Source organism: Hyperolius riggenbachi, chromosome 1 (genome assembly GCF_040937935.1).
Source record: "Hyperolius riggenbachi isolate aHypRig1 chromosome 1, aHypRig1.pri, whole genome shotgun sequence".
NCBI lineage: Eukaryota > Metazoa > Chordata > Amphibia > Anura > Hyperoliidae > Hyperolius > Hyperolius riggenbachi.
In genome coordinates, this window is record NC_090646.1 from 454,044,435 (window position 1) to 454,116,523 (window position 72,089).

Sequence of the window (72,089 nt, forward strand, 5' to 3'; positions counted from 1 at the left end):
CACTGTCCATACTGAAGGTAGCGGAGATCAGCCCACATTTCAAAGAGTTTATTATCAGTATAGGCACAGATAATAAGCTTTAGCAGGGGCTATTTCACTACTTTTCATGTGGTAAATCAGGTTCAGAAAGGTAAATACTTACCCGCCTTGATTACCTTAATTAATCAGCTATTCTAGTGGCAGGCTGGTAGTGGTCGGACGATGCTAGTGGCAGGCTGGTAGTGATCGGACAATGCTATTGGCAGGCTGGTAGTGATCGGTCGATGCTATTGGCAGGCTGGTAGTGATCGGTCGATGCTATTGGCAGGCTGATAGTGATCGGCTGATGCTGGTGGCAGGCTGATCGTGATCAGTAGATTCTAGTAGAAGGTAAATAGTGATTAATAGATTTTAGTGGTAATCAGATAGTGATAGGCAGGCAGTAGGAAACAAATGACAGTAGTAAGTAAATGCTGACAAGTAGTGGGTGACAGACATGCAGTAGGTGCTAGGAGTTAGGGAGCAGTGGAAGCAAAGTAACATAGGGTGCCAAGTTCCAGTGAGGGGGGGGGGGGGGGGGCAGGCTAGGACTTAGGGTACACTATAGCACAGATTAGATTGTGATCTCCTCTGAGGACAGAGAGTGACCTGACTATGTTGTTTTAAAGTGCTGCAGCAGATCTCCGTGCTATATAAATACATAATAATAATAATATGGTAGGACATTAGATTAGACTGACTATGGTAGGATTAGATTGTGAGCTCCTCTGAGGACAGTCACTGACATGACTATGTACTCTGTAAAGTGCTGCAGGAGATGTCAGTGCTATATAAATACATAATAATAATATGGTAGGACATTAGGTTATGACTATGGTAGGGATTAGAGTGTGAGCTCCTCTGAGGACAGTCAGTGACATGACTATGTACTCTGTAAAGTGCTGCAGGAGATGTCAGTGCTATATAAATACATAATAATAATATGGTAGGACATTAGACTATGACTATGGCAGGATTAGAGTGTGAGCTCCTCTGAGGAGAGTCAGTGACGTGACTATGTACTCTGTAATGTGCTGCAGGAGACGTCAGTGCTATATAAATATATAAATACATAATAATAATATGGTAGGACATTAGACTATGACTATGGTAGGGATTATATTGTGAGCTCCTCTGAGGACAGTCAGAAACATGACTATGTACTCTATGAAGCGCTGCAGAAGATGTCTGTGCTATATAAATACATTTAAAAACACACGATTGGTTCGCACGATGGCCAGGGGCCCCGGACCTCTCTCACTGGCCGGGGCCCCAAGGCCAATGCGCGATACCTGGAGGGGAGTGCAGGTGGGCCTGGACCTCTCACACCCAGGCTCTGGACCTCTCACATCCAGAAAACCCACCAACACTGCCTCCATACTGAATGCTAAATTCGACACACACAAGCAATAGAACACAGCAATACATGCATGCAGCTACATTTAAGTCGTCAGCAGGTGCTCGTCAGCCAATCAGGATGCACTGTCATACACCCTTTACCTGCCATACCACATCTAGCAGCCATTAGCATTCAGGTGGGAGGCTTCAGTTGGACGCAAATCGCAAGATTGCGTCGCTAGCAGGACCGCCCCGTGCAGGCATTCCTCCCACAGGGGTCCCTCCCTAACCGCTCACCTGTCTGCCATGTCCTAGAGCTGAAAAAAAAACGTTTAAAAACACACGATTGGTTCGCACGATGGCCAGGGGCCCCGGACCTCTCTCACTGGCCGGGGCCCCAAGGCCAATGCGCGATACCTGGAGGGGAGTGCAGGTGGGCCTGGACCTCTCACACCCAGGCTCTGGACCTCTCACATCCAGAAAACCCACCAACACTGCCTCCATACTGAATGCTAAATTCGACACACACAAGCAATAGAACACAGCAATACATGCATGCAGCTACATTTAAGTCGTCAGCAGGTGCTCGTCAGCCAATCAGGATGCACTGTCATACACCCTTTACCTGCCATACCACATCTAGCAGCCATTAGCATTCAGGTGGGAGGCTTCAGTTGGACGCAAATCGCAAGATTGCGTCGCTAGCAGGACTGCCCCGTGCAGGCATTCCTCCCACAGGGGTCCCTCCCTAACCGCTCACCTGTCTGCCATGTCCTAGAGCTGAAAAAAAAACGTTTAAAAACACACGATTGGTTCGCACGATGGCCAGGGGCCCCGGACCTCTCTCACTGGCCGGGGCCCCAAGGCCAATGCGCGATACCTGGAGGGGAGTGCAGGTGGGCCTGGACCTCTCACACCCAGGCTCTGGACCTCTCACATCCAGAAAACCCACCAACACTGCCTCCATACTGAATGCTAAATTCGACACACACAAGCAATAGAACACAGCAATACATGCATGCAGCTACATTTAAGTCGTCAGCAGGTGCTCGTCAGCCAATCAGGATGCACTGTCATACACCCTTTACCTGCCATACCACATCTAGCAGCCATTAGCATTCAGGTGGGAGGCTTCAGTTGGACGCAAATCGCAAGATTGCGTCGCTAGCAGGACCGCCCCGTGCAGGCATTCCTCCCACAGGGGTCCCTCCCTAACCGCTCACCTGTCTGCCATGTCCTAGAGCTGGAAAAAAAAACGTTTAAAAACACACGATTGGTTCGCACGATGTCCAGGGGCCCCGGACCTCTCTCACTGGCCGGGGCCCCAAGGCCAATGCGCGATACCTGGAGGGGAGTGCAGGTGGGCCTGGACCTCTCACACCCAGGCTCTGGACCTCTCACATCCAGAAAACCCACCAACACTGCCTCCATACTGAATGCTAAATTCGACACACACAAGCAATAGAACACAGCAATACATGCATGCAGCTACATTTAAGTCGTCAGCAGGTGCTCGTCAGCCAATCAGGATGCACTGTCATACACCCTTTCCCTGCCATACCACATCTAGCAGCCATTAGCATTCAGGTGGGAGGCTTCAGTTGGACGCAAATCGCAAGATTGCGTCGCTAGCAGGACCGCCCCGTGCAGGCATTCCTCCCACAGGGGTCCCTCCCTAACCGCTCACCTGTCTGCCATGTCCTAGAGCTGAAAAAAAAACGTTTAAAAACACACGATTGGTTCGCACGATGGCCAGGGGCCCCGGGCCATCGTGCGAACCAATCGTGTGTTTTTAAACTTTTTTTTTTCAGCTCTAGGACATGGCAGACAGGTGAGCGGTTAGGGAGGGACCCCTGTGGGAGGAATGCCTGCACGGGGCGGTCCTGCTAGCGACGAAATCTTGCGATTTGCGTCCAACTGAAGCCTCCCACCTGAATGCTAATGGCTGCTAGATGTGGTATGGCAGGTAAAGGGTGTATGACAGTGCATCCTGATTGGCTGACGAGCACCTGCTGACGACTTAAATGTAGCTGCATGCATGTATTGCTGTGTTCTATTGCTTGTGTGTGTCGAATTTAGCATTCAGTATGGAGGCAGTGTTGGTGGGTTTTCTGGATGTGAGAGGTCCAGAGCCTGGGTGTGAGAGGTCCAGGCCCACCTGCACTCCCCTCCAGGTATCGCGCATTGGCCTTGGGGCCCCGGCCAGTGAGAGAGGTCCGGGGCCCCTGGCCATCGTGCGAACCAATCATGTGTTTTGAAACGTTTTTTTTTTCAGCTCTAGGACATGGCAGACAGGTGAGCGGTTAGGGAGGGACCCCTGTGGGAGGAATGCCTGCACGGGGCGGTCCTGCTAGCGACTCAATCTTGCGATTTGCGTCCAACTGAAGCCTCCCACCTGAATGCTAATGGCTGCTAGATGTGGTATGGCAGGTAAAGGGTGTATGACAGTGCATCCTGATTGGCTGACGAGCACCTGCTGACGACTTAAATGTAGCTGCATGCATGTATTGCTGTGTTCTATTGCTTGTGTGTGTCGAATTTAGCATTCAGTATGGAGGCAGTGTTGGTGGGTTTTCTGGATGTGAGAGGTCCAGAGCCTGGGTGTGAGAGGTCCAGGCCCACCTGCACTCCCCTCCAGGTATCGCGCATTGGCCTTGGGGCCCCGGCCAGTGAGAGAGGTCCGGGGCCCCTGGCCATCGTGCGAACCAATCGTGTGTTTTTAAACGTTTTTTTTTCAGCTCTAGGACATGGCAGACAGGTGAGCGGTTAGGGAGGGACCCCTGTGGGAGGAATGCCTGCACGGGGCGGTCCTGCTAGCGACGCAATCTTGCGATTTGCGTCCAACTGAAGCCTCCCACCTGAATGCTAATGGCTGCTAGATGTGGTATGGCAGGTAAAGGGTGTATGACAGTGCATCCTGATTGGCTGACGAGCACCTGCTGACGACTTAAATGTAGCTGCATGCATGTATTGCTGTGTTCTATTGCTTGTGTGTGTCGAATTTAGCATTCAGTATGGAGGCAGTGTTGGTGGGTTTTCTGGATGTGAGAGGTCCAGAGCCTGGGTGTGAGAGGTCCAGGCCCACCTGCACTCCCCTCCAGGTATCGCGCATTGGCCTTGGGGCCCCGGCCAGTGAGAGAGGTCCGGGGCCCCTGGCCATCGTGCGAACCAATCGTGTGTTTTTAAACGTTTTTTTTTCAGCTCTAGGACATGGCAGACAGGTGAGCGGTTAGGGAGGGACCCCTGTGGGAGGAATGCCTGCATGGGGCAGTCCTGCTAGCGACGCAATCTTGCGATTTGCGTCCAACTGAAGCCTCCCACCTGAATGCTAATGGCTGCTAGATGTGGTATGGCAGGTACAGGGTGTATGACAGTGCATCCTGATTGGCTGACGAGCACCTGCTGACGACTTAAATGTAGCTGCATGCATGTATTGCTGTGTTCTATTGCTTGTGTGTGTCGAATTTAGCATTCAGTATGGAGGCAGTGTTGGTGGGTTTTCTGGATGTGAGAGGTCCAGAGCCTGGGTGTGAGAGGTCCAGGCCCACCTGCACTCCCCTCCAGGTATCGCGCATTGGCCTTGGGGCCCCGGCCAGTGAGAGAGGTCCGGGGCCCCTGGCCATCGTGCGAACCAATCGTGTGTTTTTAAACGTTTTTTTTTTCAGCTCTAGGACATGGCAGACAGGTGAGCGGTTAGGGAGGGACCCCTGTGGGAGGAATGCCTGCACGGGGCGGTCCTGCTAGCGACGCAATCTTGCGATTTGCGTCTAACTGAAGCCTCCCACCTGAATGCTAATGGCTGCTAGATGTGGTATGGCAGGTAAAGGGTGTATGACAGTGCATCCTGATTGGCTGACGAGCACCTGCTGACGAATTAAATGTAGCTGCATGCATGTATTGCTGTGTTCTATTGCTTGTGTGTGCCTATATAAATACATAACAATAATACTATGGTAGTAGATTAGAGTATGACTATGGCAGGATTAGATTGGGAGCTCCTCTTACAGCCAGTGACATGACTATGTGCTATGTACAGTGCTATATAAATACATAATAATATGGAAGGACATTAGACTATGGCTATGGTAGGGATAATATATTGGGGCTCCTCTGAGGACATTGAGCGGCATGACTATGTACTCTATTAAGTGCTTCAGGACATGTCAGTGCAGAGGACAGGGCACATAGACAGACACACACACACACACACACACACACACACACACCACACACGCAGGAGAGGGGCACAAGCAGAAAGACACACACAGGACAGAGCACAGCCCCAGAGAGAGACAAACACACACAGAAAGGAGCATACAACCATGGGGACAGATGGAGGCACACAGCACACATTCAAAGTTAACTTTCCATACTACACACACACTCTCTCTCTCTCAGCACAACATACACAAGAAAAGGGAGGGGGAGGGCAGAGGGGAGAGAGACACTAGAAAGAAAACAAGCCAGCCAGAGTACATTACCTCCTCCCCCTGATTAGCTTGCTGCATGCTCCGTGTGGCTGGCTCTGGCTGTGAGTCTGTTCTCCGATTTCCTCCCCCTCGTCAGTCTTCAGCTTGCTCCAGGATCTTCCAGAGTCTTCAGTGTGTGCTGAGAAGTGCAGGTGTCCCGCCCACCGATTCAGCTCTCATCGGGAAACAACACTGCTGCTTCTCCCCATCAAGCCCACGAAGACCGCGCTCAGTTCAAAACAGCAGGGAGGCGGAGCTTCAGTGGCCAATGTTGGAGGTGACAGGGAGAAGAGGTGGAGCAGCTGGGTTGGCGCTGGCCAATGCTGTAAGGGGAGAAGAGAGCGGCAGAGAGCGTCTTAGCAACAGACGCTGCTGCTTCCTTTCGGGGGATTGAAGTGCCCTGCGTCACATGGCAGAGGTTCGTGGCACAGTGGGCGGAGATCCGTGGCACGTGCTTTGGACCTTTAGCCCTAGCGACACCTCTGCTCAACTGTAAACTAACAAAACAAGAAAAAGTGCCCATAACAGTGCCATTCTAATATGAAAATACTCAATTAATCTTAGATTAATTTTAATCTTTAACCTTTTCGGGACCGGCCGCCTTACCCCCTTTAAAGACCAGGCATTTTGCGGTGGGGCTGTTCACGTTTCGGGGGGTCAGGCGGCCGGATCCCCTCTGTGGCTGGCTGTGCAATGCCCCCCCCCTCATGGTGGCAGGTGTCCCCCCTTTTGCCAGCGACCATCACTCACCTTCCAGGCTCCAGCGATGAGCCGCAGTAGCCCCCTCTTCTCCGGTCGGCATCTCCGCTCCTAATGCCGCTCAGTTCCGAGTCGCGACTTGATGACGTCATCAAGCCAGGACCCGGCGCTGACGTCAGACGGAGCAGAGTTGCCAGCCAGAGCGGAGGGGGGCGCCGGTCGTTGCTGGAACAGCAGGGAGGTGAGTGGATCCCCTTCTTTTCCTCCCTGCCGCCGCCGCTGTCAAAGTGATCACTACGATCCAACGGCGCAATGGCTGCTGATCACTCAGGGGAGATGTCAGCTGTCATATGACAACTTAATCTCCCCCTCCGGGTGCTCACGATCGCGTCGGGGGCGAAAACGGCGGGCCGGCGTAGATCCTACGCCGCATCAGGCTAGAACAGCCACGAGTGCGGCGTAGGATCTAATGCACGTGGTCCTGAAAAGGTTAAAGAATGTACACACATATAAAAACAATTAAAATCACCATTAGATGATAGGGGTCAGTGACAGCCATAGAAGATTATGTTAATCAATATTGGATAATGTCAAAATCAACTCCCCAACAGCATGTCTGTACAATGTGACCAAAAATGAATAACCACTATAAAAATATATGAATCTGCATAAAAAACAAATAAATAAACTAATCATCACTAAAGTGCAAATAGCCTGTAGTAAACCAACAGGAAGAATTCTGTCCTGCAGAAAAGCATAAGACTAGAGCTCCGATCTGAAAATAAGTAGGAGCTGAATAACCCAAGTGAAGGAGTAATCAGTGAAGAAAAGTGCTTATGTGAAGGAAAAGGAGACCGTAGGAGAGGAAACAGCCATCACCGTACCCAGAGCCTTGATGCACATTTCAGGTGAATCCCCGCTTCTTGGAGTGTTAGACACTCCATTGCAAATGCATGGTCCCTTCCACATGCACCCCGACAATGGGCCAGGAGTGTTCTGTGCATGTGCAGTTTGCTAAGACTGTAACTGCGCAGGTGCAGAATGCTACCGGCCACAGGAAAGTGACCGCACATGTGTGCGACCAAGGCCTTGCATGCACAATAGTCAGCAACAATAGTCAGCAGCTACAAGATCTGACTGCGGGGCAATGGAGTGGCCTGGGAGGATGGTGAGGAAGGCCCAGGTAAGTATAAATGCTTGTTTTTCTTTTATTTCAGGTTTCCTTTAATTGAAAATGTAATTTAAGGCTGTATAGCTTTAACTAATTAGGAGCTTTATTGGCTATATAAACATTCCCACACTAAAATGCAAAGTGAAGACTATGTTGTGCTGGCCATTAGCAATGCACACCTTACTTGATGAAATGTTGATCATTTAGCTATACTGTTTTCCATGTCGTTCACCTGGAACAAGCATGCATAACAGGTATTCTTCCTCCTCCCAAGGAAGATGCAAGATGCATTACTGTCTAATAAATAGCATATTTACGAAATGGTCTGCGGAGGCCACCAAGTTTCTTTCACAACAAAGATATTATAATAATTAAGATTTATGTGATGTCTATTCAGAATTCAGAGTTATTTTGTCATAACCAAAGAATGTGAGTAAATGGCCTAATGAAAGTTATTGGCATCCTTAATGCAGTCTCATAGTCTTGTAAGCTTTTGCCCTATATATTTTCATCCCAAGGCAAACATTGCTGAACTGTAAAGGAAATGCACCAATAGAGTTTGTTAAATTGGATTTTCCTGTATATGTATATTATGTCCTTGTGTTGTGGCTGCTGGTTATTGACTGTTCTCTGCCTTAAACCATAAATAAGCTCTACGGATTTCACAGATGCATTGGTCTGTTTGAGGAAGGAAATTGAGCAGCATATGTCTGAATGGTTAATTGACTTAATTGCTGTTAGTAAGGCTATTAGCACACTTGATCCACCCCAATGACCACAATACTTTATTAATGGTGTTCATTTTATTAGGATGCCAAGCTCCAGTTACCATTACAGGGACATTTCCAATTGCTGATTAACTCATAAATATATAATGATAGTTATGGGCTAAATAAAGCCAAGAAGCATTAATAATGAACTCCATTCCTCTAACTACTTTTTAAGAGAAGATGGAAAGTTTCTTTAAAAGGAGTCTGCTATTCTTGAAATGCAAATCATCTTTCACTCGTTTATTTTTAATGATGGCTCATACAGTTTCTTTTTTCCAACACAGAGTTAAAAAGCAATCTTCTGTGCAATACTCTCAAGAGCTATCTTGGCTTGGATGTCACGGTGGTTTCTTATGCATTTTGTTCCTTTAAATTCTTGTGTGTTCTTCTTCTAGTGGCTCTAAATCAATGCTTTCCCCATAATAGACTGGTTGATTCAAATGCCAGTTGATGCACAACATCTCATTTCTGAAAGCTGATGGTATAGATTTACTAACAGGGTGTACATCAGCATGCAAAACACACTGTAAGTTGCTCACAGATAAATCTTTCCTTAAAGAAAATGAGAGAGTTTTGCATTAAAAAAAAAAAGCAGGACACCTCTTGCAGTCTCACAAAAACTTACTCACACTTTGGATGGTTCTGAAAATTTTTGATAACAGTTTTATGAATTGCATTAATTAACCACTTAAGTCTATCTGGACGAATATATTCGTCCAGATAGACTGTGCTGCTGCAGCAGCGCCTGGGACATAGATCAATGAATAGTTCCCATTCATTGATGATTCAGGAGTAGCAATGAGTAGCAATGAGGATGATTCAGGAGTAGCAATGCTGCAGCAGGATGTGCTCCTTAGCAACCAAGGGGCAGACTGCTGTAACGAGAAAGGGAATAGGAGTGCAGGCGGCTAAGGCTAGACAGGTACTGGTGGTAGGGGATTCAATTATTAGGCGCACAGATAGGGTAATCTGTCGAAGAAGCCGTGAATGCCGTACCGTCTGTTGCCTCCCGGGTGCTCGGGTTCGGCATGTAGCGGAAAGAATTGACAGATTATTGGGTGGGGCTGGGGAAGACCCAGCTGTCATGGTACACATTGGCACCAATGACAAAGTTAGTGGGAGATGGAAGGTCCTCAAAAATGATTTTCAGGTACTTGGAGATAAACTTAAAGCAAGGACCTCCAAGGTGGTGTTCTCTGAAATACTGCCAGTGCCACGCGCTACATCTGAGAGACAGAGGGAGCTTAGGGAGTTAAATAAGTGGCTGAGAAATTGGTGTAGGAAGGAAGGGTTTGGGTTCCTGGAGAACTGGGCAGACTTTGCAGTCGGCTACAAGTTCTACAGCAGGGATGGGCTGCACCTTAATGGGGAGGGTGCAGCTGCATTGGGGGAGAAGATGGCTAAACGGTTGGAGGAGATTTTAAACTAGGATCTGGGGGGAGGCGGGAGGATAAAGTCTCAATATGTAGACAAGATAAGGTAAAAAGACAGTGGGAGCCTAACATTATGGGGGGTGGAGAGGGGGGTGGGGACAGTGTAAAGATTAAGGAGGTTGATAAAACTTCAAGTAGCCCATTTCATGTAAATAAAATTGGTAAATGTGTTGGTAATAAATATAAAGCTAATTTAAAAGGATACAATGTGTTTAGGAGGGATAGATCAGGGAAAAAAGGTGGAGGGGTTTGTCTCTTTGTTAAGAATTCTTTTACAGCTGTCCTCAACGATGAGATGGAGGAAGATTGCGAAGATGTGGAGTCCGTTTGGGTAAATATTCATGGTGGAAATAAAAGTTGCCAATTGCTTATTGGGGTATGCTACAGACCACCTCTTATTAATGAAGCTCCAGAACTGCGATTACTACAGCAGATTGAAAAAGCTGCAAGTAAAAATGAGGTCATAATTATGGGCGACTTCAACTTTCCAGACATTGACTGGAGTATTGAGGCTACCCATTCTGGTAAAAGCAGCAGATTTCTGGCAGCACTACAGGACAATTACTTGACTCAAATGGTAACGGAACCAACTAGGGGGAATGCGTTACTGGATCTGATCATTTCTAATAGACCAGATAATGTATCAAATGTGCAGGTTCAAGAACATTTGGGAAATAGTGATCACAACATGATAACGTTTGATCTGGTGACTGATAGGCCACGGGGCAGCGGGACCACTAAAACTATGAATTTTAGAGAAGCAAAGTTCAATCAAATTAGGCAGGCACTAAGTTTGGTGAACTGGGATAATGTACTACAAGGGAAGGACACTGAAGGGAAATGGCAAGCTTTTAAACGTATTCTCAATCAATATTGTAGTATGTATATCCCATATGGAAACAAAATGTCTAGGAATAAAAAAAGGCCTCTATGGATGAATAGAAAGGTTAGGGATAAAATGAAGAGGAAAAAGAATGCCTATAAGGTCCTAAAACAGGGGGGGACTGAGGCTGCACTAAGCAATTATAAGGAGTGCAATAAAAATTGTAAAAAAGAAATTAGGCTGGCAAAGATCGAAGCTGAAAATCAAATCGCTAGGGATATCAAATCTAACCCAAAAAAGTTTTACAAGTACATCAACTGTTAAAAAAGAAAGGTTGACTGTATAGGAATCCTAAGGGATGAGGGTGGGAACTCAATGGTGGATGACCAAGGTAAGGCAGAGTTATTAAATGCTTTCTTTTCTTCTGTCCTCACAAAGGAAACAGCACTGTTGCAAATTACAGAGGCAGAAGAGTCTCAATCTTCTAACTGTAATATTAAATACTTAACGCAGGAAAAAGTAAAGGCAAGACTAAATAAATTAAAAATAGACAAGGCACCTGGCCCGGATGGCATGCATCCTCGGGTCCTAAGAGAATTAAGTTCAGTTATAGCTAAGCCCCTTTATCTTATCTTTTGTGACTCTCTTGCAACTAGCAGAGTCCCAGTGGATTGGCGTACAGCCCACGTTTTCCCATTATTTAAGAAGGGCAAAAAATCTGATCCAGGAAATTATAGACCTGTAAGCTTAACATCAGTTGTATGCAAACTATTTGAGGGGTTACTAAGAGATACTATACATGAATTCATAGTAGAAAATAATCGTATTTCTCAGCATCAACATGGGTTTACTAAAGACAGGTCCTGTTTGACTAACATGCTCAGCTTTTATGAGGTAGTGAATGCTAATATGGATATTGGGAATGCTGTAGATGTGATATACTTGGACTTTGCAAAGGCCTTCGACACTGTTCCCCACAGAAGTCTGGTGCAAAAGTTGAGGATGCAAGGACTGGGGAAGAGTCTGTGTTCATGGATAGGGAACTGGCTAATGGACAGAAAACAAAGAGTTGTGGTCAATGGATCGTACTCAAAATGGGAGACTGTTAGCAGTGGGGTCCCACAGGGGTCTGTACTGGGTCCAGTGCTCTTCATTTTATTTATTAATGACCTAGTAGATGCAGTAGTGAGCAATGTTGCTATTTTTGCAGATGATACAAAATTGTGCAGAATCATCAACTCTCAGGAAGATAGTGTCATATTGCAACAGTATATGGATAGGATGGCTATATGGGCACATACATGGCAGATGAAATTCAATGTTGACAAATGTAAAGTCATGCATTTTGGTCGTACCAATGGTCTAGCACCATACAAAATAAATGGGATACAGTTGGGAACATCAAACTTGGAGAAGGACTTAGGAGTACTCATCGACAACAAGTTAAATAATCGTACTCAATGCCAAGCCGCTGCAGCTAAAGCGAACAAAATTTTGGGATGCATTAAAAGGGAAATAAAAACTCGAGATGCTAGCATAATATTGCCCCTGTTTAACTCTCTAGTAAGGCCACATCTGGAATATGGAATTCAGTTCTGGGCACCACATTACAAAAAAGATATTGCAGTTTTAGAGCAGGTGCAGAGACGAGCTTCAAAATTGATACGTGGGATGGAAGGTCTCGCTTACCAAGAAAGGTTAGATAAACTGGGTTTATTTAGTCTAGAGAAAAGACGCCTTAGAGGAGATCTAATTAACATGTATAAATACATCAGAGGGCAATATAATAGCTTGGCGGATGAGCTTTTTGTCCCTAGGCCTTCTCGAAGGACTAGAGGACATGAGCTGCGCATGGAGGAAAAACGTTTTAGCCATTTATTTAGGAAAGGGTTCTTTACAGTAAGAGTGATTAAGATGTGGAATGCATTGCCACAGGAAGTCGTTATGGCAAACTCTATACCTGCATTTAAAGGTGGCTTAGATGCTTTCCTTGCGTTGAAAGACATCCATGGCTACAATTACTAGGTTATGCCTAATGATGTTGATCCAGGGATTTTATCTGATTGCCATCTGGAGTCAGGAAGGAATTTTTCCCTTTTGGGGCTAATTGGACCATGCCTTGTGGGGGTTTTTTCGCCTTTCTCTGGATCAACAGGGGTATGTGGGGGACGGGCTGGAGTTGTACTTTGTACTGGTTGAACTCGATGGACGTATGTCTTTTTTCAACTAAAATAACTATGTAACTATGTAACTATGTAACTATGATCTATGTCCCCGGCAGGAAAACCGATGGTCTCTTATCAGAGGCTGCGATCTTTCAGCAGAAAAAAAAGTTTTACGTCCTCCTAATGCTTCCTGGAAGTCAGGTCGTTCACTACCAGGACTTTTTGACTGTGGCCATCTTGTGGCCAAATAGTAAAATTACACCCACATACATTTTTATTAAATAAATACATTGTATTACATTTAAAATTAACTGTTTACCTCCCACACCAAAAATTACTAAAATAAAAAATGTTATTAATATATATATATATATATATATATATATATATATATATATATATATATATATATATATATATATATAATAAAAAAAAACAACAACAAAAATAGTTACCTAAGGATCTGAACTTTTTGAATATGCATGTCAAGAGAGTATACTACTACAATTTTTTTTTAATTATAAGCTTGTAAATAGTGATGGACGCAAATTAAAAAGATGCACCTTTATTTCCAAATGAAATATCGGCGGCAAACAGGCAGACAGCTGTTTGACCATTCTTTAGGTCTGAATGCTGCAGGTCTCTGGAAAAGAGACCTGTCTTAACTTTGCAAGTTTCAGAGTTGCTCTGCTGGTGAGGAATTTGCATACACTTGTCATGCAAATTGCTTAGCTGCTTCCTTTGATGGCTTGCAGTATAAATGCCTTTTGCTCCCAGAATTCCTGGCTGGTCATGATGGTTTGTTCCTGCTAACTCACCTGGAGTATCAGCCTTTTGCTATTGTTTGCTAAGATTATCTTAGAGTAATTCCTTGGGACTGCACTAGGCATCCCTTCTAGCGTAGTCAGGTTGTATTATCTGTTTTGCCTTATAACTGTCTGTCTGTTGCGATTGTCTTGTCGCCAGCGGCGGTCGACAGGAAATCGTTCTGTCTGTACGGGTGCAAGCCAGAGCAGCGGTTGCTTCTGGTTGCTCCATCTGTTTGATTGTCTGGATCGCATTTGCCCTAGCGGTAGTGGCGGTGGTTCCTTCTGTACTCCGTCTTAGGGGTGCAAGCCAGAGCAGCGGTTGCTACTGGTTGCTTCATCTGTTTGTCTGTCTGGATCGCATCGGCTCTAGCGGTAGTGGCGGTGGTTCCTTCTGTGCTCTGTCTGGGAGTGTAGGCCAGAGCTGCTTTTGCTGCTGGCTACTCCTTCTCTCTGTCTTGTCTAGTACGAACGCTTGCTGTAGGCTCGGTGAGGTAACCGTTTAGCAAGCGTTCGCGCTCTCTATTTCGTGTTTGTGTTACATTGGTTAGTTAGGGTGGCACGCTTATCACTGGGCGCCTAACGCGCGGTGATTGTGTCTTCAACGCATTCGCTGTTGCGAATGAGTGCGGTGTTCGCGTTTAGCTAGCGTTTGTTATTTTCCTTGACATTCTGATCATTGTTATTTGCTATGTCTTTCTTGCTACACTCGTGCTCTGTCTAACTCGGTCTTGTGTCACTATTGGCAATCTCCACTCTTGTGATTGCGTTCCCACTTCGTTTCCGCTGTTGTGTGTTCACCGTCGCTGGGTGGCGACTAGATTGTTGGCCACACATACATTTCTGTCTCTGTGCTCACTTTCTCTCTACAGGTGCATTGCACCAAAGCTGGATTCTTTTGTTTTATACGCTTGTGGAGAACTTCCGCAGTGTCAGCGCACATCTTGTGCGCTGACCACAGAGATCGTTCCACAATCGTTACAGTAGCATGTATTAATTTCAAACTATAATGGCCAAAAAAATGAAATAATGATTGTTTCCATTTCTTTCATAATCTTACTGTTAAAATGGATTCAGGATAAAATAATTCTTAGCAAAATGTACCACCCAAAGAAAGCCTAAATTGTGGCAGAAAAAAAAGATATAGATCATTTCAGTGTTATAACTGATAAGTAGTGATAAAGGTATTGGCGAATGAATGGGAGGTTAAAGTTGCTCAGATGCATAAGGTGAGCAACACCGTAGGCTGATGTGGTTAAAGTGTATGGCATTGACAATAGAGTTAATAGTATGCCCGCATATGTGTTATAATAACCAAATTTGCTATTTATGTTAGGGAGTATAGTGGTAATAAGTAAAAATTCAAAAAGTCCTTGCTGTTTTTGAGAAAAACTGATTTCAAGTTATGATAGGAAAACAGTTTTTTTTTAATGCATTGAAATGACAGGTAATGCATCGAATAATTCAAGTATTTGCATTGGGCTTTTTTTCCTGTCAGCCTCAAAGCACTTGCGAGGAAGCCACTAAAGCACCCTTAGTAGGCAGTAGCAGTGTTAGGTAGTCTAGCCCAAGAACTTTTTACTGAATAGGTGCTGGCTTATTGAAATAGGAAGAGCTGGGATTTGAACCCAGCTTGCCTATGTTAGAGGCAGAGTCCCTAACCATTACAATATCCAGCCATTATCTACCCATCAGTATTGCAGCTTTCCATATATCCCCAGCAAAATCAGTGGATATTCTGCAAATGTTTCCTCATGGTCGGTACCCTGAAAGTGTTGTTACCAAAAGGAAACCACAGTGCAAATTGCAATGCTTTTTCCAGGGAACACTGTATAGCCATAGGATTAGTGTTGGTCAAACAGCTCTCTGTTTAATTCATTGTCCATTTGATTGAATAAGTCCAAATTTCTGGGTTGGCAAATTTGAATGCAAATATTTTTCTGAATTGCATTGAAGTCAATGGTGCTGACTTTAGCATCTAAAAATCACCAAATTTGCTAAGTATGTCAAGGAGCACAGCAGTTTCTAGGCTAAATTGCTCCCATGGTGAAGATGCAAAAATTGTGCTTCCTCTGTGGGCTTGAATGTTAATTGTGATGCAGTATAGCCCCCAGTGTAGCCCCCTAGTATAGCTAACCAGGTGCCCCCTTAGTTTAAGCCAGGTAAGGAACCCCCAGCATAGCTATCCAGGTATACAGGGCTTGGACAAAATAATGGAAACACCTTGAAAATCAACAAAATATATTTTAATATGGTGTAGGTCCACCTTTTGCAGCAATTAAAGCCTCAATTCTCCAAGGTATTGAGTCATACAAATAGGAATTGTTTTCAAAGGAATTTTAGCACATTCTTCAGTTAAAACACCCTCCAGTTCTTTTAGAGACGATGGCAGCGAAAATCGACTTCTTACTTAAATCTCTAAAAACAACCATAAATGCTCAATAATGTTGAGGTCTGGGGATTGTGGTGGCCAGATGAGATTTTCAACTTCATTAGAATGTTCTTTGTGCCATTCTTTAACAATTCTAGCTGTATGAATTGGGGCATTATCACCTTGAAAGATGGCATTCCCCCCCGGAAACAGTTCTTGAACCATAGGATGAACTTGGTCGCTCAAAATTCCTAAATAGTCTCGGCTGTTAATTTTTCCATGAAGGGAAATCATTGGCCCGGCGGATTTCCAAGAAATAGCACCCCAGATCATCACAGAACCCCCATCATGTTTTACGGTTGGGAGAAGGCAGTCTGGATGAAATGCTTCTTTCGGGCTGTCTCCAAACGTACACTCAGCCGGAGGTCGGAAATAAGGTAAACGATGATTCGTCAGAGAAAATCACATTTTTCCAGGGACCAATTCTGGTGGTTTCTACACCACTCTAAATGCTTTGAAACATTTGTCTTTGAGAGCAGAGGTTTTCTAATTGCAGCTCTTCCGTGGAATCCAGATTTATGCAGCTCCCGACAAACAGTTTTTGTGGAAACTGTGTTCTGTAGGTGTTCATTCAGCTCTGCAGTGATTTTAGGAGCCGTGGTCTTGCAAACTTTTCTAACAAATCGATTTAGAGTCCGACGGTCTCTCTCAGACAACTTTGACTTTTGGCCACAACTGTGCTTTGCTGAGGACATTTTTCCTTCTCTTTCAAAGGCAGTCATTACTTTTGAGACCGTACCTCTTGAAATGCCAAGCATTCAGGCAGTTTCTGTTACAGTAGTGCCTGCCATATGGGCACCAACAATTTGGCCTCTTTGAAAGTCTGAGAGATCTGCCATTTTTATGAATTATAACCAACTTTTGTTTAAATATCTGTAAAAAATAATTATTTTAATCAAACATATCAAATAACAAAAATAATATACAAAAACATGTAACATATGTCAAGTTTTGATTGCTTAAAACATGTTCACAGATTATGAGGCCAAAATGTTAGGTGTTTCCATTATTTTGTCCAAACCCTGTAGGTGCCCCAGTATAGGTATCCAGGTATAGGTGCTCCAGTATAGGTGACCAGGTATAGGTGTCACCAGTATAGGTCACCAGGTATAGCTGTCCCCAGTATAAGTAGCCAGATATAGGTGCCCAGGTATAGTTAGCCAGGTATAGGTGCACCAAGTATAGGTAACCAAGCATAGGTGCCCCTTTCCCCATCCCTGAAGAGATTTTGCAGGTTAGGGGATTGCAGTGAAGGAGGGGGGGAGCAGTGGGCAAACTGGGATACAGTAATGGGGAGGGGCCTGACTCCTCCCTCCCTATCCTTGAAACCCCCCCCCCTCAATGCTCCCCTCTCAATTGCGAAGATTTAATGCAGCAGAAGTGGTCATAGTGACAACTTTAAAGAGAACCTGAACTGAAAATAAAAAGTCAAATAACCATACCCAGGTAATACTTACCTCCTGTGTAGTCTACTCCTCAATCTCTTTCTCCTCTCCTGTGTCCAATTTGTCCACTGTGATCAATGGATTTCTCCGTCCTCCATTTTGAAAATAGTCATTACCCCATAACAGCTTCCTGGTCAGCATACTGTTAAACTGTAATATCACCCACTTGAGCCATAGGGAAACATGGACATTACCTTGCACATTCAGTTGTAACTGACAGCTGCTGATATATAACTGACAGCAACTGGTATATTTCAGTTCTGACAAAATATTGTCAGAACTGGAATGGATCACTGTAAGAAGAAAATGGTGAGCTTCTGAGAGGAACTGATGGCGAGGTAAGTATGTAATATTTATTTGCAGCTACGTCAAGTGTTTATTTTAAATAATTTTCCTCGCTTCAGGTTCCCTTTAAGGCTCCATGAGAGGTTCACCTGCCACTGGGCTGCCTGCCTCCAGTGCTTTTTATTACTTCCTGATTAGCAGAAGCAGTGAATAGCCCCTAGAAATGGGACTGTTAAGAAGAACAGTGGGAACAAGGGGAAAAGCATTTTCAAAAAGACCTTGTAGTTTTTGAGAAAATCAATTTTAAAGATACTATAGGATTTTTTTTCATGCAACTAGATGGGAGAAGGTTATTAACCACTTGAGGACCCACCCTTTACCCCCCCTTAAGGACCAGCGCTGGTTTGATTGATCTGTGCTGGGTGGGCTCTGCAGCCCCCAGCACAGATCAGGGTGCAGGCAGGGAGATCAGATTGCCCCCCTTTTTTCCCCCCTATGGGGATGATGTGCTGGGGGGGTCTGATCTCTCCTGCCTGCTGTGGGTGGCGGGGGGGGCACCTCAAAGCCCCCCTCCGCGGCGAAATTCCCCCCTCCCTCTCCTACCTGCTGCCTCCCCCGGTGATCGGGGCTGCACAGGACGGCTATCCGTCCTGTGCAGCCAGTGACAGGACGTCCCCTGTCACATGGCGGCGATCCCCGGCCGCTGATTGGCCGGGGATCGCCGATCTGCCTTACGGCGCTGCTGCGCAGCAGCGCCGTACAAATGTAAACAAAGCGGATTATTTCCGCTTGTGTTTACATCTAGCCTGCGAGCCGCCATCGGCGGCCCGCAGGCTATTCACGGAGCCCCCCGCCGTGATTTGACAGGAAGCAGCCGCTCGTACGAGCGGCTGGTTCCTGATTAATTAGGCTGCAGCTGGCGACGCAGTACTGCGTCGCTGGTCCTGCAGCTGCCACTTTGCCGACGCACGTTATGAGTGTGCGGTCGGCAAGTGGTTAAAGGATCTCTGACAAATTCAGGTATTATTAACATTAAAAAAAAAATAATCTAGAAATAAAAATGTCACTTCCTGTATACGCACTGTCACTGTGCACCGTTTGCCTGGCTGTCTCCTCACTGCTGATCTGAGGTCTGAAATATGCAGCAGGACAGCACAGCAAGGAGTGAGTGAGGGGAGCCAAACTTTGTGGAGGCAGAAAAGGACCAGGACAAGTGGCAGGCGGGCAATAAACTGGCAGGCAAAACTTGTGTGTACCACCTGGTTGTATACGTACCACAGGTTGAAAAGCCCTGCCTAAAAGGACAAGTTAAATATTCAAATTTGTCATTCCCTAGTAAACAACATTTGCACCTGGAACAACTGCTTTATAGGCACCCCTTAAGCTGAATAATTTCCCAGAGATTTAATAATTTGTGGCACCTCTATACGCAGAAGTGGTCTTTTCTTTTACATTTATTACTTGTCTTAGAGGAACATTGTTGGTCATGTTTACTTATAAAATGAGACTCCTTCAAATGTTTAGCTTAAAAATTAGGCTATAGTCAGTTTATAAACAACACACATTTTATAGTCATTCATCTAGGTTCAGATTTGCTTTTCTTCATAATCAGCACAACTAGAATCAGTTTGTGAAGTAATAAAATCAAGTCTTATTGACCGTGTCCGTATTGATTTTCTCCAACACATTCAATAAATTCAAGATTAAAAAATGTTAATCTCTCTTAATTATTCAAATAACAATTCATTAATAAGAATGATTAATAGGCAGCCACCAACCTCTAAAATAAATTGCTAATGCTCTTCATAAACATATTGAATCCTCAGGGCCAGTTACTACCTCACAAATTTTTATCATCAGCTAAAATTATACATGTACAGCAAACAAATTAGCATTTTGAATGAAAGAATCCTCATTACATATTCTGCAGTGACATATATAATTACTATATGAAAGCTTTGTATCTTTTTGTAGTTATATAGCTGTCACCTTTAGTCTTTTTTGTTTTTTTAAGTACAAAGGCTGATTTTTTTTTAAATGATATTTGCTATGAAACATTTTATAGGTACAATAAGTGCTTTTACTTGTACTTATTTAATTATTTGAAGATTGATAATCTGAAATCCATTCTTTATTTTTAGCAAAACTTCAGGTAAATATACCATACTAGTTTACCATTCAGATGGTATTATAGAAATAAACATCTTAACCCTAGAATAACTGAATTTTGTAAAAAAAAACTGAAAGTACATGTATGTCAGGTATCAGATTTGTTTTCCAGATTGTGCCACAAGTAAAATACTCAACTGCCCTTTGCATGTTTGTGCATCTGAATAGGCTACACTCATAGTATGATATGTCACAACCTCTTTAAAGTGAATGGTTACCGATTAAAGAGAGTGTAAAGTGAGAATAAATCTCGCTTCAGACCTCATATGTGCATGTGTGCCCCTGCTAAAACGCCGCTATCCCGCGGCTTAACGGCGGTCCCTGATCCCCCAAATCCCCTCCGTTCAGTGGGGGAGCGCTTCCGCATTGGGGCAGGGCTAACCGCCGCAGCCCTGCCTCCCGCGCATCTATCAGACGCGTACCTCCACCTCTCCCCCGCCCCTCTCAGTCTTCCTTCACTGAGAGGGGCGGGGGAGAGGCGGCGATGCGCGTCTGATAGACGCGCTGAGAGGCAGGGGTGCAGCCGTTAGCCCTGCCTCCTGGAAGAGCAAAATTTTTACGACCAAGTTGGTCGTTGATTTTGCAGGGGTGGGTTTGGGGGTGAAAGGACCCCCGTTTAGCCGGGATAGCGGCGGTTTAGCAGGGGCACACATGCCCCTGCTAACTATGAGCTCTGAAGCGAGATTTATTCTCGCTTCAAAGTCTCTTTAAAAAAAAGAAAAGTCAGATACTCACCTAAGGAGAGGGAAGGCTCGGTCCTAATGAGCCTTCCCTCTCCTCTCCCGGTGCTCGGTGGATCCTCCGTTCAAATCCCCCACCGCAGGGGACTTTGGAAGTCTTCGGGAGCACTCGGGCTCCCGAAGATGAGCCGCTCCTTACTGCACACGTGCGAGTGCGTCATAGGCCCGCGCGAGTGCGTCATAGTGGGCACTCGTGCATGCGCAGTATGGAGCGGCCCGTCTTCGGGAGCCCTAGTGCTCCCGAAGACTTCTGAAGTGGCAGTATTTCACCAAACTGATCGAATACTGCAACGGGGGATCGTGAGCGGGACCGGGCACTGGGAGAGGAGAGAAGTTTCATTAGGACCGAGCCTTCCCTCTCCTTAGGTGAGTATCTTACTTTTCTTTTTTTAAATCGGTATACATTGGCTTTAAAGATTTACTTCAAAGGCACCCTCATCAAGGGACATAAAAATGAAAATGTATGGATTTCTAAAGCAATGGAGGTGAGCTTTTACATTATAAATACAGGTACAGGGCTGCTACTGAACATTTTTTATTTATTTTTTTGCAATTTTTTCTTCTTCATGGTAAGACAAGGGTAAAGAGGGATGGGGTCTGTTGTATAAACATCTAAACATGTGTATGCTTTTTATGTATAGTTATAGCATTGCTATATAGTATAGTTATTGTATTGCATTGTGATTCTCGCTCTATTGAAGGGGATTGGGGAATCATAATCACAAATCGCGGTAAAAACAAATTTTGAGCCCCAAGATCGCAATTGTGACTTGCAATTTGCACTTCAAATGGGAATTAGCCCTGAGGGTTAGTATAAAGGGCCTTAATAGAGTGAAGAAAAGCTAATGAAAAATTATAATGTTCCAGGGTTTGGAACATTAAAGGAATACTGTAGGGAGGTTGGGGGAAAATGAGTTGAACGTACCCGGGGCTTCTAATGGTCCCCCTCAGATGTCCTGTGCCTGCGCAGCCACCCGCCTCTGGTCCACTTCTGGAATGTCACACTTTAAAGTCTGAAAATCACTGTGCCTGCGTTGCTGTGTCCTCGCTTCCGCTGATGTCACCAGGAGTGTACAGCGCAGGCCCAGTATGGTCTGTGCAGTACGCTCCTGGTGACATCAGCGGGAGCGAGGACATGGCAACGCAGGCGCAGTGATTTTCAGACTTTAAAGTGTGACATTCCAGAAGTGAACCGGAGCATCAGCGACTGGCTGCGCAGGCACAGGACGTCTGCGGGGGGCCATTAGAAGCCCTTAGGTAAGTTCAACTTATTTTTCCCCCGACCCTCCTACAGTATTCCTTTAGTGCCCAGGAAATTGAGTCAAGTCTTTGTTAAAGCAATGCTGAGTAATAACACTCTATTATCTGTCAGCAGAGCATCTTGGATTATAAGAATAGCCAATCTAGTATTTTCTGGAGTTTGGTATTAGGAATAAATCCGATTTGTAATTGCAAAACTAAGCTTGTAATGACTTGAGACAATCTAACTGCGATGATTTTAAAGAACATTTTAATGTCAGTGTTGAGCACTTAAATCAGCCTTTAATTACTGAGGATAGTATGACCTAGGCCAGGGTTCAGGATTAAAGAAAGTGAAGCTGCTAATATTTCCTGCGGAAAGGACTCCCCCGTAGAACTTTGTTAAACAGCTCCTGCATTCTAGGAATGAGTAAATGAGAAAAGGTTTTGTAATATAGTGACGTAGATTCATCTGGACCAGAGGTTTTATAATTGTGTAAACTTTGAATAGCTAACTTTATTTCCCCAAGATGGGCACATTTAAAATCTCCAAAAAAAGATTATTACGCCTGTTCCTATTATCAAGGTCTTCAGCTTGTAACTGTAGTTGACTTACAGTGTACTATAGGGTGTCAGGCTTGTCTGGTCAATGACTATAGGTCAGGCCATATACCCATATGACTGACCTATAGCCCAGCCCGTAACACCTGCACAAACTCCTACCTAACTCAGAACTACAATAACCCTGCAGGTAGATGTAGCATACAGACTGACAGGTAGTGTTTATCAAAACAGAACCAATAGATTATATACAAGACACAGAATACACAAGTGATATAGTCACCTGAGACCTGAAGGGAGGGTCGCCATCAGAAATTTTGGGGCCCCTCACCCAACATCAAGCCTGGGCCGCCCTACAGACTGCTGTGCACGCCCTCTAGCCACCCCAGTATAGCCAGTATAGTGCCCCAGTATAGCTAGTATAGTGCCCCAGTATAGTGCCCCAGTATAGCCAGTATAGTGCCCCAGTATAGCCAGTATAGTGCCCCAGTATAGTGCCCCAGTATAGCCAGTATAGTGCCCCCGTATAGTGCCCCAGTATAGCCAGTATAGTGCCCCAGTATAGTGCCCCAGTATAGCCAGTATAGTGCCCCAGTATAGTGCCCCAGTATAGCCAGTATAGTGCCCCAGTATAGCCAGTATAGTGTCCCAGTATAGTGCCCAGTTTAGCTAGTATAGTGCCCCAGTATAGCCAGTATAGTGCCCCAGTATAGTGCCCAGTATAGCCAGTATAGTGCCCCAGTATAGCCAGTATAGTGCCCCAGTATAGCCAGTATAGTGCCCCAGTATAGCCAGTATAGTGCCCAAGTATAGCCAGTATAGTGCCCCAAGTATAGCCAGTACAGTGCCCCAGTATAGCCAGTATAGTGCCCCAGTATAGCTAGTATAGTGCCCAGTATAGCTAGTATAGTGCCCCAGTACAGTGCCCCAGTATAGCCAGTATAATGCCCCAGTATAGCCAGTATAGTGCCCCAGTATAGTCAGTATAGTGCCCCAGTATAGTGCCCCAGTATAGCCAGTATAGTGCCCCAGTATAGTGCCCCAGTATAGCCAGTATAGTGCCCCAGTATAGCCAGTATAGTGCCCCAGTATAGTGCCCCAGTATAGCCAGTATGGTGCCCCAGTATAGAGCCCCAGTATAGCCAGTATAGTGCCCCAGTATAGTGCCCCAGTATAGCCAGTATAGTGCCCCAGTATAGTGCCCCAGTATAGCCAGTATAGTGCTCTAGTATAGCCAGTATAGTGCCCCAGTATAGCCAGTATAGTGCCCCAGTATAGTGCCCAGTATAGCTAGTATAGTGCCCCAGTATATCCAGTATAGTGCCCCAGTATAGTGCCCCAGTATAGTGCCCCAGTATAGCCAGTATAGTGTCCCAGTATAGTGTCCCAGTATAGTGCCCCAGTATAGCCAGTATAGTGCCCCAGTATAGCCAGTATAGTGCCCCAGTATAGTGCCCCAGTATAGCCAGTATAGTGCCCCAGTATAGTGCCCCAGTATAGCCAGTATAGTGCCCCAGTATAGTGCCCCAGTATAGCCAGTATAGTGCCCCAGTATAGTGCCCCAGTATAGCCAGTATAGTGCCCTAGTATGGCCAGTATAGTGCCCCAGTATAGCCAGTATAGTGCCCCAGTATAGTGCCCAGTATAGCTAGTATAGTGCCCCAGTATAGCCAGTATAGTGCCCCAGTATAGTGCCCCAGTATAGCCAGTATAGTGCCCCAGTATAACCAGTATAGTGCCCCAGTATAGCTAGTATAGTGTCCCAGTATAGCCAGTACAGTGTCCCAGTATAGCGTGTCAGTATAGTGCCCCAGTATAGCTAGTATAGTGCCCCAGTATAGTGCCCCAGTACAGCCAGTATAGTGCCCCAGTATAGCCAGTATAGTGCCCCAGTATAGCCAGTATAGTGCCTCAGTATAGTACCCGAGTATAGCCAGTATAGTGTCCCAGTATAGCCAGTATAGTGCCCCAGTATAGCCAGTACAGTGCCCCAGTATTGCCAGTATAGTGCCCCAGTGTAGTGCCCCAGTATAGCCAGTACAGTGCCCCAGTATAGCCAGTACAGTGCCCCAGTATAGCCAGTACAGTGCCCCAGTATAGCCAGTATAGCGCACCAGTATAGTGCCCCAGTATATCCAGTATAGTGCCCCAGTATAGCCAGTATAGTGCCCGAGTATAGTGCCCCAGTATAGCTAGTATAGTGCCCCAGTATAGCCAGTATAGTGCCCCAGTATACCCAGTATAGTGCCCCAGTATAGCTAGTATAGTGCCCCAGTATAGCCAGTATAGTGCCCCAGTATAGTGCCCCAGTATAGTGCCACAGTATAGTTCCCCAGTATAGTGCCCCAGTATAGCCAGTATAGTGCCCCAGTATAGCCAGTATAGTGCCCCAGTATAGCCAGTACAGTGCCCCAGTATAGCGCGTCAGTATAGTGCCCCAGTATAGCTAGAATAGTGCCCCAGTATGGGTAGGTGGTGCCCCCCGCTCGTCCCCGCCGCTGTTGTTACCTTAACAGCGGCCGCTCTCCCCTCTCCGGCGCATGTACTTATTCCAGCAGCATCTCCCGGGTGCTGTGTGTGATGCGGCAGGAAGCAGGGCAACGGCTTCCTGTAGTGTATCGCTGTTACTATGGGAACCAAGCCCTGCTTCCTGCCGCATCACACACAGCAGCCGGGAGATGCTGCTGGAATAAGTACACACGCCGGAGAGGGGAGAGCGGCTGCTGCTAAGGTATTAACAGCGGCGACTGCTGGGGGAGGGGGGGCGGGAAGAGGGCAGTCAGGAGGTTAATGCCTGGGGGGGGCCGAGGCTGCAGGCCCTGGGCCCGCCCCGGGACCGTGACGGAAGTCACACTTATACCCCCCTGATGGCGGGCCTGCCTGAAGGCTGAGGCAGTCCAGATGATAGCCAGGTGACTGCAGGTTGGTGAAGATTGGTTTAGGCAGTTTAAACACTTTACAGGTAGTGTGGTCAGTACAAGCCAAAGTCGGTCCAGGCAGAGTTCATGGGAGTCCTTTAATCAAGCAGGGTTCAATCCAGGTGGCAAACAAGCGAGAATGAATCCGCCGCCTATCCAATGGGAGCCGAGCACCACAATGCGCTCCAGTGACGTCAGCGGCCTGCCGAAACCCAGAAGCTTGTGCCTCAGCCGGGGTCTCTGCGTTCCAACACCATGAGTGCCTCAGAGACCTTACATAGGGATTCATGCTCCTTCTTAAAGAAAACCTGAACTGAACATTAAAATGCAAAATAAACCTACACAAGTCATACTTACCTCCTGTGTAGTCTACTCCTCAATCTATTTTTCCTGTCCTGCATCCTGTTTGTCCACTGTGATCAAGGGAATTCTCTGTCCTCCATTTTAAAAATGGCTATTACCCCCTAACAGCTTCCTGGTCAGCACACTGTTAAACTGTAACATCGCCCACTTGAGCCATAGGGAAACATGGACACATCAGTTCTCCTCTCAGCTGTAACTGACAGCAACTGATATATAACTGACAGCAACTGATATATTTCAGTTCTGACAAAATGTTGTCAGAACTGGAAGGGATCACTGTAAGAAGAAAATAGTGAACTTCTGAGAGGAACTGATGGCAAGGTGACTATGTAATGTTCATTTGAAGTTACCTCATGTGTTTATTTTAAATAATTTTACTCAGTACAGGTTCTCTTTAAAGAGACACTGAAGCGAAAAAAAATATATGATATAGTGAATTGGTTGTGTACTATGAATAATTACTAGAAGATTAGCAGCAAAGAAAATATTCTCATACTTTTATTTTCAGGTATATAGTGTTTTTTCTAACATTGCATCATTCTATAATATGTGCAGATTACACAACACTCAGCATTCAAAATGAGTCTTTCAGAGCAGTCTGTGAAGTAATGACCTCTCCTCTAGCAGAGGAAAAGTAAATAGTCCAGGAACAGTTGAGATAATAAAAGTCAGATAACAGCCCTCTCCAAGACTAAAGGTAGCCATACACTGGTCGATTTGCCATCAGATTCGACCAACTGACAGATCCCTATCTGATCGAATCTGATCAGAGAGGGATCGTATGGCTACCTTTACTGCAAACAGATTGTGAACCGATTTCAGCCTGAAACCGTTCACAATCTGTTGTGGTGGTGGTGCTGCCGCCGCTCCCGCCCGCCCGCATACATTACCTGCTCCGCCGGCGCGACTCCAGTCCCCCAGTCACCGCTGCTCCGTCTCCGCTCTGGTCTCCGGCCCCGGCATGCTTTACTTCTTCCTGCCCGGCAGGAAGTTTAAACAGTAGAGCGTACTCTACTGTTTAAACTTCCTGCCGGACAGGAGGAACTGAAATATGCTGGAGACCAGCGCGGACACGGAGCAGCGGTGACCGGGGGTAGTCGTGCCGGCGGAGCAGGTAATGTATGCGGCTCTATTGCGTCGGTCGTCTTGTACTCGAACGCCGCTAGCGACGCGCTCCCTACCTGCGGGCGATCGACGCTAATTTTCCGCACGGAGCAATCGACGGGATCGGATGAAAAGGATCAAAATTCGGCGTGTAGTGCGAACGATTGGCAGCAGATTCGATCCCAGTGATCGAATCTGCTGTCGAAATGGCGGTGAATCGGGCCAGTGTATGGCCACCATTACTTAGTCGGAGAGCTTAATGGCTTGTTTGCATAGAGATAACAACTGGAATTTCTCAACTCTTCCTGTACTGGAAACAATTAGACTGATGTATCTGATCTTATTGTTTTATTTCTTAGCTGTGCTACACATACAAATCATAATATCATCATTTTTTTTCGCTTCAGTGTCTCTTTAAAGAGAATCTGTACTCTAAAATGTTTACAGCAAAAAGCATACCATTCTATTCATTATGTTCTCCTGGGCCCCTCTGTGCTCTTTCTGCCACTCTCTGCTGCAATCCTGGCTTGTAATTGCCAGTTTTAGGCAGTGTTTACAAACAAAGTAACCAGCTTGTAATAGGCTCACATAAGCAGAGTGTGTGAGTCATACAGAGCCTGCAGGGGGCCTGCAGAGGGTGTGTATCACTTCTATCCAATCACAAGCAGCCCTGCACATTCCACACATTCAAGCCTTAGCCCGACAGACACGACAGAGGAAAGGAGATAAGAGTTATTACAGAGACAGTGCAATTAGGAAAGGCTGCAGTAAGCCAGAGCATATTAGAACAGGCAAAGGAACTTATAGGATAGAAGAACTAAGGCTGAAAAATGTGTTACAGAGTCTCTTTAAGACCATAATGCGTCATGTATAAGACAATAAAAATTAAGAAAAGGCCACACACCTTAACATTTCAACATCCGAAAAACAAGGAGAGGTAACATAAGTGGGTGCTAAGCCAAAGCAAAAGAAGTTTGCAATCAAATTGAGATATATTGTGCAACAAGCAGGCAACACAATTAAGGTATAGAGCCAGTGGCGTAGCAATAGGGGTTGCAGAGGTAGCAACTGCATCAGGGCTCTTGGGCCAGAGGGGCCCCATGGGGCTCTTCCTCAACCAAAGTATCAGCTGTTTATAAGTCCTGTGGTGGTAATGTTCCCCATCCCCTTCTTGCACCTCTAATACTGTGAATGACCTTGGCTGGTTTTGTTGTGTCACATCAAGTGTTACGTATAGAGTGACGGGGGGCCAATGTAAAACTCGCACCGGGGCCCATAGATCCATAGCTACACAACTTTATAGAGCTTATGATAGTACAATCAAGAGCACAGAGCTATACAATCAATTAGCATCATTAATAGTATAGATGTACACAAAAGTCATATACAACAATATACAGTATAAATCAGACAAGGTCACTCAGGTACAGCTGTGACTATCGTAACATAGCAGCAGTGTGCAAGTCAAGTTCTGGCCAACAAAGACCAGCAGGAGCAAAATGGGCAAGCAATAGTAACAAAGTCTGTGTGTCACAGAGTGACCTTAAGCAGGCATGTCCAAAAACCCTGACAGCGCTGTTTCGGTTTATAGCTTTTTCAAAGGGAATTAGAAGCTCCTCTCAGGCTGCTGAAGTGATTAGGTGAAAAAATGCTGTATTTAAATGCTGTATTTATGCGTGCAGGGAACCTGTAAACCCACTCTGGACATGCGCAGATGAAGTGCTCGCAGCCAGGCTGTGTTGCTGGGGAACCTAAAAGTCAGGAGGTGGCCAAGTAGCAGTGTCCAACTGTAGTTTACAGCAGCGGTGTCCAGCGGGGAAAGCAGAGAGTTCAAATGCTATAAAAAAGTAAGCATAACATTAATATCAGGCCTGAGCAGGAAAATTAGAGATAAAAATGAGCCAGAAAAAACAGGGAAACAATAAATAAAAGAATAGAAATAGCTATAGATAGTAGACTGAGCAGTGGTTGGTTAAGCAATGAGCCAGTACACACCTAGCACTGGATAAGCAAACTACATTCAACACCAGGGGATTTAAAGAGACCAGACAACCTGGGTCATATAGAGAAATAGTGTGGTGGGCAAAAAAGTTGGGTAATGCGTAATGCAACTTAAACCAGCATGGGTGTAGAAAAGGACATCAGATGGTCACCCCTGCAAGGCAAAAGTGAAAGTCAGGCACAATTATTGGGTGAACACCAGATGTCTAGACACATCCATAGCTAGAAACTGCAAAAAATGGGCCATTACGGAAACTAGTGCAAGAATGGATCTAAATTAACATCCATGTTCATTCCAAAGGGAATTTTGCTATTGAGTTTGTAGATATAAAATAGTTCATGTTGAAGTAATTTGAGTTTAATGTCCCCTCCTCTGACTGATGGCGTGACCTGTTCTATCACCCTGTAAGCAATAGACAACATTTTTTGAAGAGCAGTTGGCAAATGCATTGAGTGCTATAGGTCTACCAGTTTGTGGCAGCAGAAATGTTTTGCTTCTACTAACATATCCACATTGTACACAATGTCCACATGGGAACATTCCTTGTGGTTTGGAAAAACCAGAAGACCCAATTACCTTCACTGGAGTGATGTTGTCTAAGGCTCCTTGATGCACCAGAGAGTCGCAAAATCTCCTCAATTTATCTGTGTTAGTTCCCAGAGTTGGTTCCTAACAGCATTTAAAATGAACCTCCGGACTAAAAATCGACTCAGCAGCACTGAAAAGGCTTGGTGTTTAACAGTTTCACAGCATCAGAACTTTGTTTTTCTTATACAAGCCTCATTTTTAGCTGCACAGAAGAAAACTGCCCAGGCTTTTTTCCCCTGATGTTGTGCAAAGCATAATGGGATTTCTGATTTTGTTGTTCTCGTTCTGCTGTTTTGGTGCAATTTTTTTTTTTTTTACATTTTGAATTTGACATTTGAAGCCTAGCGTGTGCAGCTGGGAGGGGGTAATCAGGACACAGGACAGTTGGAACTGTATCTCCTGCTCCTTGTCTCCTCCTTTCAACCAAAAAGATGGCTGCCCCATGACAAGGATGGCAGCCCGCATGAATCACAAACATTTGCCTGTTCTTTTAAAACAGGGTGGGTAAAAGATTATATTACCTATCTATTCTAATTAACATAACTAATGTAACTTAATAACAGAATGTTTGTTTAGGCTGACGTTCCCCTTTAAGGAAACCCAACTGAACATTAATATACTAAGTTCCAATTAAAAATCCTGAATAAGCTATGTGTTCTGATGTTCTTACTCTTTAGTAATATCTGGATCATTTTATGAGAAGACAAATTGCGCACGTTTGGCTAAAAATAATTCAACAATGACAGCTAGGCAAGAGCACCCTCCATATTCCCTTATTTTTGAAGAATTTTTAGTCATTTGAATACATATATCATATGATGATGATGATGATAATGCTGATGATTAATATCATTAGTTAAAGCTTAGATTGTGGTTACTAGTAATGCTTTATGTTGATGATTTTTTTTCTACTTAAAAGTAGTACAGAGGCGCCAACAGGGTAAAAACAATATTTCTTTAAAATGTATAAAATGAAGTAGGTAGCAGTGGACTTACCCCTCCAAAACAGACACAAAAAAATTGCCATTTTAAACAAAAATCTGTTTATTTGCATACTCAGAACAAGGTGCAACGCGTTTCGCGGGTATATCCCACTTCCTCAGGCAATAAATAGGAGCATATAACTGTTGACAGTATTGTTGACGCATATACACAGATATATATTTAATTCAAAGCCCGTTTTATGAAAATATTCTATGTATAAATGTTTTTATAACTCTGCTGTCTGTATGAGTACTTAGCATACTGTCTTCTGTCAACAGTTATATGCTCCTATTTATTGCCTGAGAAAGTGGGATATACCCGCAAAACGTGTTGCACCTTGTTCGGAGTATGTAAATAAACTGATTTTTGCTTAAAACATCAATTTTTTGTGTCTGTTTTGGAGGGGTAAGTCCACCGCTACCTACTTCATTTTATACATTTTAAAGAAATATTGTTTTTGCCCTGTTGGCGCCTCTGCACTATTATTGCAGTTGTTTCCACCCCTGGTGGAGGGGAATTCTTCCGATCTACAGAAAGCGACTTCTTAATTATGAGTGGGGACAGGTCTAATCTCCTCACCTGCCTTCATAGTGGTTACCTGGACAGTAACCCTTGTTTGTGAGTATAACCTACATACTGTTATACTTACCTTCCATACCCAACTTACAGTACATACTACGCTATACTGGGCTCTCAGCGTTTTCCCTTATATTTTTCTACTTAATGTTTTCTTTTCCTCTTCAGTTTATACACAGTAAAGTTATTTGCAGAAAATGTATTGCTATATGCTTTATTTAATTATATATATATTTCACATTCAAATTATGCTTTTTGGAAAGTGTTTAATTTATGTGCATTTAAATATTGTAGGCCAAACCAAATAGTCTTTCAGTAGACTACCGTAACTGCTTATATAACACAGTAAGCATATATGTTTTCTCTTGTGAAAGGATAGGATGAAGGGGAGAAGGATGACCAGGTTCCTTATTTGGAACTGCTGCTGATAAGAACCAGCCAGTTTTAATGACAACAGAAATGTTAATGTAACAAAAATAGATAACTATATTTTAATACATTTTAGTATTAACTTTGCAAGATAAAACAAAGTTATGTGCTTCAATTTTAAATAAGGACTATATAGACCATTTATCCTCTTGAGTGCTGGTCAAGGCCATGTATTTTCTGTTAGTGAATTAAAGCATTAACTAATAAAGTAGAGGGCTGCAGTACTTGGTTGGGTTCAGCTGAGTTATTTTATTGTAAGCTAGTCGAACACTTACGGAAAGCCTTGTAATTCACTATGCTGGGATGCTATGAAGAATGCTGTCTCTGGTTCAGCCTGCTCATCTGTTGGGAATGACTGCAAGGTCTACACTTCACAAAGATACGCTTGAATGGGGAAAAGAGCACCACATGACTGACGGAACTGCCAAGGGAAATATAAGACAGAATGGTCAGAGGTCAGTGCTTCATGTTCCAGAAATTTTGTTTGTTTGTATGCTTCAGAGGAGAACAAAGAGTTTTTCCTGTGATTCTGAATAGCAAATCAACCAAATACAGAAGTAAAAATTACTTAACATGTATGTTTGTTTAATTTACTTACTAATAATAACTTTATTTAAAATATATTCACATTTAAAAAAAAACAAAATAAAAAAACTTATTTTGGACACCACTAAAGGTCATTTTGAATGATGCACAAGTTTAAAAGAGTATGCTAACTCACAAATTATTTCCTTTAAGTTAATTACAATGTTATATGTTAAGCTAAATATAGTAAACACACACACACACACACCTTCCTTAGGCACACTACATGCGATTCTGATTTTTTTATACGATCCGATTTTTGATACCAATTTTAAAAAGTGCATGCTTGCTACTTTTTTTTAAAATCGGAATCAAAAATTGGATCGTATAAAAAATAGGAATTGCATGTAGTGTGCAAGAGGCCTTAAGGGGCCCATACACTCAGCCGATTTTCTGGCCGACCGATCGATCCCGATCGATCGATCGATTGATCGTTTGCAAATCAGTTGGCCAATCGACCGATCGATGGCCGATTTCAATCGATTTCGATGGATTTCCGTCGACCAGGCAGGATGGAAAATTTAGGTCGATCTGATGAGATTGCTTATCAGTTTGCATTGGCCTTAATGGAAATCTGATGGCAAAAAAATGCCATCAGATCGAATTTCAATAGATTTCAAACTGAAATCTATTGGAATTCTATCCTGGTAAAAAATGTTCTAAAAACGCATCAGATAGATCATCAGATGCATTTCTTATCTATCTGCTGCCAATCTGACGAGTGTATGGGCACCTTTAGTCCTTTTCTACTGACTGCTATCTAATCCACTATTCACCTGCACTTTACTGAGTGCAAGGGTGACGAGATTATCATGGTAATTGGGGTACCCGTTGTCTATTGATGTGATTCTAATTTATACAAACAGGGCTGATCTATTTCACTTTATCTCCTAAGTTTTCTCCCAGGTGACATTTTTACATTGTATCATTAAATGCCTTTTAAGCCACCATCAAGTAAGAAAATACTCTAAATAATATTCAAAAGCCCCTTTTCACCTACTTTTTGGAAGTTTTTCAATTGCAGAATGCTGAAACTTTATTTTAAACAGAAGTTGAAAATGATTTCCTACCATAGGAGAATAAGTGAAATTAATCCACAGAATGCACATTTAGGGTTACAGTAAGTAGCAGGCATGGTTGCCCCAGCATATGTAGTAGGTATAAGAGCCCCCAATATAGGCAGCAGGTATATGGGCCACTGCAGGAAGGAAGGCTAACATCATCCTCCCTACCTCTCCTGTGGCCCCCATGTATGGCGGTGTGTAGTTAACTCACCCGATGGCTGGCTCCACACGGTGTCTCCTCTTGCAGCAGGCTCCTCTCTGCTCTCCCAATCTCTTTATGATGCATAGTTACTAGGCTTCATACAGGAAGTAGAGAGGAGAGAGAAGGCGCTGCCAGCATGGGACACAGGCATGGAGCCAGCGATCGAGTGAGTAATTTCATTATGACGCTACTCCAGCCATGCAGGGAGGCAGAGTAGGGGGGCCCATATGGAGGGAGAAAGGAATGATGTTGGAACCCCACTCCACTAATTCCCATGGGACAAAACTGCCAATAACGTACAAGGTACATTGCTGGCAGATAAAGCATTTACCTGCCACAGTGTACCTAGTACGTGCTTGGTAGGTAAAAGTGTTAAAGGAGACCTCATTTTTTAAATTCTTTTATACTTCCTAAATACACATAGCTGTCTGCCACTTCGACCCACCTCCATAATTGCATCCTATGGCTCTCCTTTAACACATTTTAAAACAATCCCTTTCCGACTACTTACAAATACCATAAATATGTATTATCTAGCTGATTAAGGATCCAGAAAGCATGCCATGCAAGGGCGTAGCTTGGGGTGGGTCCCCAGGGGCGCCCTGCCGTGACTGTGAGGTTTTTTGTCTCACTTAGCGATCTAATCACTTAGTGATTAGTGTCACCTCACCCACCAACCCACTCCATTAAAGTACCCCACTTTTTCACCCGCCCTTTTAAAAAACTTTTTTGTTTACGCCCAAAACATCAAAGATGTCTGGAAGTGGCAGCCAGCGCGGTTTGGGCAAGGGGAAGGGCAGCAAGGGAATCAAGAGGAGAGGGAGCAGCATTGTGGCAAGCCGCGGCCGCGCCACCATGCACAGTTCCGCAGCAGCAGCAGCTGCGTCAGTGGCTAACATTCCTCCTATAGCCACTGGCCGTGGACGCCTTGGGCGCTGCCCAGCAGGAGCAACTCATGCTGCAGAGACACATCAGCAGCAGCAGCAGCGTGTAGTACCTGCTCCTATTTTCCTCCAGCCGGGTCGGAAACGTCCCATTGAGGAAAAGGATGCAGACACTGTGGTGCAACTGATGACGGAGGATGAGCAGCCCGCCATCAGCTCTGCATCCGAGGCCTCCACCCTCACCACCAGCACCACCCCTGTTCGCAGCAGCCACCCAGCAGGGCCTGGGGAGGAGGCCAGTTCACCATCACAAGTTGGTGACCTGTCACTCAGCAGTATTTTTACCCCAGGCACCATCAGGGTATTGTCTGCTGTTGTTGGCGATTTGGAGGAGGAGATGCTGATGGGCACTTTGGGGGATGAGGGATTGGACAGCAAGACTGTGGCGACAGTCAAGCAGCCCATCCATGCATCAGGAGAGGAGTTTGGGGGGGTCATCATCCCAGCAGGACATGTTTCAGAAGGGGGAGGAAGATGATGATGATGATGACGTGGTGACAGACAAAGACTGGGTGCCGCCACCACCAGCACCTGGGGATGTCATCATCAGCAGCTCTGAGGAGGAGGAGGAGGATGCGCTTGTGGGCCTTGCAAGGAGGCGCATCATTGCAAGCATTGGCAGCAGTAGGCAGGTCCCACAGCCTGCTGGTGTCTCAGGCTCAGCAGCAGCAGCAGCAGCATCTGCCAGTACCACCACCAGCCGCACCCAAGCCCCCGCCCCAACCACCACAGGGAGACAGGCAGCAGCGGCTCCAGGCCGTAGGGGGTTGTTTTTGTCACCAATCTGGCGATTTTTCACCATGCCCACAGTGTACAGCAAGTACGCCACTTGCAACCACTGTCAGCGGAAGTTGAGCAAAGGTGCAGACCCCTTAAAGTTCAGCACCAGCTCGCTCATCAACCACCTTGCTGCGAAACATTTCCACCAGCATGAGGAGTTCCAGAGGCTGAAGGCATCTGGTGCTGGCAGTGTCACCACACCCATCACTGCAGAGCCTTCAGCAGCAGCAGCAGCAACAGCAGCCACCCGCCCTCCTGCTCCTCCAGCAGCACCAGCAGGAGTGCGGAAACGCACTGCTCCTCCCCCCTCTGCAACTCCTGCCGCCGACACTGAGGCCTGTTCTGGCAGCCAGTCCTCAGTGGCCTCCTCTGCTGTGTCCGCTGATTCCCGTGCCAGCAAAAGGCCACGCCAGAGCCTTTTGAGCGAGTCCTTCCAGGGAGTGGTTAGGGCTCTGCCTCCCAGCAGCCGTCGCGTGCATCAGCTGAACGGCTTGCTGGCACGGGCCATGTGCTCCCAACTCCTGCCGTACACGCTCGTGCAGGAGGGGAGCGACATGCGTGCGCTGCTTGCTTGTGCAGCCCCAGACTGGCAGCTCCCCAGCAGACACTTTTTCGCCCGCAAGGCCATTCCTGCACTGCACTGCTTTGTGATGGCCAATTAGTGTTGGGCGAACAGTGTTCGCCACTGTTCGGGTTCTGCAGAACATCACCCTGTTCGGGTGATGTTCGAGTTCGGCCGAACATCTGATGTTGTTCGGCCAAACTGTTCGGCCATATGGCCGAACTAAGAGCGCATGGCCGAACGTTCCCCGAACGTTCGGCTAGCGCTGTGATTGGCCGAACGGGTCACGTGTAGTGTTGGGCGAACATCTAGATGTTCGGGCCGAACATGGCCGCGATGTTCGGGTGTTCGAGCCGAACTCCGAACATAATGGAAGTCAATGGGGACCCGAACTTTCATGCTTTGTAAAGCCTCCTTACATGCTACATACCCCAAATTTACAGGGTATGTGCACCTTGGGAGTGGGTACAAGAGGAAAAAAATTTTAGCAAAAAGAGCTTATAGTTTTTGAGAAAATCGATTTTAAAGTTTCAAAGGGAAAACTGTCTTTAAAATGCGGGAAATGTCTTTTTTCTTTGCACAGGTAACATGCTTTTTGTCGGCATGCAGTCATAAATGTAATACAGATAAGAGGTTCCAGGAAAAGGGACCGGTAACGCTAACCCAGCAGCAGCACACGTGATGGAACAGGAGGAGGGCGGCGCAGGAGGAGAAGGCCACGCTTTGAGACACAACAACCCAGGCTTTGCATGAGGACAAGAAGCGTGCGGATAGCAATTTGCATTTTGTCGCCATGCAGTCATAAATGTAATACAGATGAGAGGTTCAATAAACAATAAACAGTAATTGGTGTTGTCCAGAATGCGCACAATGCGTGGGTCGCGTTCAATGCAGTCCTAGGCCGAAGAGGTCATAGCCTAGGGTCACAAAAACCTGTTTATTTGGGCAATTTCAATGGTGGCGAGTCTGACGTACATAAATCGCAGCAATGGCCGTTAGCAACGTCTGAATCTCACGAAATGTCTCATGCAGGTAGAAGACATATTTTTAGACTTGGGCTCCAAAGATGGGTTCCCTACATCTCTGCAAACCAGAGTTACAGGGCTCCAAATTTGGTAAAATCCCCCATAGGCTTTCATTGGGCCTCCTATTTACAGTTCCAAAATCTCACATCTTTTCAAAGGGCAATTGCTCAGCAGTGGCAAATTTTTTAGCATTGTAGGGACCCTTAGGGGGAACATGACTGGTGAGTTTCGGGCCCTTAGGCCAAAGAGGTCATAGCCTAGGGTCACAAAAACCTGTTTATTTGGGCAATTTCAATAGTAGTTATGCTGACGTACATAAATCTCAGCCATGGCCGTTAGCAACGTCTGAATTTCACGAAATGTCTCATGCAGGTAGAAGACATATTGTTAGACTTGGATTCCAAAGATGGGGTCCCTACATCTCTGCAAACCAGAGTTACAGGGGTCCAAAATTGGTAAAATCCCCCATAGGCTTCCATTGCCTCCCTATTTCACTTTCCAAAATCTCACATCTTTTCAAAGGGCAATTGCTCAGCAGTGGCAAATTTTCTAGCATTGTAGGGACCCTTAGGGGGAACATGACTGGTGAGTTTCGGGCCCCTACGCCAAAGAGGTCATAGCCTAGGGTCACAAAAACCTGTTTATTTGGGCTATTTCAATGGTGGCGAGTCTGACGTACATAAATCGCAGCAATGGCCGTTAGCAACGTCTAAATCTCACGAAATGTCTCATGCAGGTAGAAGACATATTGTTAGACTTGGATTCCAAAGATGGGGTCCCTACATCTCTGCAAACCAGAGTTACAGGGGTCCAAAATTGGTAAAATCCCCCATAGACTTCCATTGCCTCCCTATTTCACTTTCCAAAATCTCACATCTTTTCAAAGGGCAATTGCTCAGCAGTGGCAAATGTTCTAGCATTGTAGGGACCCTTAGGGGGAACATGACTGGTGAGTTTCGGGCCCCTAGGCCAAAGAGGTCATAGCCTAGGGTCACAAAAACCTGTTTATTTGGGCTATTTCAATGGTGGCGAGTCTGACGTACATAAATCGCAGCAATGGCCGTTAGCAACGTCTGAATTTCACGAAATGTCTCATGCAGGTAGAAGACATATTGTTAGACTTGGATTCCAAAGATGGGGTCCCTACATCTCTGCAAACCAGAGTTACAGGGGTCCAAAATTGGTAAAATCCCCCATAGGCTTCCATTGCCTCCCTATTTCACTTTCCAAAATCTCACATCTTTTCAAAGGGCAATTGCTCAGCAGTGGCAAATGTTCTAGCATTGTAGGGACCCTTAGGGGAAATATGACTGGTGAGTTTCGGGCCCCTAGGCCAAAGAGGTCATAGCCTAGGGTCACAAAAACCTGTTTATTTGGGCTATTTCAATTGTGGCGAGTCTGACGTACATAAATCGCAGCAATGGCCGTTAGCAACGTCTGAATTTCACGAAATGTCTCATGCAGGTAGAAGACATATTGTTAGACTTGGATTCCAAAGATGGGGTCCCTACATCTCTGCAAACCAGAGTTACAGGGGTCCAAAATTGGTAAAATCCCCCATAGGCTTCCATTGCCTCCCTATTTCACTTTCCAAAATCTCACATCTTTTCAAAGGGCAATTGCTCAGCAGTGGCAAATGTTCTAGCATTGTAGGGACCCTTAGGGGAAATATGACTGGTGAGTTTCGGGCCCCTACGCCAAAGAGGTCATAGCCTAGGGTCACAAAAACCTGTTTATTTGGGCTATTTCAATGGTGGCGAGTCTGACGTACATAAATCGCAGCAATGGCCGTTAGCAACGTCTGAATTTCACGAAATGTCTCATGCAGGTAGAAGACATATTGTTAGACTTGGATTCCAAAGATGGGGTCCCTACATCTCTGCAAACCAGAGTTACAGGGGTCCAAAATTGGTAAAATCCCCCATAGGCTTCCATTGCCTCCCTATTTCACTTTCCAAAATCTCACATCTTTTCAAAGGGCAATTGCTCAGCAGTGGCAAATGTTCTAGCATTGTAGGGACCCTTAGGGGAAATATGACTGGTGAGTTTCGGGCCCCTAGGCCAAAGAGGTCATAGCCTAGGGTCACAAAAACCTGTTTATTTGGGCTATTTCAATGGTGGCGAGTCTGACGTACATAAATCGCAGCAATGGCCGTTAGCAACGTCTGAATTTCACGAAATGTCTCATGCAGGTAGAAGACATATTGTTAGACTTGGATTCCAAAGATGGGGTCCCTACATCTCTGCAAACCAGAGTTACAGGGGTCCAAAATTGGTAAAATCCCCCATAGGCTTCCATTGCCTCCCTATTTCACTTTCCAAAATCTCACATCTTTTCAAAGGGCAATTGCTCAGCAGTGGCAAATGTTCTAGCATTGTAGGGACCCTTAGGGGAAATATGACTGGTGAGTTTCGGGCCCCTAGGCCAAAGAGGTCATAGCCTAGGGTCACAAAAACCTGTTTATTTGGACTATTTCAATGGTGGCGAGTCTGACGTACATAAATCTCAGCAATGGCCGTTAGCAACATCTGAATCTCACGAAATGTCTCATGCAGGTAGAAGACATATTGTTAGACTTGGATCCCAAAGATGGGGTCTCTACATCTCTGCAAACCAGAGTTACAGGGCTCCAAAAATGGTAAAATCCCCCATAGGCTTTTATTGGGCCTACTATTTACCGTTCCAAATTCTCACACCATTTCAAAGGGCAATGGCTCAGCAGTGGCAAAACTCACCAGTCATGATCCCCCTAAGAGTCCCTACAATGCTAGAAAGTTTGCCACTGCTGAGCAATTGCCCTTTGAAAAGATGTGAGATTTTGGAAAGTGAAATAGGGAGGCAATGGAAGCCTATGGGGGATTTTACCAATTTTGGACCCCTGTAACTCTGGTTTGCAGAGATGTAGGCACCCCATCTTTGGAATCCAAGTCTAACAATATGTCTTCTACCTGCATGAGACATTTCATGAAATTCAGACGTTGCTAATGGCCATGGCTGAGATTTATGTACGTCAGCATAACTATCATTGAAATTGCCCAAATAAACAGGTTTTTGTGACCCTAGGCTATGACCTCTTTGGCCTAGGGGCCCGAAACTAACCAGTCATGTTCCCCCTAAGGGTCCCTACAATGCTAGAAAATTTGCCACTGCTGAGCAATTGCCCTTTGAAAAGATGTGAGATTTTGGAAAGTGAAATAGGGAGGCAATGGAAGCCTATGGGGGATTTTACCAATTTTGGACCCCTGTAACTCTGGTTTGCAGAGATGTAGGGACCCCATCTTTGGAATCCAAGTCTAACAATATGTCTTCTACCTGCATGAGACATTTCGTGAAATTCAGACGTTGCTAACGGCCATGGCTGAGATTTATGTACGTCAGCATAACTACCATTGAAATAGCCCAAATAAACAGGTTTTTGTGACCCTAGGCTATGACCTCTTTGGCCTAGGGGCCCGAAACTCACCAGTCATGTTCCCCCTAAGGGTCCCTACAATGCTAGAAAATTTGCCACTGCTGAGCAATTGCCCTTTGAAAAGATGTGAGATTTTGGAAAGTGGAATAGGGAGGCAATGGAAGCCTATGGGGGATTTTACCAATTTTGGACCCCTGTAACTCTGGTTTGCAGAGATGTAGGGACCCCATCTCTGGAATCCAAGTCTAACAATATGTCTTCTACCTGCATGAGACATTTTGTGAAATTCAGACGTTGCTAACGGCCATGGCTGAGATTTATGTACGTCAGCATAACTACCATTGAAATAGCCCAAATAAACAGGTTTTTGTGACCCTAGGCTATGACCTCTTTGGCCTAGGGGCCCGAAACTCACCAGTCATGTTCCCCCTAAGGGTCCCTACAATGCTAGAAAATTTGCCACTGCTGAGCAATTGCCCTTTGAAAAGATGTGAGATTTTGGAAAGTGAAATAGGGAGGCAATGGAAGCCTATGGGGGATTTTACCAATTTTGGACCCCTGTAACTCTGGTTTGCAGAGATGTAGGGACCCCATCTTTGGAATCCAAGTCTAACAATATGTCTTCTACCTGCATGAGACATTTCGTGAAATTCAGACGTTGCTAATGGCCATGGCTGAGATTTATGTACGTCAGCATAACTACCATTGAAATAGCCCAAACAGGTTTTTGTGACCCTAGGCTATGACCTCTTTAGCCTAGGGGCCCGAAACTCACCAGTCATGTTCCCCCTAAGGGTCCCTACAATGCTAGAAAATTTGCCACTGCTGAGCAATTGCCCTTTGAAAAGATGTGAGATTTTGGAACTGTAAATAGGAGGCCCAATGAAAGCCTATGGGGGATTTTACCAAATTTGGAGCCCTGTAACTCTGGTTTGCAGAGATGTAGGGAAGCCATCTTTGGAGCCCAAGTCTACCAATATGTCTTCTACCTGCATGAGACATTTCGTGAGATTCAGATGTTGCTAACGGCCACTGCTGCGATTTATGTACGTCAGACTCGCCACCATTGAAATTGCCCAAATAAACAGGTTTTTGTGACCCTAGGCTATGACCTCTTCGGCCTAGGACTGCATTGAACGCGACCCACGCATTGTGCGCATTCTGGACAACACCAATTACTGTTTATTGAACCTCTCATCTGTATTACATTTATGACTGAATGGCGACAAAATGCAAATTGCTATCCGCATGCTTCTTGTCCTCATGCAAAGCCTGGGTTGTTGTGTCTCACAGCGTGGCCTTCTCCTCCTGTGCCGTCCTCCTCCTGTTCCATCACGTGTGCTGCTGCTGGTGCTGGGTTAGCGTTACTGGTCCCTTTTCCTGGAACCTCTTATCTGTAGTACATTTATGACTGCATGCCGACAAAAAGCATGTTACCTGTGCAAAGAAAACAGACATTTCCCGCATTTAAAAGACAGTTTTCCCTTTGAAACTTTAAAATCGATTTTCTCAAAAACTATAAGCTCTTTTTGCTAATTTTTTTTCCCTCTTGTACCCACTCCCAAGGTGCACATACCCTGTAAATTTGGGGTATGTAGCATGTAAGGAGGCTTTACAAAACACGAAAGTTCGTGTCCCCATTGACTTCCATTATGTTCGGAGTTCGGCTCGAACACCCGAACATCGCGGCCATGTTCGGCCTGTTCGGCCCGAACCCGAACATCTAGATGTTCGCCCAACACTATGGCCAATGTGGAGCGAGGGCTGGAGCACGCGGTTGGTGAAAGGGTCCACGTCACCATGGACTCCTGGAGCAGCCGCTTCGGGACAGGCCGCTACCTGTACTTCACTGTCCACTGGGTCAGCTTGGTGGAAGGGGGTGAGGATGGGAGAGCAGCAGCAGGCACAGCAGCAGCAGCAACACAGTGGGTGGTGCCACCCCGCAGGGTCAGGGGAACTGCAGCAGGTTCCTCCGATCCTCTGCCATCCTCCTGCACACCTGGCCAAACCCCCCGCCTCAGCAGCAGCGTGAAGGCCCGCCACTGCCAAGCGCTGCTGCAGTTGGTCAGCCTTGGGAAGACCAAACTGACGGCAACCCATGTGTTGGCCAAACTCCAGGAGCAGGAGAGGATTTGGCTGACCCCCAGAGGACTCAGAGTCGGAGAGGTGGTGGCCGACAATGGGGCCAATCTGGTTGCCGCAATTGACAGGGGAAACCTGACCCACATCCCCTGTCTTGCCCACGTGCTGAACCTGGTAGTGCAGAAGTTCTTGCGCACCTACCAGGGGATGGGCGAACTGCTGGAAACGGCAAGGAACGTTGTGCGTCACTTCCGGCGCTCGGCTGCAGCCTGTGCGAGCCTGGAAGACGTGCAAAAGGAGCTGGAGCTGCCACGCCATCGGCTGATCCTTGACGTTCCAACTCGCTGGAACTCCACCCTGGCGATGTTGGAGCGTCTGGTTGAACAGAAGCACGCTGTCAACCAGTACCTTGCCCTGGCCACTGTTTCCGCCGCTCAGAGAAGGGACAAGACCAGCAACATCCTGTCCATCGTCCCCGATGATGACTGGAGGCACATGCAGCAGGTGTGCTTAGTGCTGGCTCCCTTTCTGCAGGCCACTAACATGGTGAGCAGGGACCATGCTATGGTCTGCGAGTGGGTGCCCCTGGTTTGTCTGCTGAACAGGGCCCTCGATGCTTTGCTGGAACAGGGAGCGGCAGCCTTGGACCAGCAGGAGCGGCAAGCAGCTGCACAGTCCACCTCTGAGGGGGAGGAGGAGGAGGACTTGGTGGAGGTCCCTGACCTTGCTGCTGATGAGGGGGATCAGCACAGCGCAGCTGAGTTGGTGCGGGGGTGGAGAGAGGATGAGGCTGAGGAGCCAGAGGAGGAGGACGAGGACAGCACTGCCGTCGATGTGCCAGCACACGTGGCCCGCCTCTTCCCAATGGCAGCGCACATGCTGACGTGCCTGCGCAAGGACCCCAGGGTGATCCAGATGAAGCAGAGGGAGGACATCTGGATCAGCATGATGTTGGACCCACGCCTCAAGGGGAAGTTGAGCCAGTTCCTGCCGCCTGCAGGAGGAGACCCAGCGCAACAAATAAGGAGCTTGCAGCAGGCCCTTGTTGAGCGCTTGGAGGAAGCCTTCCCCCAGCCTTCCACCCCCACTGTCCAGCCAGCACAGAGGCAGCAGCAGGTGCCTGCATCCAGCAGCAAGTGCCCCACAGACCTGCTATCTCTCAGCAACGAGCTCTACAGGACTGTAGAGGCTCCGGCAGCAGTGACTAGAGAGGAGGTGCATGCAGCAGCATCCTCCTCCGGTCACAGCCAGCGCCTGACCCGAATGGTGGCTGACTGCATGGGGTCCTACAGCGGGCTTGACAGCGATGCCCCTGTTGATCCCATGGAGTATTGGGTCAAGCTCCTGGAGATCTGGAGCGAGCTGGCGCAGTACGCCCTGGAAGTGCTGTCCTGCCCCCCTTCCAGCGTGCTGTCCGAGCGCTGCTTCAGTGCAGCTGGTGGCGTGGTCACCGAGAAACGCTCACGTCTGTCTCACAAGTCTGTGGACAGACTGACGTTTCTCAAGATGAACCAGGCGTGGGTGGAAGGTCGAGTTCCTGGCCCCTGTTGTCGGCGAGAGGGGGACATGAACTGGCTGCCGGAAGAACCATCGTTAATGTGCCTTACCACCCTTTACCACCTCCTGGCTCCTGCTCACTAAGCCAGCCTGGTTCACTTTGACTATTACGTCGCCTGCAGCCACACATTTTACATCTACAGTGGGCTGCTGTGTACTGCCCTTCTGCTGTCTGTCTGTCTGTGTTTCCCACTGCCAGGGTACACAGATTTACCTTCTGCTGCCGCTCTGCCACCAGCTATTACGTCAAACAATAGCTGCCCCTGCTGCCTGTATTTACCTTTAAATTAAAAAAAAAAAAAAAAGTTTAATTTTTCGGAGGTGCCCGGGTTGAAATCTGTGTTGTCCCAGTTGTGTATTGGACATGATGTGGGCTGCACGACCACTGTCTGGGACCTCCTGTTGTGTTTATTTACAGCCCTGGTATCAACGCTAGGTACCAGGGCTATTATGTCACACTGCCTACCTACCTGCTGCCACACTCACACTACTCCTCCATTCCTCCTGCTGCTGCTGCTGTCTGTCTGTGTTTCCCACTGCCAGGGTACACAGATTTACCTTCTGCTGCCACTCTGCCACCAGCTATTACGTCAAACAATAGCTACTCTCATTACTCCTCCATTCCTCCTGCTGCTGCTGCTGCTGTCTGTCTGTGTTTCCCACTGCCAGGGTACACAGAATTACCTTCTGCTGCCACTTTGCCAATAGCTATTACGTCCAACAATAGCTACTCTCATTACTCCTCCATTCCTCCTGCTGCTGCTGCTGCTGTCTGTCTGTGTTTCCCACTGCCAAGGGTACACAGATTTACCTTCTGCTGCCACTCTGCCACCAGCTATTATGTCAAACAATAGCTATATCTGTGTAATTTGCTGTAAAAAAAAAAAAAAAAAGTAAACCATTTAAAAAAAAAAAAAAAAGGTTTAATTTTTCTGAGGTGCCCGGGTTGAATACTGTGTTGTCCCAGTTGTGTATTGGACACGATGTGGGCTGCACAACCGCTGTCTGGGACCTCCTGTTGTGTTTATTTACAGCCCTGGTATCAACGCTAGGTACCAGGGCTATTATGTCACGCTGCCTACCTACCTGCTGCCACACTCACACTACTCCTCCATTCCCCCTGCTGCTGCTGCTGCCTGTCTGTGTTTCCCACTGCCAAGGGTACACAGATTTTACCTTCTGCTGCCACTCTGCCACCAGCTATTACGTCAAACAATAGCTATATCTGTGTAATTTGCTGTAAAAAAAAAAAAAAAGTAAACCATTAAAAAAAAAAAAGGTTTAATTTTTCTGAGGTGCCCGGGTTGAAAACTGTGTTGTCCCAGTTGTGTATTGGACACTATGTGGGCTGCACGACCGCTGTCTGGGACCTCCTGTTGTGTTTATTTACAGCCCTGGTATCAACGCTAGGTACCAGGGCTATTATGTCACACTGCCTACCTACCTGCTGCCACACTCACACTACTCCTCCATTCCTCCTGCTGCTGCTGCTGTCTGTCTGTGTTTCCCACTGCCAAGGGTACACAGATTTACCTTCTGCTGCCACTCTGCCACCAGCTATTACGTCCAACAATAGCTATATCTGTGTAATTTGCTGTGAAAACAAAACAAAAAACCATTAAAAAAAAAAAGGTTTAATTTTTCTGAGGTGCCCGGGTTGAAAACTGTGTTGTCCCAGTTGTGTATTGGACATGATGTGGGCTGCACGACCACTGTCTGGGACCTCCTGTTGTGTTTATTTACAGCCCTGGTATCAACGCTAGGTACCAGGGCTATTATGTCACACTGCCTACCTACCTGCTGCCACACTCACACTACTCCTCCATTCCTCCTGCTGCTGCTGCTGTCTGTCTGTGTTTCCCACTGCCAGGGTACACAGATTTACCTTCTGCTGCCACTCTGCCACCAGCTATTACGTCAAACAATAGCTACTCTCATTACTCCTCCATTCCTCCTGCTGCTGCTGCTGCTGTCTGTCTGTGTTTCCCACTGCCAGGGTACACAGAATTACCTTCTGCTGCCACTCTGCCAATAGCTATTACGTCCAACAATAGCTACTCTCATTACTCCTCCATTCCTCCTGCTGCTGCTGCTGTCTGTCTGTGTTTCCCACTGCCAAGGGTACACAGATTTACCTTCTGCTGCCACTCTGCCACCAGCTATTATGTCAAACAATAGCTATATCTGTGTAATTTGCTGTAAAAAAAAAAAAAAAGTAAACCATTTAAAAAAAAAAAAAAAGGTTTAATTTTTCTGAGGTGCCCGGGTTGAATACTGTGTTGTCCCAGTTGTGTATTGGACACGATGTGGGCTGCACAACCGCTGTCTGGGACCTCCTGTTGTGTTTATTTACAGCCCTGGTATCAACGCTAGGTACCAGGGCTATTATGTCACGCTGCCTACCTACCTGCTGCCACACTCACACTACTCCTCCATTCCCCCTGCTGCTGCTGCTGCCTGTCTGTGTTTCCCACTGCCAAGGGTACACAGATTTTACCTTCTGCTGCCACTCTGCCACCAGCTATTACGTCAAACAATAGCTATATCTGTGTAATTTGCTGTAAAAAAAAAAAAAAAGTAAACCATTAAAAAAAAAAAAAGGTTTAATTATTCTGAGGTGCCCGGGTTGAAAACTGTGTTGTCCCAGTTGTGTATTGGACACTATGTGGGCTGCACGACCGCTGTCTGGGACCTCCTGTTGTGTTTATTTACAGCCCTGGTATCAACGCTAGGTACCAGGGCTATTATGTCACGCTGCCTACCTACCTGCTGCCACACTCACACTACTCCTCCATTCCTCCTGCTGCTGCTGCTGTCTGTCTGTGTTTCCCACTGCCAAGGGTACACAGATTTACCTTCTGCTGCCACTCTGCCACCAGCTATTACGTCCAACAATAGCTACTCTCATTACTCCTCCATTCCTCCTGCTGCTGCTGCTGTCTGTCTGTGTTTCCCACTGCCAGGGTACACAGAATTACCTTCTGCTGCCACTCTGCCACCAGCTATTACGTCCAACAATAGCTATATCTGTGTAATTTGCTGTGAAAACAAAACAAAAAACCATTAAAAAAAAAAAAGGTTTAATTTTTCTGAGGTGCCCGGGTTGAAAACTGTGTTGTCCCAGTTGTGTATTGGACACGATGTGGGCTGCACAACCGCTGTCTGGGTCCTCCTGTTGTGTTTATTTACAGCCCTGGTATCACCGCTAGGTACCAGGGCTATTATGTCACGCTGCCTACCTACCTGACTGCCTGCTGCCACACACTCATCCTCCTCCTCCTGCTGCTGAATTTACCTCCTGCTGTCTGTGTGTTTCCACTGCCAGGGAGCACATACAATGGCGCTTCCACCATGCGCCACCAGCTATTTGTTACATTCAAAAATAGCTGCATTTCTTTAAAAAAACAAAAAAATATATATTCTTTTTATTAATACTTTGTGATATTATTTTTAGAGGTGTCCGGGTTGAAAACTGTGTTGTCCCAGTTGTGTATTGGACATGATGTGGGCTTCACGACCGCTGTCTGGAACCTCATGCTGTGTATTTACGGCCTGGTACCACCGCTAGGTACCACACAGCCTATTATGTCTCGCTGCCTGCCTCATTGACTGCCTGCTGCCACACAATCATCCTCCTCCTCCTGCTGCTGCTGCTGAATTTACCTCCTGCTGTCTTTGTGTTTCCACTGCCAGGGAGCACATACAATGGCGCTTCCAACATGCGTGCGCCGCCAGCTATTTATTACGCTCAAAAATAGCTGCATTTCTTTAAAAAAAAAATATATAAAAGAGAAATAAGTGAAGAAGAAGAAGACGATATAGAAGAAGAAGAAGATATAGAAAAAGAAGAAGCCGAAATAGAAAAATAATAATAAGAAGAGGCTATAGAAAAAGAAGATATAGAAAAAGAAGATATAGAAGAAGAAGAAGAAAATGAAGAAGAAGAAGAAGAAGAAGATATAGAAGAAGAAGAAGAAGAAGATATAGAAGATAAAGAAGAAGAAGAAGAAGAAGAAGAAGAAGAAGAAGAAGAAGAAGAAGAAGTATATACACTACTGAACAGAATTTTGGACACAACTTCTCTTCTCTTTCCACCTTTTTTTTTTAAGGAACATCCCCACATAATCACTTGCTGTTGTTACTTGAAAAAAAAGATGTTTATTGCATCATTCACCCTCAAAACAAGTGTTGGAAGCTATTTAAAGAGACACTGAAGCGAGACTAAATCTCGCTTCAGGTCTTATATATAGCAGGGGCATGTGTGCCCCTGCTAAAACGCCGCTATCCCGCGGCTTAACGGGGGTCCCTTCACCCCCAACCCACCCCCCGCAAACCTGGGTCGGAAAAAGGTCGCTGGAGCTGATCTTCCTGGAGGCAGGGCTAACGGCTGCAGCCCTGCCTCCAGTCGCGTCTATCAGACGCGCATCGCCGCGGGGCTCTCAGTGATGGAAGACTGAGAGGGGCGGGGGAGAGGCGGAGGTACGCGTCTGACAGACGCGCATGGGGCAGGGCTGCGGCGGTTAGCCCTGCCCCAACCAGGAAGCGCTCCCCCGCTGCTCGGAGGGGGTTTGGGGGGACAGGGACCCCCGTTAAGCCGCGCTATAGCGGCGTTTTAGCAGGGGCACGCATGCCCCTGCTAGCTATGAGGTCTGAAGCGAGATCTATTCTCGAATAGTGAGCTCGAAGTCCGAGGTTGAATCGAATAGTAAAAAATATTCGACTCGAATATTCGACCGAATTCGAATAATTTACTATTCGAATTCGACCAAACTCGAATAATAAAAAGGGGTATCCGAGCATCACTGGTGTGTGGTGTGGCTGGGACTTTTAGTGCTGTGTGTGTGGTGTGACTGGGACTTGTAGTGCTGTGTGTGCGGACAGTGCAGTGTGTCTTGGACTTATAGTGCTGTGTGTGCAGACAGTGCAGTGTGTCTGGGACTTGTCGTGCTGTGTGTGCAGACAGTGCAGTGTGTCTGGGACTTGTAGTGCTGTGTGTGCAGACAGTGCAGTGTGTCTGGGACTTGTAGTGCTGTGTGTGGTGTGGCTGGGACTTGTAGTGCTGTGTGTGTGGTGTAGCTGGGACTTGTACTGCTGTGTGTGCGGTGTGGCTGGGACTTGTAGTGCTGTGTGTGCGGTGTGGCTGGGGCTTGTAGTGCTGTGTGTGCGGTGTGTCTGGGACTTGTAGTGCTGTGTGTGTGGTGTGTCTGGTACTTGTAGTACTCTGTGTGTGTGTGCGTGCGTGCGTGCGTGCGTGCGTGTGTGTGTGTGTGTGTGTGTGTGGAATATATGCATGGGCGTCCGCAGAAAATTTTCAGGGGGGGGGGAGGAAAAAGTAGTGTTCGGGGTATGTACGCGCGGCAAAATATGGGGCTACACGAAAAAAGGGTGTGGGGCTACGTCATGCGGCTCTGTGCGGCTCAGCGGCACACAGAGAGAGAGTCACTGCTCGTAAGTGTCGTGTCCTGCCGCTGCTGCCCGCATCACTTTATTCTAAAGGGGGGAGTGAGAGAGAGAGAGAGAGGGAGCCCCAAAGGTGAGGGAAGGGGGGAGACTTCCCCCCTTCTCCACCGCTGCCACACACTACCTTTTTTCTCTCCGTTGCCACCCCAGGGTGACACTTCCAGGTCTGGGTGGCTAGGGGTGGGTGCGGCAGCTGGCCAGGGGGGGTTGGGACAATGCCTGGTTTTGCCGTATGTGCGGATGCCCATGTATATATGGGACTTCTAGTGCTGTGGGTACGGTGTGTTTGGCTCTTGTAGCGCTCTGTTTGGGATCCGAAGTGCTTTGTGTGGTTTTCATTTGTCACTTGGGGGCCTCACGCTAGCTGCAATTGTCACTTGGGGGAGCTGCATTTATAGCTTGGAAGGCCTCACATTAGCTGTATTCATCACTTGAGCGCCTCATTCAGGCAGGCCATGCACACCCCCTGGCTACATATATTGGGGACATATACCCCTGGCTACCTATACTGGGGACATCTATACCCCTTGCTACCTATACTGGGGACATCTAAACCCCTGCCTACCTATACTGGGGACATTTATACCCCTGGCTACCTATTCTGGGGACTACTGTAGACCTGCCTACTTATTCTGGGGACACCTATACCCCTAGCTACATATACTGGGGACATATACACCTGGCTAAATATACTGGGGACACATATACACCTGGCTACATATACTGGGGACCCCTATAGGCCTGGCTAGTGGCTACTTCCACTGGGGACACCTATAGACCTGGTTACCTATACTGAGGGCACCTATTTTGGGGGAACTGCTGCCACACTAACTGTATTTTTGGGGAACCGCTGCTGCCAGATTAAGTGTATTTTGGGGAACAGCTGCCAGATTATATGTATGTTGGGGGAACCACTGCTGCCAGATTATGTCTCTTTTAGGGGAACCATTGCCATATTTGTATTTTGGAGGAACCTCTGCCAAATTACATGTATTTTTAATGAAATGCTGTCAGATTACATGTATTTTGGGGGGAAACACTATGGCAGAGCTCAAACTTCCCTGACAGACCTTTTACACCACTGCTAAGGTCATGTATATTTGGCCCCACCCATTACCACACCCACATTCTGTTGTGTGGCCATACTCCTTTTTGGCGGTCCCTGCTTAGAGGGCGCATTAATAGTCTTTGTCCCCGGGCGCTGAAAGCCCTAGCTACACCTCTGATGCCATGTCTACATATTCATGCATAGGTCATCTTTTAAGATAACAAAATATCAGAGCTTGAGCTTTCTGGTTTCACAGGTTAAAAAGTATCTTATGGATTCTCTACCGAATAGCATGGCAATGCAGAGCACACATATCTGTCTTGGTAAAATAAAAATAAAAAAATGAGCATCAGCCTTTGGGTGTATTTGTGAACAATCTATCAGTTAGTTCATTGTGGATGCCACATTTGGACAGCAGCACCTGGCCTGAGTAATGATGAATACTTTGTGTGAATGAGTAACTTGTACAGTAAGAGACAAGCTGCATACAAATGCTGTACTATACCTGAAGCTCTAATAAAGTTTGATGATTGACCAAGCAACACATGTGTTAGCGGGTGGATGTTGTGAAATCTCCTCTGCTGGAGCACCTCCACTGAATGTCCAGATTACAGAAAGCCATATGGACCAATGTATGTGCTGCGAAATGCTGGGAGATATACTGATTGATGGCGGTGTTAACTAACATCTACTAGACTAAAGCTAAGTCCTTTTTGCTGTGGAGCAACAAATGAGGTAAAAGCAGACTTTATTTTAAGGAATAATTTACCCAGAGGATGTGGGTTGCGCTAATTGCATAACGCGCACTACGTAGTCAGCACAATTATTGGCGGCTCGATCTTGTACTGGTGGAAGACACCACCTTTGGCACAGGTGACCAGAGTTCTAATTCCTGTTGAAACCAGTTAATGGTTCAGTAAAGGGTCATTGGGCAAGACTCCCTAATGCTCCGGGGTGGCTTACTGAGTGTTGCCTTAGTGGTTGCAGCACTCAAGTGCTTTGAGTCCAAGAAAATTGCTAAAAAAATGTTAACATGTTAGCATTAAAATTGCTGTGCCCTACCTGCCCAGAGAAATCTTACCAATATTTAGTGAATTTGACTAAATTCCTCTAGATTCCGAAAGTTCACGCTCTTACAATTTCTGAGATTTACACTGACTCTTTCACGTGCTGAGTAAACCAATGCATGTCATTTTTTTTATTTATTTATGTACTGCTATGGGAAAGTTGTTATAGCTGTATCCATGACTCTACTAGGCAAACATTGTTGCTAGGAACTACATTTTTCATAATCTATTCTGTAATATATGTGCATATAGGGCCATTTTACACATTATTTTTATTGTTATTACATCTTATATGTTAGAAGTTTTGCTTTTCCTGAATCTGCTTTGTAGTGGTCACACTACAGAAGAAGCCCGGGTGGAATTTTCTTTAACAAAAAAAAAATCAAGGGTTCATAGTAAAGGAAGGCGGGAGTATGGAGGAACTGTCAGGGGCATAACTAGCAATCAGCAGGCCCCCCTGCAAAAATTTGTTTGGGCCTCCCCCGGGCCCACTCAGGGCCATTTTGGGAGGTAGGAGGGGTTGCAGCATGAGGAAAGAGCATGGCCTACGTGGCATTGATTCAACAAGGTGCTGAAAGCATTCTTTAGAAATGTTGGCCCATATTGATAGGATAGCATCTTGCAGTTGAAGAGGATTTGTGGGATGCACATCCAGGACACGAAGCTCCCGTTCCATCACATCCCAAAGATGCTCTATTGGGTTGAGATCTGGTGACTGTAGGGGCCATTTTAGTACAGTGAACTCATTGTCATGTTCAAGAAAACCAATTTGAAATGATTCAAGTTTTGTGACATAGTGCATTATCCTGCTGGAAGTATCCATCAGAGGATGAGTACATGGTGGTCATGAAGGGATGGACATGGTCAGAAACAATGTTTAGGTAGCCCGTGGCATTTCAACAATGCCCAATTGGCACTAAGGGGCCTAAAGTGTGCCAAGAAAATATCCCCACACCATTACACCACCAGCAGCCTGCACAATAGTAACAAGGCATGATGGATCCATGTTCTCATTCTGTTTATGCCAAATTCTGACCCTATCAAGACTCATCAGACCAGGCAACATTTTTCCAGTCTTCAACTGTCCAATTTTGGTGAGCTTGTGCAAATTGTAGCCTCTTTTTCCCATTTGTAGTGGAGATGAGTGGTACCCGGTGGGGTCTTCTACTTTTGTAGCCCATCCGCCTCAAGGTTGTGTGTGTTATGGCTTCACAAATGCTTTGCTGCATACCTTGGTTGTAACGAGTGGTTATTTCAGTCAATGTTGCTCTTCTGTCAGCTTGAATCAGTTGGCCCATTCTCCTCTGACCTCTAGCATCAACAAGGCATTTTCGCCCACATGACTGACACATACTGGATGTTTTTTCCTTTTCACACCATTCTTTGTAAACTTTAGAAATAGTTGTGCGTGAAAATCCCAGTAACTGAGCAGATTGTGAAATACTCAGACTCGCCCGTCTGGCACCAACAACCATGCCACGCTCAAAATTGCTTAAATCACCTTTCTTTCCCATTTTGACATTCAGTTTGGAGTTCAGGAGATTGTATTGACCAGGACCACACCCCTTAATGCGTTAAAGCAACTGCCATGTGATTGGTTGATTAGATAATTGCATTAATGAGAAATTGAACAGGTGTTCCTACTAGCTTGAAAGAAAGGGGGAGAACCGAGAGCCCAATATGGTGTAGTATGTTAATGAGGTGATGTCTGATGCAAACACACACAATGGTTATACTCACAAGGACGTGTCGCCTCCAAGGCAACCACTGGATAAGCAGGCGGGGAGAATTGTAACCTGACCCCGCTCAGGGTTAAGAAGTCGCTCTCTGTAGATAGAAGAAAATGGGGATACACCCCTCCACCAAGGGTGGACTAAACAGTTATGTGGTATAACAACAGAGGCGCCAAGTAGAGTAAAATTAGTTAAAATTGTTAAAAAGGGGGAAGTGGGTGGACTCACCTCCCTTCTGAAAAAATGGCCAGACAACGGGCAGGTTACTTCAAGTTTAAAGTAACATTTATTATGAGCTCCAAAAGTGCAACGCGTTTCACGGGTAACAGTCCCGCTTCTTCAGGCAAACAATTTTTGGAGGGAGCAAAGTCGGGTCAAGAGCCAGAGGCGCTATATCTGGCTCTTGACCCGACTTTGCTCCCTCCAAAAATTGTTTGCCTGAAGAAGCGGGACTGTTACCCGTGAAACGCGTTGCACTTTTGGAGCTCATAATAAATGTTACTTTAAACTTGAAGTAACCTGCCCGTTGTCTTGCCATTTTTTCAGAAGGGAGGTGAGTCCACCCACTTCCCCCTTTTTAACAATTTTAACTAATTTTACTCTACTTGGCGCCTCTGTTGTTATACCACATAAAGGTGTTCCTACTAATCTTTTAGGTGAGTGTATATAATAAACCTGGTGAGTCTGTGGCCTGGAAGCATCTTGTAGATGTTCTCCCTCAGTTATTGTGTCATCCTTATATCTCATGTATCCTCCTGTGTCCTTCTTGTGTGCTCCTGTGAACCCTTCTGTCCCCATGTATCCCCTTCTGTTCCCTATTTGTCCCTTTCTGACCCCTTCTTTCCCTCATGTGTGCCCTTCTGTCTCCCTACTGTATCCATGTGTCCTCCTCTACCCCCTGTGTGTCCTCCTCTGCCCCCCTGTGTATCCTCCTTTGGCCCCGTGTGTCCACCTCCACTCCCCCCTTGTGTCCTCCTCCACTCTCCGTGTATAAGTATATGCACCAGCATTACAGCTCACCTCATCCATGGCTCCAGCGGCAATCAGAGACTTCATCTATCTCTCGTTTTTCCCCTAGTGTTGGCTTCTGTTTATTGCGTCATCAGCAGAAGCCAGCACTCGGGGTGCAGTGAGAGAATGGAAAGGTCTCTGATTGCTACTGGAGCAGTGCATATACTTATACATAGGGAGCGGAGGAGGACACATGGGGCAGAGGAGCAGGACATGGAGAGAATACAGGGAGTCTAAGCCTACACATCACGTCAGGTTGTTTCTTATCGGCGAGCATTCACTAGTCAGGGACTCCCTGTATATCTCATATAAGATGCAGGGACTTTTTCCTCCTCATGGGGGGGGGGGGGGGAAGGAGGATGGAGTCTTATATCTGTGAGGTGAGGTGCTTTGCTGCATCAGACACTTGCACAGGCACTTTATTTCAATAATTATCTTCAAATTGTATTGTCTTTTGCATCAGATAAAAACATCAATCAATCTTGGTTCTTTTCCATATTTAGAGGTAAGTCCACTCCTTTCAAACAGTTTTTTTTAAATAGAGATGGGGCGAACATCAAATGTAAGATTCACAAATGGCGAACACGAATCTTTGCAAATATTCGTGAACAGGCGAATCTGGAGAATCTCCATTAACTTCAATAGGCAGGCGAATTCTAAAACCTACAGGGACTGCTTCTGGCCACAAAAGTGATGGAAAGTTGTTTCAAGGGGCCTAACACCTGGACCGTGGCATGTCAGAAGGGGATCCATGGCAAAAGCCTCACCAAAAATTAAGTAGTCGACACAAAGTCATGTTTCAATCTCTAAAGGGCAGAAATCACATTACATTCCTAAATTGGTTGAATGAAGTGCTTTAAAAACCTCAACGTACATGTCCATCAGGTAGTGTAAGGATTACACCCGCTTCACACTGACAAAACGCATCACAGTCCACTAACTACCGCAAAAACCTTTAGTGATTACTTCAGGTGAGCATATCTTGGTTTTTACTAGTTGACACCTCCAGGACATAAAAGTTAGTCCTTTCAGTGGCAATATTTGTGTAGTGGTGTGTAGTGGCCGCCGTGCTTGTGTGCACAATCGTGGAAGTGCAGGCGATTGTGGTTTTCCAGCCTCTATGGTAGGGCTAAGGTAGTTCAATGACGGTTAAGTGACCAAAAAATACTGATTCTGCACTGATGCCTTATACGGGGGGAAGTAGTGGATACTAGATTCCAGTAGTGGTGGGGAAGGATTATTGGGTTATGAACAGTGCACTACTAGGACCAGCAGACCTTTCTCCAACAGCTAACTTGTGTACTGGAAACAAAGCAGCAATAAAATAGCAAAAAAAAAAAAACAAAAAAAAAAACAATGTAACAGCCCTAAGAAGGACTTAGCTGTTCAGGACAATGTGGTAGCAGCAATAATCTGCCCTGAGGACACAGAACACAGGGTACCTAACCCTCTCCCTGTCAGCAGCACACTCCTGCTTATCTGCCTAGTACAGAAGCCAAAAACAGACTGCAAAATGGCTTCTGTGCTGGCTTTCTGATATTTGGGGGCGGTCCAGGTATGAGGGATAGCTGATTGGCTGCCTTGTGTCTGCTCACTGTGGGCGAATAGTTCGGCTGATCTATATTTTTAAATTATTTTATTCATAATTGAAAAGATCCTGGACCATGTTGATCAACAAGTAGAAAGAAGAAAGAATAGATTAAAAAAAGCGTCTCAGAAATCATAAATGGTTAAATTAATCCTGTAGGAAGGGGTAAATAAACACTGCCACTGCCGCAAAGGACTCGCTCCTGCAAGAATGGATACGATTGGGTTCAGCTATTTCCACCTTATCATGAACGAAGAGCCGCTAGTGTGCCTGCGCAGGATCGTGGTAGGTAAATATTTACCTCACCGCTGTTTGGGGTGGACACAGTGCTGGATTGCCGAGACACTGGAGGATGGGGAAGGCTTGTTAGGATCCAGAGACTTCCTCCTCCCCAGGTAACTATCCCCAGAGGGGTTTTTGGTTTTTTTTCAGTAGTTTTTCTTTAAGTCACTCAAGCAGTAAAGGTTTGGTCATCAGTATATCATCAGGTTCCTTAATTAAAGTTTTGCCATTTTAGCTGAATGTTTGTAATGTTTGTGACTCAGGCCCTTTTACAGCCAAAAGGTTCAGCTCTATTGTTAGTGCCGACATTTTCCATGTTGCTCTAAAGAGGTAATAGTCATACCACTTACTCATAATATAATCCTTACCACAGTCATATGCCCATGGCTAAGGCCTTTTTTTATTTTTTATTTTATATTTATTTTATTTATTTTAATTTTATTTTTATTTTTTTATTTTTTGGGAGGGGCTAATTTATTTGTATGTTTTTAGGGTGTGGAAGGGAAACAGTGAAACTTATGCAGAGACATTGAGATCATACAAGCTCCATGCAGAAAAATAGAGAACAAGAGCCCAATATAGTGTAGTATGTACTGGTAATGTATAATTGGAAGAGTAATAATATTAATTTAATACTCACAAACCAGGGTTACCAATTAGGCAACCACTGTTAAGGCAGGTGGGGAGATTGTGCTTACCCCACTCAGGAATAAAAAGTTGCTCTCTGTAGTAGAAGAAGGAAGGGTACAACCCTCCACCAAGGGTAGACTTGATGTAGAAAATCGCATAACAGAGGTGCCAACAGGATAAAAACAATCTTGGTAATATGGGAGGCAGTGGTGGACTTACCTCCTCCAAGCAGAACATACGACTGTAGATTTTCAGTCAAAACTATTTTATTGGATACTCCAAATAAAGTGCAACTCATTTCATGGGGTACAAACCCGCTTCATCAGGCAATAATAGATAGGCGTAAACAGCTGTATCAGAGACCATAGAGTAAATGGGACTGTAGTGCTTTGGCAGAATTCATTCTGAGTAATCGTACATTAATTTGGCTATGAATATACCTCCATAGTGGCATACAAATATGTTGCATACATTTGCATGCATATACATAAACCTGAGTTCGAAATACATACAATCACCAGAGAATTGTGGCAAGAATTAATGTCCAAACTATTGCTAGTCTTAGTGTGAGTATGATTCACACGGTGACTTATACATTTAAATTAAGTGAAAAGAAAATATACTAATCCAATCCTAAATATCCGTTACACCTTTTTAGATAGTCCTCTCCTTTTAGCGCAATAATTATTAGATTGTATTACTTTACTTGCTATATTTCGTTTATATTGAATTGAATTTTAATATCCAATCCATATTTTATTATCTTTCTTTTATGTTTCATATATCATTTTTTATTATATTATGTTATATCATGTTCTAAATATAAATTTTATGGGTACTACTTGACATTACAGTGTGCGTTTACATAATCTTTGCATTTTGCATACATGTAACATATGTAACACTTATCAGTTTTATTGTATGCTTTTGAATTTAATGTTCACCATTTTCCATAATTGTTTATTTTTGTTTACCTTCATAATGTACAGATCTATAGGTACCTAAATGATTTATTTTACTAATCCTGTTCTGAAAAGCATGCATTTAAATCCTCACATCTCTCAACCACTATTTTTAATTACCTGCACATACTATTCTAAAATTATTCACTAGAGGGTGCCAAGCCATCCCTCTTACTTTACCAATACTACTCTGCCACACATATGGTAACCTGATACTGCTTCTTACAATCTTGCCTCCACTAAGATGGCTACCTGGGTCATTAGTGCACATGTGCACACCTATGTTACTTCAACACAATCTTTTTACTTCTTAATTTAATGCGCCGTTATCGGTGCATTAAATTAATTAATTCCTATACAATTTACCCACTGCCGGTGCGACTTTATCAGCACACCACACTGTCCATTTTGTTTTTTAGTTTTTTTGCTATCTCATTCCTGATGTCACTTCCTGTTCACCGTGGCCTCTTCCCATTGGCTCCCGTCCATTACTCCCCCCTACTTAACATGCTGAAGCGTCCTCAACCAGCACAGAGGAGCTCAGCATTGATGATACTGGCAGATGGTAAGTCCAATCTTTCCTTTACCTCTACAGGCACATTTTAATACCTTTTTGGTACCATTACATATTGGTCCGAATTACCTGGTTTTATAAACATTGTGGCCACACTCAATAGTCCTTGTATATAAGTTTAATATCGGTTACAAATCTTTGTTATTGCATTTTATTTAATTTAAACGTATCAGTCACCGTGTGAGCCATACTCACACTAAGACTAGCAATAGTTTGGACACTAATTCCTGCCACAATTCTCTGTTGATTGCATGTATTTCGAACAAAGCTTTATGTATATGCATGCAAACTCATGCAACACATTTTTTTGCCACTATTGAGATATATTCATAGCCAATTTAATGTACTTCCTGTCCACCGTGGCCCCTTCCCAATGGCTCCTGCCCACTACCCTCTCTACTCTGTTGATTGTATGTATTTTGAACACAGGTTTATGTATATGCATGCAAATTTATGCAACATAAAGATTTTTTTTGCCACGATTGAGGTATATTCATAGCCAAATTAATGCACTTCATGTCCACTTCTACAGGCACAATTTAATACTTCTTTGGTACCATCACATATTGGTACGAATTACCAAATTGTGGCCACACTCAATAGTCCTTGTATATAAGTTTAATCTTGGTTACAAATCTTTGCTATTGTATTTTATAATGTATAAGTCACCGTGTGAGTCATACTCACACTAAGACTAGCAATAGTTTGGACATTAATTCTTACCACAATTCTCTGTCGATTGTATGTATTTTGAACACAGGTTTATGTATATGCATGATGATGGTAGCAAAAAAAGTTTCTGTACCGTGTTAGCCAAACAAATTATATAGGTAGAAAAAACAACGTTTTGTAAAAAATAATACCTTTTAATGGCTAACTGATAGAGTTAAATGATGCAAGCTTTCTGCCTGAAGAAGGGTGCCTAGATCCCAGAAAGCTTGCATCATTTAACTCTATCAGTTAGCCATTAAAAGGTATTATTTTTTACAAAACGTTGTTTTTTCTACCTACGTATTTGCATGCAAATTTTTGCAACATATTTTTATGCCACTATGGAGGTATATTCATAGCCAAATTAATGTATGATTAATCAGAATTAATTCTGCCAAAGCACTACAGTCCTATTTACTCTATGGTCTCTGTTACAGCTATTTACTCCTATCTATTATTGCCTGATGAAGCGGGTTTGTACCCCATGAAACGTGTTGCACTTTATTTGGAGTATCCAATAAAATTGTTTTGACTGAAAATCTACAGTCGTATGTTCTGCTTGGAGGAGGTAAGTCCACCACTACCTCCTCTATTACCAAGATTGTTTTTTAAGTTATTTTAGTGTTTTTTTTATCCTGTTGGCGCCTCTAAGCTCCATGCAGATATTGTTGTGGCTCTGATTCAAGTTAGGTATTGCAAGGCAAAGGTGCTATGCACTATGCCATGGTTGGTACCACCCTGATAGAGCTCATTGCTCTTTGCACTGTTACAAGGGTGCTTTGTGAGGGCAGAGTGGTGTTATCTACCTTCTAACAAGACAATGAAGACGTGACCTCATGCAAAATTGATATTAGCTAATATGGCTTGGAGTGCAAAACAATGGTCACCTTTGTAACAGTTTGTATGGCTGGGCAGTGGGTTATATTTTAAGTGTACTTTTAAAAGATTGTGGAATAGTTTACAACACCAAAGGGTTGTGTTAGGCTCAGTAGAATTATGATAGGTGTAGGGGAAAAAAGTAAGTGTCAGCTTTTGCTGATAATTCATTTCAGGCATCTAGTTTAACAGCTTAGGTTAACAGTGCACAGTACTAAATTGTCAGAGCAAAATATCAAGGAATAAATTACAGGAATGCATGCTCTGTGTCTGAACAGTACTGTATATGTATCATCCACATAAACTGTATGATATAAATATAGTATACAGTATATTAACCACAACAATAGCATATCTACATATCAATGAACTGGTACTATGTCATTCAGTATAGGATTTTGTAAATGTCACACTAAAATAATTAAAACAAGACTAATATTGCTTAAAGTTGTTTACCAACTTGTCTAGTTTTATTTCGAATTTAAGGAAACTGCTAGATTTAAACTTGCAAAAATAATAAAAATGAATAAAAAGAAGAAAACAACTTTCCAAATACTGTTTCCCTAGTTAAGTCTCCTGAGAAACAAGTAAACATTTCCAAGCTCTCATGAGGAGTAGATTGAAGTTTGATCCAGATTTTCGTGTGGATGATTCTCTGTTGGAAGCATGACTTGTTGGCTTCCAGTCGATAGTGACTTCTCTGTATATTTCTTCTGTCTTCACTTCACAAAATTGTAATTATTTTTATCTTTTCCATCTTTTACTGACCCTAGCTACTGTAACGTTACCTAACCTTAAGCTAGCAGGGGTGCAGGCAAATTCCATCATTTAGACATATACAATACACAAGTACAGATTTTCTTGCAGAACTTGCTGTCAAATCCCCAGTAGGTCACTTTTCCATTGTACTATTTTAAACCACTACCTGTATTAGGCACTTCTAAGCCATTTTCTGTATTGTTCCAAAATGTATTCCCATTTTAGCACCAGGCAGTCTTTTCAAATGACACATTTGAGTAGTGGATGAATGGGTTTATGGACAAAGTATGAGTAATTCTCTCTTAATGTTAGGCTATTATAAATGAAAGGTTTGGTGTTAGAACCTTGTAAGGAAGTTTACTTTTAGCATAGAGGAGAATATTAATTTATTCAACTTATTCTTTGTGGTTAAAAAGCTCAAAAATGGATTTGACATATATTTAATAGATGCCAAATTTAGATTTTGCTTATAAAGTGGTAAAAAAAAATGTGTGATTTTGTGATGCTGTTAGAGATAACTCTTTCAGATTTTGTATTGCCATTGATCAGTTGCTGCAAAAGGTTTGGTACACATAGATGTTATTCCACAAAAAATATGCATACCTCTATCAGTCAGATATGTATTTATTTTCTTGAATAAGTCTTATGAATATTTCTATGGGCACACAGTTCATTTACATGCCATTAGCCGATATGATCGTTAGCATACATTTTAAGAGGACTGTTTCAAAGCACTGGTTCCAATACTGATCAGCAGTGGGTTTTACTAATTCACCTATGTAAGATGATATAAGATAATTAATGTGGAAGCTGCATCTGGTAGAAGGGTCAAGTAAGCTACTGTCTCCTTTCATATTAACTGGTACAGGAGAAAAACATTTACTTCCTGCATGCGCTCTTCTGCCCTGCACCATTCAGTCACCTCCTGTGCATATATTTAAAAAAAAGTTGCAAGCTAATTTAGGTGCAATGTTAGATAACAATATTAATGTCAATAATGGTAAATATCAAAATAGGCCCAACATTAAATGACAATAACCATAACAAAAATGGTAAATAACAATATGATGATCACGTGTGAGAATTTACCAGCTAGTAAGATTTGCTGGGGTGATATTCCTGTTTCCAGGTTGTAAGACCAGATGTTTGTGTATTTCAGAAGTTGTGACATATAGTCAAGGAAAAATTCTGAGTACCATACTGAGATGCCTCCTTTGAAGGGTAGCTTAATGTTAATCATGGTTATAATATGCTAAGCTAATTTTGGGAGAGTAAAATTGTTAGAGGACAATATATGATGGATTCTGACACATGCAATGTTGAAGGAGTAGGGTAGGAGGTATTTTGTTTGTAATATGTGGAAAGGTTTTAATATGCCTGTCTCCAAAATATGGTTTAGAATGGATATTCCCGTATTTTGCCAAGAGAGCATATCTAGATTGGGACTAAGGTAGTTTAGCACCTGCAGAGGGGTATTTATATGATAGGGGGCCACATTTTATAGGGATATTTAGTATAATGTCCCCAGGCCAAGAAAGTAGCTTGAATCATAGGTTGTGGGGGTTTTGCTATTCCTGCTAAAATGCTACATATCAGAGTTTTGAGTGTTGTATGTATGTATTTGCTCTTCCATATCAGCTCACATTTAGCGTGAGTTTTTGTTCACCAGTCTTTATATTTAGTAAGGATAGAGGAATAGTAATATGACTCAATGCAAGGGTGGCCCATATTAGCTTTGCTGGTTAGGAGCGTCATGAATGGGTGGGAGATGCTAGGACGTTTTCCCTTCCAAAACAGTTGTATACTTACACAGTATATCCAGGGTTAAAGAGTGCTTCAAATTTAAATTGTCGGTAGCCATTTTTTGAAAAAGGAAAAAAAAATTGTACTAGCTCCCCCAAATAATTCTTTGAGTCAAAGCATTTTTTAATGCTAATGCATTTTTATCACTATTCCTATTTCCCAGATGGATGTGGAGAAAATATGTGAGATACATATATTGCTGACCCTTTACTGAGTAGTTAAAACAAATGACTAGCTCTCGCATCTTGGTTTTTTAACAGTATTGTCTTTAGACGTTTTGGTTTGCTTGCAAATGGTTCAAAACTATTATTTTTGTTGTTGTTGTAGAAAGCTATAGAAAATGCAAATCTCAAAATGAAAATACCGCATTTGAAATTTTGCAGCTGCAGGAATTAAAACAGAAGAGAAAAAATTTTGATCCTTGCTGGTTACCCGTTGAGATGGCCTGAACCTCAGTTTTTTGGTTCGCGAATTGGGATTAGCGTGAACTTTCGCGAACCGCAATAAACTTCAATGGGGAGGCGAACTTTGAAAACTAGAAACATTTATGCTGGCCACAAAAGTGATGGAAAATATGTTTCAAGGGGTCTAACACCTGGAGGTGGGCATGGTGGAGTGGGATAGACACCAAAAGTCCCGGGGAAAAAATCCGGATTGGACGCAAAGCAGCGTTTTAGGGGCAGAAATCACGTTGAATGCTAAATTGCAGGCCTAAAGTGCTTTAAAACATCTTGCATGTGTATAAATCAATCAGGAGTGTAATTAGAGTACTGCTTCACACTGACACACCAAACTCACTGTGTAACACACCCCAAATAGCTGTTTGCATAGTGACGGCCGTGCTGGACTGGTGCACACCATGGCGAGATTGCTCTTCCTCACTCAGTGATATCAGGTAATGTCTGACTGCCTTATCAACTTTCAATGGTTCTTTCTCTACCATTATTAAAGCTTACATCTATTTTTTTAAATACTTGTTCTGCTTGCTGTTCAGTACCTGCAACGAGAATCTTTTATGGAGGGCAAATCTGCCATTGTGAGTGACCACTGGTAATGGCCGAGGAATCCTGGTTCGATTCTGGTCCGGAGTGGGAGCCTAAGAAATGGCTACCACCGCCACACATCCAAGGAAGGCAGCAGGTATGGCATGCATGTCCCGAGGTAGTGACCAAAAATAACAATACAGGAGGACTTTCGAGGCCCTGCTGTATATGTCACTGATAGACTGTACCTGTACTACCTGTAATGAGAATCTGTTATGGAGGGCAAGTCTGCCATCCATTCAAGTGAAAGGAATGCACTGACTGCCAGGTATAATACAATGTGCAGTCAAAGATGCAGTGAAAGGTATGCAGTGACTGCAAACAGCTGTTTGTGTAGTGACGGCCTTGCTGGACTAGTGCCCACCATGAAAAGATTGCAGGTGATGGCGGCTTTCCAGTCCATATGGTCACCGGGCTGAGGTAGCTGAATGACAGAACAGTGACTGTTCAGCTGATCAAATTTGGTCTGTTTGGTCTGCTCATTTTTCTCTTGGGTATATCACGATGGTACATGCTAGGCTGGCTTCAGCATGTAGTGTTGGTGGTATAGTGGTGAGCATAGCTGCCTTCAAAGCAGTTTACCTGGGTTCGATTCCCGGCCAATGTATGTGAGGTTGCTTTTGACATCCTACAAATCCCTGGAAGACAAGACAAGAGAGGAGGAGGAGGAAGGTGGGAGGTGGAGGGTAAAATAAAAGCACAAGAACAAGATTAGCTCTCAAAAGAGCTGTTGTGGTGTGCTATTTTAGGAATAACAATCAGCCAGGAGCAAGCTAAGAAGCTTACAAGAGCCTAACTAATCTTTCTCTATGAGAGTCTGCCAGCAGCTTTCCCTTCACTAATTATTACAGGGGCACAAACAACTATAATGGCCGGCGCTGCCTGCCTTATATAAGGGGTGGGGTGGCTCCAGGAGATAGTGTAGCCCAATTGGCTGCAACGGGCCTGCTGACTGTGATGTAGAGGGTCAAAGTTGACCCTAATGGTGCACTATGGGGGCATACCAAACTTTCGGGTAAGTTCGTGTTCGCATGCGATTGCGAACCACCCAAAGTTTGCCTGTAACCGTTCGCCGGCAAACCGTTTGGGTCATCTCTAGTCTGGATGTGGAGAGTGGTCTGTGGTCGTTCAGCATAACTGTAGTTGGTCAGCAACTTGGTTTTGCATGCCGGTGGAGACACAGAGGTGCTAGTTTTGCCATTAAACATGTGGTGTTGGGAAGTGGCCTGTAATGAAAGAGTTACGCTAAGTTTGGTTATTTTCATGCTTTTTATAACAATAACAATAACAATAATATTTATATAGCGCTTTTCTCCCTGGGGACTCAAAGCGCTGTGACCCTGCATTATGCAGTCTCAAAGGCTCGGGAAAAGAGGTGAGTTTTTAGCCTTTTTTTAAAGCTGTCCAGAGAAGGAGCCTCTCGTACTGATTGTGGAAGTGAGTTCCATAGAGTAGGGGCTGCGTAGGAAAAGGCCCGAGCACCAAATGTTAAGTGTATCCTGGGAATAACCAGCTTCATCTTGTTGGCAGAGCGGAGGGTGCGTGAAGGGGCATAAAGTTCCAATAGATCCGCTATGTATTTGGGTCCCATGTGGTGTAGAGCCTTGAATGTCAGCAGGCAGATCTTAAAATTGATTCTCCATTTTACTGGCAACCAGTGAAGAGTTTGCAGTACTGGGGTGATGTGTGAGCTGCGGGGGGCATTGGCTAGGAGTCTGGCTGCAGCATTATGTACTAGCTGTAAGGGGCGCAGAGCCTTATCTGTAGATCTGATGAACAGGGCGTTGCAGTAGTCTAGGCGGGAGGATACAAATGCGTGAACCAGGGCAGGTAGGTCTTCAGCTGGGATAAGGTGTTTGATTTTCGCTATATTTCTTAGATGGAAGAAGGAAGACTTGACGACAGCTGATACCTGCTGTCTGAGTTTTAGATTTCCATCCAGGATCACCCCAAGGTTTCGCACAGAGTCTTTATACTGTACAGTATCTCCCCCAATTGCTAGTTTGAGGTGGTGAGCGTTTTGAACTTTATCCATCATGTGTGGACCACCTACCACCAACACCTCTGTTTTGTCAGAGTTCAGCCTCAGCCAGCTGGTGTTCATCCAATTTTGTAAATCCACTAGACATGCATTTATGGATGCTGATGGGTCTTGGGTGCCAGGCTTGAAGGACAGATACAGTTGTGTGTCATCTGCATAACAATGGTATCCTAGGCCATAGTTCTGGATTATTTTGCCCAGTGGGAGCATGTAGGCTGCAAAGAGTAATGGTGATAGTACAGAACCCTGTGGAACTCCATAGGCAAGTGGCACTGGATTAGAGTAGTGTGTGCCCAGACATACTTGCTGTGTCCTGCCAGATAGGAAGGTCTGAAACCATCTAAGAACAGTACCCCTTAGGCCACAGTAATTCTTCAGTCGCTGGATAAGAATTTCATGATCCACAGTATCAAATGCTGCTGACAAGTCAAGAAGAATCAGAATTGAGCAATCACCCTTGTCCCTTGCAGTAAGTAGATCATTCATTACTCTGACTAATGCTGTTTCAGTGCTGTGCCTTTTCCTGAATCCTGACTGAAAAGTATCAAAGATGTTGTTATCTGTAAGCCTGGCTTCTAGCTGGTTGGCGACTGCTTTCTCGATAACTTTTGATAGGAATGGTAAGTTCGCCACAGGTCTGTAGTTGGTTACAGAATCAGGATCTAGTGATGGTTTCTTCAGGAGGGGTTTTATGATTGCTTTCTTTAGTTCTTCTGGGAAAAGACCACTTTGCAAGGAGCACTGAGTGATTTTGTGAAGTGCTGGCCTGATCAGCTCTGGGCACTGCATTAAGGATCCAGTTGGGCCAGGATCTAGGTCGCAGGTAGTGGGGCGGAGACTTTGAATGAGAATTCCAAAATCTTCTACACTCAGAGTGTCAAAGACTTGCCATGGTGGTACGGTAGTAGGCATATGCAACGTCCAGTGGTCAATTGATGTAGTTGGTGTAATGCTGGCACGGATGGTAGACACCTTGTTTGTGAAGAAGGCAGAGAATTCTTCACACCTTTCCCTGGAGTATGTGGTTGGGGCTTTTAGGCAGGAAGGATTGCAGAGTGATTCCACTGTGTGGAAGAGTTGAGCAGCTCTGTTGTTGGCTGTAGATATTTTGTGCGAGATAAAGTCTGATTTTTTATTGGTTATTGCTTGTTGGTATTGTCTGAGGTGTTGAACTAGGCTAGATTTGTGCTCCTCAGTCCCTGATTTACGCCACTGTCTTTCTAGTCTGCGCCCTTTCTTTTTTAGATCCATGATGGTTTTGTCAAACCAATTCGCTTTCTGCTTTTTGGTTGCTGATTTGGTGCGCCATGGGGCAATACTGTCAAGTGTTTCATATATCATGGTGTTGTACTGGGTTACTAGAGTGTTTGGGTCCATTTGGCTGTGGAGCAGATTTGTAAAATCCAGGTTGGCAGTTATCCTCTCCGGTGTTAATTTACTCAGGGGACGGGTTTTGATTGTTTCTTTAGGGAGCTGCTTGATAGGGTGATGTTCAATAGTAAACTGTATTATGTGATGGTCTGACCACACCACTGGGGTTACTGTTATGTTACTAATGTCCATTCCGAGGTGGAACAGTAAGTCTAGCGTATGCCCTCCTCTGTGGGTAGCTGATTTTACAACTTGTGTGAAGCCTAGTCCACCCATGAGATTTATTAGTTCATTTGCATCTTGTGATTGAGTGTTATCAGCCCGGACGTTGAAGTCACCAAGGATGATCCATCTCGGATAAGACAGAGTTAGCATGGCCAGAAGTTCTGGGAATTCCTGTAGGAAAGGGTCAGCATCTCCGGGGGGACGATAAACCACTAAAATTTTGAAGCCTTTACCAGCTGAGATCTGGGCACCTATACATTCAAAGGACTTTGTTGAGCCAACATTCAGGGCCCTGAGCTGCAGAGTTGTTTTGCCACAAATTGCTACACCCCCTCCTCTGCGGTCTCGTCTTCCCTCACTTAGGACTGAGTAATTGTATGGGATGGTTGCTTCCAGTGTGGGGCCCGCATTTGCATCAATCCAGGTTTCAGTGATGCATGAAAAATCGCATGTCTGAATAAGGTCCGCAATAATGGCTGTCTTATTGTTTATAGAGCGGGCATTGCAGAGCAATGCGGTGACTGCATGGGGCTTAGCAATGGCGACTGGGTTCACTGCTGGGGTGTTACTGCATCTCTGACTAGGGACATGGTAACTTCTGCTACTTTCAGCCTCTGATTTCCAGTAAACCTCACTGGAGATCGCTGGAAAGTTCTTTTCCTTGAATGGACCTGGGTCCCTGAAGTTGGACTGAGACTGAGTGTGGCACTTTTTATGGGCCTGGCCGCCTTTTTTACCTCTGTGCGTTTTATTTAAAATCCCTAGAGATTCCAGCAAATTAGCTTGTTTTTTTCCAATGTGAGATGCAGCTCTCAATGGCCTGAGAGATAGTAAGAAGCTGGCTGTATAGATTAACATTGCTCTTTGTGAAGGAATGGGTTAAGTAAGCTCTTCCTTTGATTGTTGTTGTTTATCAGTGGGGGGTATACAAAAGCAAATGCTGGCCTTCAGAATCTGCTAGAAGATGTGTGAAAAGTCCATTGATATGCAGAAGCATGGGGCCTACTAAGGTTTACTTAGAAAGGCAATGGAGTCAATATAATTTCAGCCTCTGAATGCATTTCAAGTATTTGTACAGTCTGCAAAAACGGATTGCCAGCAGAAGGATATTACTGCTGTTTGAGGAAGGAGGATGAATTCCCTTTATGAGGTACAAGTGACAGCTGGAGACCGGGGAAACACCAATTCCAGTTGATAACAAGCGCTAATGCTGATTTATAATTTGATCAACTATTTACTGCATTAAATAACTTTGCATTTTTTCCTCTGAGGAGAAAGGGGAGGCGGGGCCAGGCGCCGGAAGCGGAGTGATGCGGGGTTTTCGGGACGGCTTCATGGGACGAGACTCCGCAGATAAATACAACTTTTCTTTCCAGCAGATTTTTATTTTATGGCTGAAGATTCACTTTAAGGAATTTGTTTGATGGACTTGATGTGGGTCACAAACCGTTGAACACTTGGTTTGCACATTGGTTTCTGGGGAGTTGATACCTCCTGATGGTATAGTGATCTAATGTTCTGCTTCTCTTTTTATTTCATTTTTCTTTCCCTTTTTTTGAATTTAGGTGATTCTTATAAGTGACAGTTTATGCTTTACACTGCATTGCAGGCCTTTAGCCTACCCTGAGGAGGAGCGCATTCACCCATTTTTATTTAATTATCATCATACTGTTAAAAGATTTGTGGCTGACTCAGAGCACACACGGGTTTGTGCAGATAAAAGCAAATTAAGGAAGGGTTCTGCCAAACAAATACACATCAGATTAAGAGAGTAGCTGCTAAAATGCCATTATAAAGCAGCAAACACATATTTGAAGCTGCTGGTGCCTCCTCAATCCTGCGTACATCCAAGTGCAGGTTTTTTCAGAGGATCAGACCCCATGGGCCATATACAATTTGAGGTGATAAGGAGCTTGCAGAATGTGAGTTTCATATCACCTGACAATTTTTGAAAATTCAGTTGTGCAGAGAGACTCTCAAGTAGGTGAATAAAAGTCATTAGATTGAGCATTGGTCCTACCTGTGGGGCGATGGAGAGCTTTGGGATGTGGAGCATTGTACTGCTACCTCGCTCCCATGAGATCCGTTACAATGGCTGCACTTGACAATACCTTGCTGAGCACTGCAACACATTCCTGACATCTTCCACACCTCCTCCACACTGACTGATAACTTCCGTTACAATGTTGGAATGGGCACCTGGCACACTCTTGATTTCTGTAGCTTTCCATCTCTACAGACCTTGAACAAGTGTTGAGCCCCAGTTGGTGGTTTAAAAATGTTTTGGTGGGGCTCCCTTTTAAATAACATGGTGGAGTCTCAGCAAGGAGCGGCAAAGCTGTGGTGATCCCAGTAGTGAATGGCATTGCAGAGGGTGCTTATCAGTAGGGTGTGGGGACCAGTGGCTAGTGGCAGTAGGCCAGCAAATATCAGGGAGCCAGGAGGAGACTCTTCATGCAAGTTAAAGAAAAAAGAAAGCACAAGAAAGTACAGAAGAAGTTTTTTTTTTTTAACGTTAATACATTTTCTTCTTTCTAAAAACACTAAATAGTTAGAGGATCAAAATTGCCTCCTTTGCCTATTTACAGGATGGACACGTGGGGTCTCCTAAATAAAGAAGGCCTCCCAGTTACCAACAGAAGCCTGCAGCAGTTGAGCTATTAGGGCTTCTGCTCTGATCAGAAAAAATGTTCTTGCTCATTTGCCTTTATGTTTGATGGAAAGCATTGCTTGGCGAAAAAAATTATCCAAGCTATTTTTTTTCATGAACTGTTGGCTACAAACTATAATTGCATTAGAATCAGAATCAGAATCCAAATCATTTTATTTCGCCAAGCATGTCTGGTGTATGCCCGGAATTGGGTTTGGCACAATACCGAGCGTTACATAGACAGAAAGGCAGGGAATAGAAGAAAAAACATCAGAATATGACAGTAATACAAAAAGAGTCATACTCAAATATGTACATACACAATATACACTCAGCATCAAATCAAATGTACGAATGTGCATTCAGCATCAGTATGCATCCTTCTGAAACACTGCTGAGGTCAAAAAGTATTGTTTTCCAGTTTGCTACTATGCAGGTGGTAGGGCACTGATAGAGGGTGGGAGAATGCTAAGAGAGTTTAGGAGGCTAACGGCCATAGGGAAGAAAGAGTTCTTGTGTCTGGTGGTCTTGGTGGGGATAGCCCGGAGTCTCCGGCCCAATGGAAGTGGGGTGAAAAAGCAGTGGCCCGGGTGTGAGAGGTCACTTGCTATCCTCAGTGCCCTGGCTCGCAGTCTTGTATTATACAGGAGGTCAAGCGGAGGCAGAGGTCTCCCAATGATCCTCTCCGCCGACCTGATGATCCTCTGTAGTTTGTGCCTGTCACTGGCGGTGGCTCTTGCGTACCAGACCAACATGGCAGAGCAGAGGTTCGATTCAATGGTGGCAGAGTAGAAACATGTTAGGATCTCCTGCGCCATGCCGAACTTCCGCAGTTGACAAAGGAAGAAGAGTCTCTGATGGGCTTTCCGCTGGGTTGACGTGATGTTGGCACTCCAACTGAGATTTCTGGAGATGGTAGTACCCAGAAGGCGAGTGCAGGGCACTCTGGCCACCTCAGTGCCATCGATGTAGATAGGAGGTGGGGTGGGAGCAGACTTCCTAAAGTCAATTATTAGCTCAATGGTTTTTGCCGTGTTGAGCACCAGTCTGTTCTCCTTGCACCAGTGGCATAATCTCTCCACCTGCTGCTGATAGTCCTGGATGGTATCCTTGGTGACGAGGCCGACAATGGTGGTGTCATTGGCAAATTTTATGACTTTGACAGAGTCAACCGTGGATCTACAGTTATTTGTGTAAAGGGAGAACAGCAGCGGGGACAGGACGCAGCCCTGGGGTGCCCCTGTGTTGGTAATCATTTCTTGCAAGTGGATGTCCACCAGCCTGACAACCTGGGATCTGTTGGAGAGTAAGTCTGTGATCCATAGGCGTAGGGTGGAGTGGACCCCAAGTGTGGTCAGAACATTCTGGAGGATGCATGGGCATATAGTGTTAAATGCTGAGCTGAAGTCTAGTAGCAGTACTCTGGCGTACGCATCTTGACTGTCAAGATGGTTGAAGATGAATTCCAGACAAATGTTAAGAGCGCCGTCAGTGGACCTATTTGCCCTGTAGGCGAACTCTGGCCCGCTTGAGGGTGGATAAGACTTATCTCTCTAGGGTCTTCATGATGACAGATTTCAGGGCCACAGGCCTAAAGTTGTTGAGATCAGAGATACCTTGTTTCTTAGGAACAGGAATGATGGTGGACCTCTTGAAGCACGCAGGGACTCTGCCCTCTGCTAGTGACTTGATGAAGGAGCAGAGAGGATGGGGGCAAGTTGCCCTGAACAGTTTTGAGGAAAACTGGAGACATGCCGTCAGGGCCTGAGGCTTTCCTGGCATTTAGCGTTGACAAATTTGCCATGTGCCTGGGTATCTTCACCGGACTATACTGCATCAGGTCCCAAGTGTACACATTGGTAGTCTGCATTTATATGAACCACTAGTAAACCCACTCTAAATATTTGCTGAAATGAAAAACAAAATCAGCTGAAATTAACAAATGTCATGCTTTTCAGCATATCTCTTCTTAAACACAGAAGTCAGGGTCTGCATTACATGAAAACTATAGCACACATAATTTTCAGTGGTCCAGTGTGGGATGTACCTGTAATATATTCAGTACAAAAACCACCTGTATGTCAAGATATTGAGAATATAGAGTCTAAGGGCTAAAAAAATAGACGTTTTTTTCAGCATTAGTTCTAGCAAATGCAATGGATATGACAATTCTTACGGTGACTGGCATTCCAGATTAAAAGTTTTTACATGTAAAACCTACATGTTAATCAGGTTGCAACATGTTTTGCTCATGTACAGTATTATTCTCATTTAAAAAATGCCATTTATCCAACCTCATATGTTATTCTTATTTTTGTTAAACTGTGTTAACTACATAATTTTTAATGGAACTTTTCTCATGCTCACCGATTAGTCTGTTAAAAGCCACAATACAGTGACAAATTAAAAGATGTGGTCTAAGCTCCTAATTGATTCTATTCCCTCAACAGCACTTTGAAGAGCTATTAATTAGTTCTAATGAGATGGATGGCAACAGTAACTAATTATGTGAACA